The 72,089-nt window shown below is 39.9% G+C and overlaps 1 long non-coding RNA gene across 1 annotated transcript; it reads left to right on the plus strand.

Moving 5' to 3' along the window:
- The first annotated feature begins 27,791 nt into the window (after positions 1–27,791).
- LOC133218819 (uncharacterized) lies at positions 27,792–30,527 on the plus strand. The gene is made up of 3 exons (XR_009727268.1): positions 27,792–27,867; positions 29,110–29,252; positions 29,936–30,527. It is a non-coding gene; the product is annotated as an uncharacterized LOC133218819 (long non-coding RNA).
- The last annotated feature ends 41,562 nt before the right edge of the window (positions 30,528–72,089 follow it).

Raw genomic sequence — 72,089 nt, forward strand, 5'->3', positions numbered from 1 at the left:
CTTCCAATTCAAATCCATGGAATACCTTTCAGTAGTGTAACATGATGAAAAACCACGGAAGATTTAACTGTTCTTCAGTAGAGTTCAGGAAATTCAAGAGTCCAGGTAGTCACTGTTTGTAGAGGTACATTAGCAACACCTAACATTTTTTGGCAACATCATTTTCAAAATACCAGAAAAATACCACCCCTCCAACCACCTCTCCAGATTGAAGTTTGCAATATCTGACTGAAATTTCTACGGATAGAGGTGCATTATTTGGAATTGGCAACACTTCCAGCAAAAAGAGCCACAGTATTCTCAGTCCCACCAAATCTCAGCCATACCAAAATCCCAGAAGCGTATTTCCACTCTAACTCCAGATGATTTCAGTAACAGAATTGTTTGTCCACAACTTAATCTAATAAATTTGATGGCTCTAAAGGCACCAGTTTAAAACAGTAATTTTCTCTACACAAGAAACTCCTTCCACATGATAAACTGACTGTGTAAATGATAAAAGCTTTTATCATTTTGTAATGATAAAAGGAAACATGTTTTCACTCAACATGTAGCTTGAACTCCCTGATACAGAAACAAGAACTTAGCATTATTTAAAAGAGAATGACACACACAGAAGTAACTATCCAGAGTTATAACTGATACTAAACACATTTTGTGGATCTATCACTAAACACCTCCCACACATCACATGACAAATCCATGCCTGCTTATTACAGATCCACTTGAGACATAACCAGAGGTAGCTTTATCTTACATCTTTGAGGGGTTTTTTATTCTTGCTTCATGAAGGTAGTATTACCCACTACCAAAGCCAAAGCACTAAACTAAACTGACTTTGACTGCTGCCCTGTATACAAATCATCATGATCTGAAGTTCAGAGGGATATCCTCAAGGTATCTCCAGTATGCAAATCAGACCTTAAGTAGCTCACGTAAGAAGTGAAAAAGCTGTTCAGGAAGAGGCTGGCAGCTCTGTCAGTAGCACTGACCATCTTTGCACAGTCACATACTTTACCTTTCATTTAAAGTCCCAAATGCTAGAGTACCTTCACAGGAGAAACATGGCACTAGGGTGAACTCCAACAGAAGGAATCTGCAGTGAAGTGAGAAGTTTCACTGCTCAGATTAAGTTCTATGAAGAGCTACTATAAACATACTTTATAATAGAGTAAATATGGCAGTATTTTATGACCAAGGTAGTTTGTACCATCGAAGCTGTAACAGTGATTACAGTACATACTTGTCAATGGTAAGCACAGCCATTATCTGCAGCTGAATAAACAAGCCACTATCCAGGCCTCTCACTCCTGTGGAGACAGAGGATTCTATCCAAGGAAACTGTTCTCATCCTTGAGGAGGTTAACACCCAGCTTTGGCAGCAGCAAGGAGGAAGAGACAGAGGGGGCTGACAATGTCCACTGGCCATCAGGGAAATGGAAATAGCTACAGCCAGTGTATAAAGCGTAGCAGACAGGAAACAAAAGCTCATGCAAGAGCTGCAAAAATGTACAACCACTGCTCAAGATATGCAAAAAAAGCAGGGGGATAATGACCACTGCTCCACATACCCAGTCCCCCAGCAACAGCTGAGATCCTGCAAGCATGAGCCTGGCATCCTGGGCTGTGAAACTGGCAAAGGTAACACTACTAGAGGAAGCTGGCTACAAGGTTTACATGCAACTCTGACCCTGCTCTTACTCTCCCCCTTTTTAACCAGGAATGTTGTAGCCATTCCCCTCCCCTCTTTCCTCAAATGGGGATTATACTCAGGTGCATTTAAGATCTGAATTTTACACAGCTCTTCAATATTACTGAAAATAAATAAATAAAGCTAAAAATCTTAACCTTGAAAAGCACATTAAGGGCTTGTAATTGTCCAAGCAATCGCTTCTGTTTCTGTCCTAGCACAAGCAGCACTGAACCACAGAGCCTGAAAGGTACAACCCTAAAGAAGGTTTTGGGCTTTTGACCCAATTCTTCCTTACGTAATCATCATATTTGAGTCTGGCTCTTACTCCAACTTCAAGATTCAAGCAGTCTCACTGCTCATTCAAAAAGACTTCTCTGGCTTGACACAAGCTACTGTCCAAAAATACCAAAAAAAAAACCCACTGGAAAGTGCTATCTGGAATATTGTTATAAATACAGCCACAAGTATTTCCACCAACACAAAAGGCTGAAAATATCCTTGAGGTTACAGTTTCCGTAACTAACTGAATCACATCAGCAGTATTATTTATAAGCTGGGAAAGGATTTAGAAATGCTTGACCTTCAGGAGTCAAAGAAAGATACAGCTGTCCTCGTTACTATTTGAAACTTCACTGCCACTTGCTGAGACAGATTTAATGCATCCTCCTAGCTTATCAGCAGAAATGGTAAACAGTCCACATTAATCAGAACATACCCATCTCATCTCAGCCTTTTGGGGATGAAGGTCCATTAAGGAATCAAAAACAGATAAAGCAGAACTTCAATTACTTGATGCATCTACTCCGATTCTGCCTGAATTATCCTTGTGTTCCTCACAGTAAAAGGGTGCAGGAAGTGATTTATTTTCTAAGATATTCCCATTAAAAAGCAAGAGCAGCACGGTCCATTCCCATTTCCTTATCCAATTTTTAAGGGCAGGCAGGTGTCAACAGGAGTCACTGTTTCCTGGATTTTCAGCAAGCAAACACCGCTCTTTGCACTTCAAGATCAGAATAGGTGAAGTAGCGTTTAGGTAAGTTAAGGAAGAAGAAAAAAGTATGATGGTTTCTAGCTTTTACTCCATGGCTTTTTCAATTAATCTGACAAGCAGTTTAATCCTCAAGTCTCAGAATCAGCTGAAGTTTGTAACATCAGCTGCCTAAACCTGATAGTTACACAAGCCCTTATCAAAGTTTTTAATGTAACAACTGGTTTGAATCAAAGTGACCTTGCAGTAATCAGGCAAACACTTCTAATGCAAACACATCATGGTGGGGTTTTCCCCCAATTATAAGACTGAAGGAATAAATCAAAGTTCATTACTGCACATTTCCCAAGAAACTGTAATTACAATCTTTCAGAAAATTCAGTGCAGGCATACACCACTGCTTCAGACAGCTAGGAAATGGCTGGAAAAACACAGACTTCAGTTCCTTGCATCTTGTATGGTTTTAGCTTGAAACAGTTCAACTATAGAACACTCCTTTTCACATTTTAAATACCTTTAATAAAAACATAGAGTTTGGCTTCTATCCCCATACCTGGTAACATTCTGCAGTTCTCACTCATCCTTGCTACCCCACTCAAGCAACTCTAGATAAACGCAGCTGAAACCCTCCAGGCCAAGATACTTTAATGGCCCATACTAAAGCAGCCAAACATGGCAGAAAGAGCACTGAAACAAAAAGACTAATCACATGTGATATTGTGTCTGGAGTTGTACTCTTCCTTCAATCATCACTGCTTCCTAGGTACTAAGCAAACAGCAAGGAGCCAAATTCTAAAGAAAGCTGTAATTTAAGTGACTCCATGCAGCCACCAGCCTTCAGAGTAGAAACATGTTCATTTACTATACATCATGAGATGCAACGAATGACTGCAGCAAGTATCAGGATTTGTTTTTATTAAATCCAAAATAAAGTTAATTTCCCCAGAAACTTGTTACAACACGAGAACCATTGCAACATTTCCAGATAGGACCAAAATGAATTTTTTGTTGCCTCCCAGAGAGGAGGAACAATTCCTGAAAGAGGTCACAAGGCAAGAAATACCCCTAAAAGCCCAACAGCCTGCCACGTTGCTTACCCAGCAGTTCACATGCTTCCTCAAAAGTGTAACTTCTTCAAAAAGATACAATGTGCAACTTACAAAATGCCATTTTTGACTCCTATTTCTGAATAGGAACAGAGGCCTACCTCTAAAAAAAATCACCAGTTTTCTCACTGAATCTAGTTTGAAGAGGCCAGCATCATTTAAATCCATCTACAAGGCCACATAGTAAATCCACATCAAGTAACATTGTTACCTTCTGATAAAACAGTGTCCATCACTACATACACTAAACATTTAGAAAAGTTATTTCCTTATAGTGGGAAACAATTATGCTCACATCTCACAGTGTTCTGCTTCACACAGAAAGCATTTATGGGAAAAAAAAAAAAACAAATGCATGTATTGGCCTACGAGTTCTGTCATTCAAAAAACAGCTTTTTTCCTTAGGAATGACTATCTGAATCTGCAGCTTCCAATTTAAAATTTCCATAGCCAGACTGACTGTGAAGTGATAAACCTCAAGACCTGATGATCACACATGTGGAAGAATATATCCAACAGAGTTTCCCTCAAGCCCTCTATGGATCCAGGCACTAAGAGGACAATCTCAAGAACGCAAGCCTGGGGCAAGTTGCATTTATGACGCTGCATGCAATAGCAGACTGCACACTGGAAGGCTGCACTTGGGACTGTGACAAATTTAGCCATTTACATCCAGAAAATAAATCTGTCATTCTTAGAAAAAAGCTAAGTTGTTTTCAGATCTTTGTGTATTTGCAGGCCTATTCCTCAGGTTTTGAATGCTTATAGTTCAGTATTCTTTTTAGGCTGTAGCAAATTCACTTGCAAAGGGTTAATGATGTGTAGGTGAAATGGTACACAGAGTATGAAATTGTTTTGGTTTAACTCTCTATTTAACACAAATAAAGCCTCAACACCCAAAAGAGTGTAGAGAGTCAAATGGACTGGGATGGAAGCAACTACAGTTTCCTTCCTTTCTTAGAGCAGAGCTGTACAGCAGAATGTACAAGTCAGGGCAGAAGCTGCACTCTGCCTTGTGAGGAATTCTGCCCCTCTACAGGGACTGCCTCTGGAAGCACCCCTACACATAATGGTTCTCCCCTCCTTATGAAGGTCTTTGCTTTACAGCTGTCATCACCAAGTCTGCAGACAGATGACTAGAGTCTGGGAAAATTATTTATTGAAAGCAATTTATCTGACAAATATTGACATTTGCTTCAAATGCCTTTCAGCACTTCATTATTCAACCAGTTCCACAGACTGCCCAAATTCAGCAAATAATTCTTTCAACAAGTTCTTTTCACAACACCTGTTTAGGAATATTTTTTATCATTTGAAAAGCACACCTGTCAAGCAAGCGTTTTACACCACCTTTGGCACAGTAGTACTACAAAAGAGGAGGGAAAGGATCTGACTGCAGTTTTACAGGACATCTGCCTTCATTTCCTAACCGGGAAGGGCTATAAACCTTGCAAGGCTGTAAGCAAACATCAGAAATACTGATGCAGAATTGCTCTGGTAAAATGAAGACTATGGGGAAAATCTGATGTAGGATCCGCTAGCTAAAACCAACCTCTGCCATCACACAGACCAAATGAACAGTCACTATTCTCCCCTTGCAGATCAAGTGCTTGTGTTGCAAACTTACAGCCCGCTTTCAACCGCAAAGTGGCTTCCATAAGACACATCAACCAATGTGACTATTCAGGTTGCACAGACCTAGGGCAGAAAACAATGAAGTCAATCCTTACCTGTACTGAGAGATACATAATGAATCCAGTTCTGCAGTCTTACCCCTTGTGTCATCATTTATCATGGTACCAAGTACAAGCAATATGCAAGCAACATGCAAACAACAAAATAGGACAGCTTTTTAAAAGAGCCATGTAAGATCAAGCAACTGCAAAAGCAGCAGGTGATTACAGCACTTGCACCACTATTTTTAACAGGGAATATTTCCTGGTGTCACAAGGAGATACTGTTAGGGGAGAAAAAAAAAAAGGTATGCTTTTCACTACAGATATCCAAGATCAACTCTTGTATACTGTAGAGGAAAAGAAAAAAAGACGTGAAATATGAAAACTGAAAGCAAACTTACTGTTCTGTATTGCTCTGCTCTTTCGCCACTCCATTACTACAACTGTGTGGTAAAAAATTACTGGAAAGGCAGAGACCCTCATTTTTCTGGGTTATTCCCTCCACCCATCCTTTTAACAAGTCAGCAAAACCAAACTGGTATACCAGCATACAAACTAAAGCACTCTTCCCTTGTACTTCAAGTTCAATCCTTTTTGCCTGAGGAATTCTCTTGGCTCACGGGTTTGATGTCAGCCCTTGATTGTGTTTTGATGTTTCTGCAGATCTACGATTGAGTTCAATTCTCAGCAGCCAAAACAGACATTTGTCATCCTGTATGCATCAAATTTCCTGTGGCACACTGCCCACTTAATCATGCAGGCAAGGGGAGCTTTAACAAAGCAAGGGGCTGTCTGCAAGCCACCGTGACCTAGCATGTGTGGAGTCACATGTAATTACCATTACTTATAAGGATCACTCAAGGCTTCCTGGTGTTGCTGCACACCAGTTCAACTACGCCAGAGTGTTTGAGTAAATATTTGCACGCAACAAGGAGCTGTTGAGAGGGTTTTGTCTACAGCTGCAGCCCCCAGTACATGAAATATTCAGCACATTAAATGTCTCCACTGATGCAGAGTGGTAGGTTTTCACTCTGATTTGATTAGCAGTGATGATTCTTTCATGAGGTGTAACTGTCCTTCCAGATTAGCATCAGGCCAGATTCCATGCAGCAGTCACGGAAAAAAGAAGATGGAAAAAAAAGAACAGTCTGACATGTTACAAGGGTTACTTTAGAGAGTCTCTAGCAATGCTGAGATTTCTTGTTCAAAATAAAATCCTGAAGCCTAAATCTTACTTAAAAAAAAAACAAACCAAACAACACATGACTGTGTAGGACTAAATTTAAACACACATGTAAAACTCCATACTAGTGAGAGTTAACTAGGAAAAAAACAAACACATGTGTAACTCAGGGAATGTGTTAACATTCCACCAAAAAAGACATCAATTCTTTACCCATAAAAAGCTACAAATGTTACACAGGAAGACGGGTTTCTATATTGAGTGTAATGATCATCCCCTAATGAACACCACAGAATTTGTTATTTATACTGGATCAACATTTAGTCGCATCACTTCTAAAACTTTTTCACCTAAGTACATCTCATCACCATGCAAGCAACAGGCAACTTTCAATGATAGTAACATTGATTTTGGTGGCATATTTTAATACTTTTTAATAATTTTTAATAAAAAATTCTTTCGACACTGTAGTGTGTTGAACCTGAATCTAACAGAAGCAATCAGATTCTGCAGGAAAAGGCAAGTCATTGGACTGAATGATGTAGCTGGAACAGACAAAAAAGGGCTGCTATTCCTGAAAGTTATTTTTGTTGGCCAATACGTTGCCTTTCAACAGATCAGTTGCCTTTGGTTTAGTCCCCTCCTTGACTTAAATAAATCAGCTTTTGGAAAGATTTCAAACACTGTAGCAAGCATTCTGACTTAGTATGAAGAGCTGATTATGCACCCACTTAAAAAAAAAAACAACAAAACCCACTAACCTCCCAAGTGGAATCTTGGCCCATATGCCATTAGAGCCAAATGTGAAGTCTCTGCATGATTTCACAGGCACAATAAGAGAAACTGAGGGCTATCAGATACTGAATTTTCACAGCACGTCAACTGCTGTTATTTAGCAGGTGACGTTTCTGTAATTGTCACTGAGCAGGAAACTCCAGAGTATTCAACAAGCTTCTGTTCTCTGTGGCAAGTTACACCCATAAGGCATACTGCACCTGCCTGGTACTGCAACAAGCGATCTTATTTTCTCAATTAGGCTTGCAATGGCAATATAGAAAACTGAATAACACAGGGCTAAACGTAAGAGTTTGATGATGCAGACATCAGGTGCTATGCTTAAAAGCATTTTAAAACATTATTATCATCACTGGCACAGACTGTTGTGTAGTAAACTCCAAGACAAACCACAGTATTTCTTGTACGTTTCTGACTTCCAGTGTTACAGCTTATACTTACTGCTATGCATACAGCAAGGTTACTCACATACAGACAATTGATAAAATTCCTATTATGCCCTGTGGCCAAAGACCACAGGAAGAAGGAAAGCATTGGCTCTCACCCTCACATAGATTTTACTACACTACATATATGAAGTGTCATTTTCTCCTCCCTGTATTTCCGGCATCTTTTTTTAGGAGAGTTAAAGTATCAGAAGCCATTGTTCACCCCTTCCTCAATTTCCAAAACAATGGAAAGTGGGATAAAAGTATGCTCTTTTGATTAGACTGAGTGAAATTTGCTGGTCCCGATGGCAGAGTTGACAGGAACATCCATTAAACCTTCTAAGCCATAAGCAGAATCTTGACCCTCTAATTACCCAAAAATGATCTGAAGGACTACTATAGGAAAAGGTGGCTTATTCATCTAGACAATGAGTGTTAAAACCAACATCCTAACTCAAATGTTTCTATCAAAATGAAACCTTTATGTTTAAAACTGACTTTTCTCCAAACTAGCACCTGAAATCTGTGGCAGTTTTCAAAGCACTTGGTCCAGCCATTCTCGGTGCGCTCCTCTCTTGGTACCACTGGTGCAGGGATGGCATTGTATTTGTGAACAGACAGCTATCCCATACAAACTAACACAAGAGCGAACACTTAAATGTATCACCAAGCACTCAAAACACTTCTCAAACCACAAAAGAGCATACAGTTTGCTCTGCAGAAATGGCTACAGGAATACCATGAGCAACACCAGAAACCACTAACGATGACAAATGCCAGGCATGGATATTCAAGACGCCAGTTATTCACAAACTTCTGGATGTCCACCCTCTGATAAGGATGGCCTCTTGAGCTGTCTCCAAAAAGCAACATGCAGAGATGATGATATTTAAAATTGCTGAAGTAGTGAACAGAGTAAACAGGAGAAGCTTGGGTCACTGGAGGGGAAACAGACAAACACCGTCCGGCAGAATGAATCAGGAAATGAGCGAGTCACCCAGCACACACTAACCAAAGATTTCAGGCTCTGAAACATGCCCATCTGTCAAAAACATTGTGTGAACGTTACTGATGGTTTGATAAAATTTGTACCAATATTTCATAAGGTTTTAACAACAGTTTCTACCAAACATGCAGTTTTGTAGCTTGGTTAGGAAGGGTAGAGTACCTGCAGAACTCCTCATATCCTTTCTCGTATCTGTACATGGATATATCTTATGCTGCTCTGAAAATTAATTTCTAACTAATAAGCTGAATTCTCAACTTCTACTGGGGCAGGTAGCTCACCCTGAACAGTTGTTCAATAAAAATGCAATGTTCCAATGATAAAATACTACAAAATCATCTGTGTTCCAGCATTACCTAAACTTCAGCACAGGTTTACATTTTAGACAATCTGAATAGGTTGAGCATGTGGATTACAGAAAGGTAAGGCTCAATAAACCATCAAGTTAATTCTACCTTTTTCCTGTACCTTTCTCATAAGCAGTGGTACACATGAACTCCAACAGCATTAGAAGCCACAACAGATAAAAGAGCCTTTCCAGGAAAGCAATTACCCAGATTACGAAGTATTTAAACTAACACACACACAGAACAAACCAAACTACAGCTGGAAAAGATGAATGCTGTCCTGATTTTGACCAAGTTGATTATTTTGTTACTGTTTTGTTTACACTGAGTCAAAAACCCAAACCAAATCAAGCAAACAGGTTTATAATCAAATTAAAAGGCCCACTGAATACATAACTTGCTCCTGAAGAGACAAACATTATATAAACCTCCCCTGCCATAAAATGCTCTTGAATTAAAAAAAAAAAAAAAAAAGCCACAACCAAGCACAGACACAAGAAATAACCTAAATGTAGACAGTCTTAATGCTCCAATACATTTTGAGCTTAAGTTTGAATCCTGGTCTTTTACAAATAGGAGTCACTCACAAAATTTGAATTGGAGGATTTGTTTCAAAGGACAAAGACAAGTTCATCTCTACTCTCAGCCTCCATGCCAAGTTTAAAATCTTTGATTTCTGAAACTTCTAATATATATATATAATTTATTATGTTGGTTTCAGAAAAATAGGCTTGTGTCATTAATAAATAATCTTATAACCATTAAAAACCATTTTTAAACCCTTTAAAATATTTTAAACTAAAGTCTCTTAAAACAGTATTACTAGCTCTGTAATATATTAACACATGTTGCCACTTCAGTATAAGCCCAAGCTCAAACATCCAACATAGAAAAGGTCATTTGGCCTATACTCTATCAAAGCAACGGGTTTTTTCCATACTGTGTGTACAAATACTCTGTGTAGTTCCTCACTAACGTCTAGTGCCATTCAACCCCTACCAGGAAAGTTATCCTGCAGATTATGTGCACATTAAAATAACCTCTAGAAAAAGCTGCACATAACCTTCAGCAAATGAGTGTTTCGAAAGAGAACAAGAAATCAATGATGGAAAGTAAGAAGGGAAAATACACATCCACTGTGATCTATCAGTGTCTGGGAGCTACTCTAAGATTCCAGCTGTGTATTCTTCAACTAGGATCTTTTCTATTGAGTCAGAAAAAGTTCACGGGGACTGCTGAAAACAGGAAGAGTGTGTACTGAGCAACTACAGGCAACAGCACACAAACTGCTTCAGTCACTTAATCTGCCCTGTCAGGCTTTAAGATTTAGCTTGATCTCTTGAAATAATTTCTTAACATGTGAGTTTTTGACAGCAGAGGTGAACCCCAATTTTCCTTTCTAAAGTTGAAATACCTTGATCATTGTGAACTCAGAAGTTCATCTTCCAACTTAACTCTATTTCTATTAAAAATACTAAAACTGACAAAAAAGTAAAAGCTAATATAATTTTACTTTCTTTTGCATTCAGTCTTCACTGGGAAACTTTGCATATGGAGAAATATGAAAGCGGTTAAAAAAAGGACATCTGCATTTAAATCTCGTGAAAAATAAAGGTTGAAAATTGAGATAATTCTTGGAATCCTCTGAACATGAAAGGCTTGATGTTTGCAGACACCAGGCACCACAGGGCCAGCCCATTTCTCCAAGAATTAACAGCAAATTTAACCTTATCAGTATTCAGAGCCAACTCTAGTATGGAGAAGAAAAATGTTACAGAAACATAAGAAGGGGAGATAAAAGGAAAGCAGTGAGGAGGAAAAGCATAGCATGTCTTAATTGAACTGAGGATAAGATAAGGAAGGATGATACGGCCTGCAGCTATGGGAAAACACTTCTGATGATCTAGCATGCCAAGCAAGGATGGAGACTCCCCAGTACCTGTCACTGAAGAGGAAGTCACTGAAGAACAGGTTTAGCAGCATGCAAAGTACAGCAGCTGCCATATGCTTGTTAAAGCTGAATGAATAATTTGCTACAAATAATATGTTTGACAAACTTAGTCTCTCTCTTTTCATCATGTTCCTAGAGTACTGTGAATGGAATTGCATTATTCAAATGTACCTCAGTCTCTTTCCAGCATCTCCCTATGAAGGGCTCAGCCGCCAATATTCAGAGGGTTGCTGAGCTGTGTTCAAAAGATCATCTGGTATTTTTCCATTTCCTGACTGGATGAACAAACATAACCTACTTCTGAGAACAGACATGCACAAGTATTTAAAAATTGATTTCCACAAGTAACTGGCTATGTGACACATTCAGTAAGGATATGATAAACATGAGTAGGACTGCCTTGCACACCGATAGTTTACTGACAAGTTTACTACACAAACTTAACTACACAAAACCAACACACATTACCATATACTGAAGGGAGACCTTCTCAGTAAAATTCCCATTTCCTGGCTGCTCATAAAATCAAAAAATGAATGAAAGTTCATTTACATTCAATTACATTCAATATTTGATTCATCAGTTAAGGCTGTTTACATTCATTTCTTTGTATAATTCTAATCCAGATCCCACTAGCATTCCTGGGATTAAGTATTCCATTGTGTTCTTTCCTGGTACAAGACTTAGTCAGCCATTTATGCCTACCAAAAAAAAGGAAGAAAGGAAAACTGCATCCCTCTCCATACCTAAGATCTGTTTCTTGTACAGTACAGCAATCACCAAGAGCGTAATTACTGAAATGAAGATGTTGGCAGCCACCCAGATGTCAGTAAGCATACAACAGGTATTACTCACAAGTTTCTCATGTGCTGTTCTGGGCTGTAATCTGTGAGCTCTAAAAACAGCAAGCTCCCAGCAGTGCTCACTCACTCCCTCCTTTTGATACCAGATTCTTTTGTAAAACACTGTCATCTTGGATTAGGAGCAACATTATTTATTTTTTTATTTTGCTGCTGGTACTTATTCTTCCTATTCTCTAACACGTACTTTAGAGATGGCTGCACAACCACATGAGCCTAGAGTGCAGCATTTGCATGAAATCAAATAACTAGAATAGCTGCCACCTTGAATTTAACTGAAAGAAAACAGGGCTTAAAAGCAAATCTTCGACATTTCTTGACCTACCGGTAATGTGGCAGTCTTACAACCAAGTCTAAGCAATCAGAATATCAGAAAAACATTCTAGGCAGTAGCAAGAACACTATCATTCTGGATAATTTGATCACAGGTACCAGTTTTGCACTCCCCAAGCCAAGAACAGTGACGTAAAATGGAAAGGTTCTTTTGAGAAGCTGCCAGAAGCAGCAAAAGGTAAGTCAATCAGAGAAAGCAAAATGGAGTAAGCATTCTGATTTTACGTGCCTGTTTGCACAAAGGAAGCTCAGTGCAATTCATGAACATAAGGCCAACCTTGGCAAAAGCACCTGTGTTTCTTTATACCCTCTCTTACAACTGGCTGAGGTCATTGCTAGACCGCTCTCCATCATCTTTACCAAGTCTTGGGAAACGGGAGAGGTGCCTGAGGACTGGAGGAAAGCAAATGTCACTCCTGTCTTCAAAAAGGGCAAGAAGGAGGACCCGGGTAACTATAGACCGGTTAGCCTCACCTCCGTTCCTGGGAAAGTGATGGAACACCTTATCCTTGGTGCCATCTTAAGGCATATCAAGGATAAGAGGGTTATGAGGGGCAGTCAACATGGCTTCACCAAGGGGAAGTCATGCTTGACCAATCTCGTAGCCTTTTATGAGGAAATAACACGGTGGATGGATGATGGTAGAGCGGTGGATGTGGTCTACCTCGACTTCAGCAAAGCGTTTGACACGGTCTCCCACAGCATCCTTGCGGCTAAATTGAGGAAGTGTGGTCTGGATGATCGGGTAGTGAGGTGGACTGTGAACTGGCTGAAGGAGAGAAGCCAGAGAGTTGTAGTCTATGGGGCGGAGTCTAGTTGGAGGCCTGTATCTAGTGGAGTGCCTCAAGGGTCGGTACTGGGACCACTATTATTTAATATATTCATCAACGATTTAGATGAGGGAATTGAGTGTACTATCAGCAAGTTTGCTGATGACACTAAGCTGGGAGGGGTGGCCGACACGCCAGAAGGCTGTGCTGCCATCCAGAGGGACCTGGACAGGCTGGAGAGCTGGGCGGGGAATAACTTGATGAAATATAACAAGGGAAAGTGTAGAGTCCTGCATCTGGGCAGGAACAACCCCAGGTTCCAGTATAGGCTGGGGAACGACCTGTTAGAGAGCAGTGTAGGGGAGAGGGACCTGGGGGTCCTGGTGGACGACAGGGTGACCATGAGCCCACACTGTGCCCTTGTGGCCAAGAAGGCCAATGGCATCCTGGGTTGTATTAGAAGGGGGGTGGTTAGTAGGTCGAGAGAGGTCCTCCTTCCCCTCTACTCTGCCCTGGTGAGACCTCATCTGGAATATTGTGTCCAGTTCTGGGCCCCTCAGTTTAAGAAGGACAGGGACCTGCTGGAGAGAGTCCAGCGCAGGGCAACTAAGATGATTAAGGGAGTGGAGCATCTCCCTTATGAGGAAAGACTGAGGGAGCTGGGTCTCTATAGTTTGGAGAAGAGGAGATTGAGGGGTGACCTTATTAGTGTATATAAATATATAAAGGGGGAGTGTCACGAGGATGGAGCCATGCTCTTCTCAGTGGCAAACAATGAAAGGACAAGGGGTAATGGGTACAAATTGGAGCACAAGAGGTTCCATTTAAACCTGAGAAGAAACTTCTTCTCAGTGAAGGTGACAGAACACTGGAACAGGCTGCCCAGGGAGGTTGTGGAATCTCCTTCTTTGGAGACATTCAAAACCCGCCTGGACACGTTCCTGTGTAACCTTATCTAGGTGTTCCTGCTCCGGCAGGGGGACTGGACTAGATGATCTTTTGAGGTCCCTTCCAATCTCTAACCTACTGTGATACTGTGATATGGACATGCTTGGTCACCTACCTTCACCATTCTGAACTCCAAAGGCAATTTTTAACTTCAAGATTTCAATACAGGAACAACAATACCTGGTCCACACTGAGCAAAATCCTCCTTTGACAAATGCTAAGTGTACCGTGCATCAATATAATGTCTACATGTATATGGACCTTATCACTACTAGTAGTTATTAGTCACCTCTATTTCTTTCTACTACCCTCTGACTGGTGAGGATATCATCAAGCCATACAACCAAACACAGATTTAGTCACTTTTTTTGTGATCTCTGGCAAAGCTATGCTGGCAAAACCAGCCCATTTTTAAAGTGTTTAATATTCTCCTTCCTAGAATACTGAGATCATCTATTACTTAAAATGTTAAATCTAGAAAAGAAAGGGGTAATACAAGGAACAGGATTATCTGCATGCATGGTTTCATCTGCTAAGGCTGATAGATTACTCTGGTTTATTACATTGAGTCCATAAGACTTGCAATACAGCAACTTTGGGGCCTCCAGTAACACCTCTTTACTTTCAGTAACTAGTTTTCCATTTATCTGTACACAGGTATACATTCGGAAACTGACTCTTTAAAAATCTGTTACTTCACAATAATGTAATAAGCATTTTAAATATTATTTGCACCTTTTCCCTTGCCTAAGCATGGAATATAATGAGAAACTGACTGTACTGCTTGTGTTTGGCCTGTTCAGTAGGAACAACTGCTTTCTGAAAGAGAGAAATGTGCCACTGAAATGGGTCACTGTGCTTCAGACACAGGAGTTGTGGCTGGAAACCTGCCTTCACCCCCTATGTCCTTCAACAGGCTCTGGTTAAGAGACTTCAGCTGTGAACAGCATGTTACATGACAACGGTCAGTTCCTTTTGACACCCATGGCTGTTTCCAACACTTCTTTCCACTTAAGCTTTACACACAATCAAGTTAAGAGGCACCAGATCCTCCTCCTCCTCCCATACACACACCCCCATGCATGTCACTCAATAACCATACAAACTGTAACACGATGAACTAAAATTCAGTTCCAAGTTCTGCAGCAGAAACACAGCCAATTTCTTAACTTTGCTATTATATATTGACTTCCAAAACATCACAAACATTAAGGAAAATAGTTTTCAATAATACAGTGTCTATAAAACCCCTGGCACTAGATACTAAAAGGCTTACAATGAAGTGTCTTGTGGCAACTTGTCTTCCTCCGGAATACTTATATTTAGTGCTTTGTATGTTTTCACTACACATGTCAGAAACAAAATATAAACTAAGCTCTGCCATAGCCATAAAAACAGCTCGGAACAAACTCCCAGAGTCCTGGCACGCTCCAGAAGCGGCATCACCTCTTCTCAGAACTGAACGTCTATTTCCTCCCCTTCTTCAGTTTTGTCAATTACACTTGTCAATAGCATTCAAGTGTTGATTGGGAAATTAGAAAAAAACCAGACCAAGCACTCTACCGATAAAAGTCTCACAGAGCACTGGCGAGCTTCACTTCAGAGCCCAAATCCACCCCAGAGCCCAGCATGGCTCCCCCACAAACCCCACCTCTTCCCTGTACTCACTCAATGCACAATCAGATCACTGAAAATCACCCTCAATACATTACCAGATAAACTATGGGCAGCACAAAAGTGACCACAACACATCCCAAAGCATTATGGAGTGCTCGAAAGCTGCACCCACCCTGAAGCAAACACCAACACCACAGGACGGGACACCCCCAACACCCCCCCCCCAACACAACCTCCCTCAAGCCCTTTATTTACCGGCTTCGCAGCTTGCCGAACGCCACAGCACCGCACCTACGGCCCGACGATGGACAGAAAGCTCAAGAGTAGGAATCCAGCCGCACGAAGCTTAAGAAGCAGGGATCCAGCCGTACGAAGCTTAAGAAACAGGGATCCAGCCGCACGAAGCTTGAGGGGCGAGAAGTGTGGAGCCGCCGCACGCGCAGAAGTGCCTTCTAGCACTTTCTACCCGCCTTCAGGAAGCCCCCCCCCGCCCCGCCCCGCCCCGCCCCGCCCCGCCCCGCCCCCCCGCCCCGCCCCGCCCCGCCCCGCCCCGCCCCGCCTCAGTCCATCCCCACAAGAGGGGGCTCTGTGCGAGCAGTCCCTGCCTGCGAAGACGGTGCCGTGCTCGGGAGCGTCCTCCAGTCCCTGGGACAGGCAGCCCAGGCGCTGTGCTGGCAGAGGGGGCTGTGTGCCTCAGGGAGCTTGCGTGAGGCCTGGTGTGCAGCGCCTGCGGTGGTGCCGCGTGGTGAATGCGAAAGAGACGGAGGTGGGTGCTCTTCGGCATTTTCTTCCCTGCATTTTCTGACGCTTGTGTTGTCTTTTAAATACTGACTAAACTGGGATGGATGCCTCAAATAGATAATGGTACCCAGCTTTACAATGTGTTTTGAGATATGGCAAGGAGAAAAACATAAGGGGGCAGCTATATCACTTGAGAGACTTGCAACCTAAAATAGCAAGTTCAAACCCTGTGGAAAGCACAACCAAGCTTGTTCTTTTCTACCTTTGTGTTTCCAAAAACAAAGTAGAAGCAATCCATGAGCTCAGAACTGCTTGGTTTTCACCTGGAAAAAAAAATCAGAGGACAATGTGGTTCTGTCTCTTCCACAGAAGAAACAGTAAACCCATAAGCTCCCTCTATTGCACAATTCAGTGAGGAATGCTTCTGTGGCATTAAATGTAAGCAGGGCTCCAGGTGACACTAACCCAGATACAGAGGAAAAAGGGAATAATGCATCAGACTTCTCCCCAGAGATAGGAGGTAGCAGAGCACAGCACCAAGTGGCTTCTGTCTGGAGAGCCTAGACTGAAACAGCTGAAGCGCCCATATTGTAGCTCCGGAGCCATTTGAAGTTTAGGCTTTGTGTTAACATTTCTGCAGTTTCATTGGTTTTGGAACAGAACAAGGGACTAAAAGTACTTTTTGAGAGAAAATTGTTTGTCTGTAAGATTGAGAAGTTTTCAATCAAAGCAGTTTTGAGTGAAGTAAGTTGAGCAGCTCTGCTTCAGCATCCTGTTAGCCACACGTGCCTCAAGTTCGTATTTTCTTTTAGAGTGAAAGACCAGAGAAAGATTTGTTATCCTCTTAAACATCAAGTGGAAAGATTGGCTAAAGCTTCTCATTATCAAAGCTACAAAAGCAGAAACTTTGGCTTCTGAGATCCAAACAAGAAATGAGTAGTAACAGTTCAGCATTCATTTCAGCTGTGTCATGCTTTACCATCATCCAGTCAAGATCCAGCTCCATCATCACAGTGAACTTTGTGCAGCTGCAAACTAGTGATTGATCTTTTCTCCCAAGTATTCTTTGCTACATTAGAATCATTAACAAAAGTAAAGTAACTGATATTTCTAGCTAAAGATCAAGACATTGTAACTGTATAACTCTGTTGGATTGGGCAGGGATAATTTTCTTCCTAGTAGCTGCTGCAATGCTGTGTTTTGGCTTTAGTCTGAGAATAATGTTAATAACACATCCATGTTCTGGTTGTTCCTCAGGAGCACTTATCATGATCAAGGACTTTCCGTCTCTCATGCTCTGGCTCTGACAGTGACAAGGGACACAACACTTGAAGCTGCACGAGGCTGCAGGAGGTTCGGTGCTGCTGTTCCAGCTCCTGGAGGTACCATGCTCAAAATTCATCGGAAGGAAGGGAAGGGAAGGGAAGGAAATCCTGCTTCAGTCATTGGGGAGCTCACCATCCTCATGTCCTCAGCACCAGGGAATTAGGTGAGGAGGGTACTGAGGGAGGGAACATGAAGCTGCAGGAGGTTCTCTGCTGCAGCTGCAGCTCTTGGAGGGGCCATGCTCAAAGCTCATCTGATGGATGGATGGATGGAAGGATGGATGGATGGATGGATAGATGGAAATCCTGCTTCAGTAGTCACAGAGCTCGCCATCCTCATCTCCTGGGGAGAGAGTGGCAGCAGCCACAAGGCGAAGGATGCACAGATGGCTCAGTGCCCTGCCCCAGTGCTCTGGAGCTCCACTGCCAAGCACAGGAAGATTCTTGCTCTGAGGAGTCATCAGACCAATGTCATTTTGCTGTTGTTGGAAGCCCCTGATGTGGCTCCATGTGGAGGCAGAAAAGGCAGTGCCAGTGTCCCCTTGTCCTCTCAGAGGCATAACCAGTGTGTGGACCAGGAGCAGGTCTTGCTCACATGCTCAGGGAGCAGCCAATCGCCAGCACTGGGGTCAGGAAGGAATTTTCCCCCGGGGCAGATTGGCACGGGTCCCCGGGGGTTTTTTGCCTTCCTCTGAGCACTGAGCATCACCACTTGTCAGGGCTCCTGGGGCCGTTCTGGCTGCGTTATCGCCTGCTGCTCGTGCACCACGAAGGTGGCCCCTCGTGTCCTGCAGCTGGGGGGGGAAGGCTTTTTTCTCCCCAGGCTGGACTAGCAAGCGTCCCTGGGGTTTTTTGCCTTCCTCCGCAGCCGAGCACAGCCCCTTCATGGGGCTCCTTTGGCTCCCTGTGTCCCAAAGGCAGCTGCTCGTGCTCCACGCAGGTGGCCCTCATGCCCCGCATCCGGGGGGAGGCAGCCTTCTGGACTCCCACGGTGGCCCCAGCGTGGCCCCGGGACTTGATGCTGTCCTCTGAAGCATTGAGCACCACCCCTTGTCAGGTCTTCCCTGGCCCTTTCTGGCTGGGTTTTTCTTGCACTGCTCTCGCACCACCACGGCACCGCTCCTGCCCTGCCTTTCCTTTGTCAGGATGCAAGGGAGGGTTTTCCCAGCTCAACTGAAGGGTCTAAACTAAACCAGACTGAAATTAACTAAAATAAGCTAAACTAAACCAGACAAATAACTTTATTTCTGAATAAAACACTCTTTGCACCTGTAACCCTTCCTGATTTGTGTCTTTGAAAGTGATTTTGGTGTTGAAATTCCCTTGGCATTTTGAGTAAATAATATTCTCCTCATTGTACAACTCATTGTGAGGGCAGGAAATAGAATGGAATGAAATAGAACAGAAGAGAATGAAACAGAACAGAACAGCTATGCTATATTATGCAGCACTCATCACTGGACTCCACATGGACATTGAGCTGTTAACTGCAACTCTCAGTTTGCAGCCAGTCCTTTATCCAGCAGGTGCTCCATCCATCAAATCCATGTCTTTCCAGTTTAGAGACGAGAATGTCGTGCAGAACAGTATGAAATGCTTTGCACAAGTTCAGGTACGCATCAGTTGCTCTGCCCCTATCCATCAGTTCTGTAGCCCTATTATAGAAGGCCACCAAATTTGTCAGGCATGATTTGCCCTTAGTGGAGCAAACATACTTTAATCGTTAGAGTGTTTGGTACAAACTACCAGCTCAGCATGAAGAGCAGACCATTCTGTCAGGCTTGGCCAGGTAGGAATGTATTTAGGGTGTCTGACTGATGGCTAGGAATAGCCCAAGGCAACTTTTACCATTGGAGTTTTGAATTTTTAAAGAATGGTCGTTGCTCTAAGTTAGAGGGAGAGAAACATTCTAGGCATTGATTCATATATTTCATACAGCCACATAATTATACCTATACGTGCTTTAAGCTTTACAGTATGTTATTTTGCAGCTGTCACATCATTATCTAAGTTTAAGGATAAGTACAGTTTCTGGGTTTCAGCACAAACATTTACAAAGAAAAGAGTGAGACAGTGTCTGCAATTACCTTCCCAAAACCTTTTCCTTTGAATTCTGTGGTTTGTTCTGGGGTTGGCGTTTTGGAGTTTGTTTTTTTGTTTGGTTGATTGTTTTTCTTTCTTCCTTTCTGTCTTATCTAAGCAAATAGTGTGGGAATATTCAAACAGATTACAAAACAGGCTTCACATCACATTCGGTCTCACTGCAGAAGAAATCTAACTGTATCTGTGAACATCATTAAGTCAAGCCCCATTCAGACTTCCAGAAGAGCTCACTCCAGCTCTTCCAGAGTTAGTGGCCAACATGAGTCCTCAGACTGTGTCACTGAAAGGGACAGGTATGAACGAAAACCGGATTTCTCCCTCAAGTAATGTGTTCCTTTCTAATACTGAAACCTCAGCCACCCAAATGTGTAAGATGACATATTTACACATGCAGTAATAAGTTTTCTTTCTCAAAGGCCCTATAATTGAAATGGGCAAAATAGATTGTTATCTCTAGTTTACACCTGAATACCAATGCAGAGAGAAGGTAATGGATTTGACCAAGAAGCCTGTAGTAGAACCAAGATTTGTATGTGCAGCAGAGTACAGTCTCCTCTGGTACAATACCCTCTGCTTCAGTAAGACCATCAGCATGACAGCATCGCTACTTTTAAACCTCTCTACTTCCTAAACTACTACTGATTCTGCTTACTCAAGCATATCCTAGAAACCTGCTCTTACCCCTTAGCTAACACTCCCACCCATGAAGGGACCCATACACTTAGCATATGAAGGCTATAAAGCTGAACTTAGGCAATTGCATCCAAAAAGCAATATTAGGGAGGACTTTCAATGTAATCTCTTCTAAATGGAGAGAAAGATACCCAGACCTGTCAAATTAAAGTGTCTTAGTGTGAACTCTAGCACAAGGCAGGCAGCTGAGAGACACACATCTTCCTCAACAGCAGTCAGAACTTGAAGCATTTAACAGTGTGTTAGAAAGCTAAGCTAGTACCTTTGACTTTCTAATTGGCACTACCTGTCTGTTGATTTCTAGGTGGAGTGCAGCTACACTATTCCTCATGAAATCAATACCACTTATATATCACCCACTGTGTTTTGAGCAAACCACAGCTTGCACATTCCTTAACCTGTAGCCCTATTCAGCAATTCATCTTCTGGATAACAAATGTATGGGTAACTTTGACATGTTTCTTCTATTTTGACAGTTTTTGCTGGTGTTCTAGTGGTGCTTGCAAATACAAGTACAGGGAATCTCTCCAAAATCAATAGATCACAACAAAATAGGGGTAAAACCCCCTTTAATTAATCCATCACCCTGGATATATAGAGAGCTAATGAGATCATCAGATCAGGAGCCTTAAACTGAGAAGGCAATAAAAATGTCCGTCAACCTGGAGCAAAGATATAATACATTCCTTTTTTCCTAACCATTAACTTAAACTATTCTTAGTTGCACCCAGGTTGACTCTCAGTCTGTGAGCTCTCATCTGCTGCAGTGTCTCTTCATGAGCAAATTCACTACAATTTAACTAAACATAGAGAATTATACTCCATAGAGAGGCTAGAGTATCTTGTGGTATATATGTGGTTATAATTATACACATAGGGTTTTCTCATGGTTAGTGAAAATGAACAGTAAAGGTGAATGTTGGCACCCCAAAGACATTTAGTTTCATACATATGTGAGTTCCTATAAAGTTTCATTATGTCTTTATCTAGACAGAAATGCAATGAATTATTCTTTCATGCTGCTGGGCTTTGACTTTTAAGTCACCTTCTTCCTGCCCCCAGCTTCCTCTCTCTGTGCACGATACAGTCACAGACAAGTCTGCAAGGTCAGATACTATAAAAACGTGGCAAATATTAAATATATAACAAGTATTAAATATTTACTCAACATCTGTTCTCAATGCCAGAAGCAGGTTGCCTGTCTGTGCACTCTGTAGGTAATCTGCAGTCAAACTGATCTGAATGACTGAATCTTTTTGAAACTTTTCTAAATCTTGCTCACCAGTTCTCCAGCTTTGTCAGCACCTTCTCTGAGGACAAAGAGCAACACTCTCCTGTAATATCCTGCAGCTGTATGTTCAAGTTAACCTGCATGGCTTTGTCCTGGGAGTTCTACCAGTCTATTAGTAAGTCTTGGCTGAGAACCATGAGTGTGAGATGCCACCTTGTGAGCTGTACCTGGCTATTTGCATGTTTATAGCATGTCTCAACAAAGATTTGGAGAGAGCTTGAGTATACCCAGTAGTTGAGCACATGTTGAATCATCCAGGGATGCCCAAACCTTACATTAGCAGGTGGCCTGCAAGAGGACTGGATGAACCAGTCACTGACATGAAGACGTAACCTTCTTTCCCCCTTTACAGGTTATATGTTGGTATGATCACAAGGACTTCATTGCTCAAAACTGCTGCAGAATGAATAGGGGGTGACAGCTGATTATTTTTTTCTTCCAAACGGGTTTTTTTCTCCAAGGAAGGAAGCTCTCTGGTTGCAAACTAGAGGAGCCAGCAGCCAGCCTGCTCCCATGGACACAGCCATGACAAATTCCCAAAGCCTCTTCTGCCTGCTTGCAGCAGCCTGGATTTATTTGGATTTTCACCAGTGAGGAATGAAATAACACCACTTAAGAACAAACCTACCCATTCTTACGAGTAACTACAGCTGTCCTGACAAAACTACAGGGTTATTCTATGAAATCAACATTTATTTCGTTCTTATTTATAGCCACATCAGTTAGCAATCTCCTCCTAACGCGGTTCCCATTCAAAAGCAATGGACTTCCTGTGATTGAGATCCAGAAAACCTGGGGTTTTCAGAAACCACAACAGTTGTTCTGCTAGTCTTTCTCAAATTGCATGCTATCTATAAACTGCAGTTGCAGTGGTAATTCATGGGATCTGTCTGTATAGAAATTGAATGACTGTAGCTGGCTCTTAATGTTTTTTTTAGACACACATTTCCTGCCTGGTTTTCTTTAGGGCACCCTAGTTTTCAGCTCTGTGACATTAGAGAAGGATTTACAGAGAGACTGTCACTTTGGAGACTGTGAAATATGATGGACAACACAAAGGTGGAAATTACGAATGCCTTGGGAACAGAAGTAACATAAGATCTTCTCTTTAATAAAACATATCTTTGCAAAATAACAACGTAGTTTGAAAGGATTCTTGAACTGGAAATGTCAGGCTTGAAGTTTCATAAAAACTCAAGAGGATTAAGTTCAGTGCTTTTAGACATTAATGGAAATGGTGCTATTCCTTAAGTCTAATTGCCCACTTTTAGTAAAGAAGTATTTCAGTTGTTGGCTAATCCATCTCTCAAATATCCAAGGGACTTTCAATTTCATATTGATCTTGTTCCTGGACTATCCTTAACAGCTGTTAGCATTATGGTGTTTCATTTGTGTTTCATTTTTCTCATGTTTATAACACTGCATCTACAAAGGAAGTTGCATCTTATTGAGATTTCCTGGCAGAGGCAAGGATTCAGGGATGGTGACTAGCATCTCCATGCTGTTATCAGCATCCACTTGCTTAGGAAAAGCTGGGGTAGAGAAACAGAGCCACAGCCTGAGGGCATATGTAAAGCTTCTGTGCCCAAATAAGCAAAAAGGTGGGAGTGCATGCCTGCCATAGGGAATTATTTTCAGCTCAGCTCTCCTGGTAGTCTTGCAAAGTTTGAATGCTACTCACCTCTTAAATTTGTCTTTGAAAGTCTGCTAATACTGGTCTGCAGATCCCAGCAGGATACACTCCTAAAATTAAATGTGTGCCCATCAGGGCATCAGTGATGACTTCGTGATTTATTCAGAGGCCACTAAAATAGTTGGGCTAAAGGAAACCTAAGAGGTTATGCATTCAAGAAGCCAGTATGCAAGCTTAATACCTTGTTGCATAACCAGGCAAACAGGCTTCATGAACCTCATGGAAGGCAGTGGCAATGAAAGCACCAGTGAACTGAGTGACAAGTGGGTAAGTTAGTTTGTAACAGTTGGAGAGAATCAGACATCAATATATCTTAGTTGCAAATTACTGACTTGTCACCTATTTGTTTTATGATTGTGATGTTTCAGTTGCTGTTGACAACTGCTTGTCGCTCAAAACTATAGAAGCCTTTACATAAAATATGATATAGCAATCTTTTCAAATAGTTCCTTCTTTCTCTGGTGATACATGTATTCAAAGTTACACAGAAATTGCTGTGATCTTGTTGACAATATATGAAGCCCATTTTAGCATTGACCTGTTTGCCCCTTTTAGCGAGGTTATGCTTTTTTACAAGGAATTCAAGATTGGCAGAGTAATCCTAACAGATAATACTCAACTATAAAACATTTCTCCTTTTGCTTTCCCTGTCATGTATTTCCTGTGGAAGCAATATCTTCTGAACAAACAGGTTGAATAATTAGGTGGCAGCGTAATGCAACAAGGCAACACAATACCTGATCAGCAGGGTCTATTTTTATATCTCCTTTGGTCTTTACTCATTTGTCCCATTAGCTGAACAGCATGGAAGCTGGGGAACGCCTCCTCCTCTTCCCTTTAACCAGGAGGCAGCAGGTGCAGAGCTCCCATGCCCTGACAGACAAGAGAATTTGGCAGCGGGTATAACAGGCAGTGCCTCAAAATCAAACAGAGCTTATCAAGAAAAACAGGTGCTTTTTTTTCTTAGCAACCCCTCCATCACCACTGCTCCTCCCTCTGGCCTGCTTCGGAGCTCTGCCTTCCCTGTGGTCACTGTAGGGGGGTTAAGCTGCAGACTACCAAACAGCAGAGCTGCTTTTATCGCGTCTCAACATCTATGTGAGATATCTACTACCATCAGTAAGTTCAATAGCACAGAAATAAAGTGAGAATTGAAAGGGTTAGCCTGCTTACTACATAGTGCAGCAACTGGGGTAAATCTGATGTAACGTGTTCATGCCTGTCTCACTCCTAGGTAATTTATAATAGCCTCAAGTTCCAATATAAAAAGCACAGAGCTGCAGGGAGACATGTCAGCTTCCCTTACACGGGCTGTCACTCCCTTCGAAACACAATAATTAAGATGTCTGGTGTAACCGCTTCTGCCAGAAGTATTTTTAGATTTCAGCCCATTTCAAGAAACTCAGAATTTAAGGGGAAAATTATTAAATGCCAAAGGAAAAACTAAGGGATGTATTCCTACTGTCAGGAGAAGAAGATGAACAGATATTCAGCCAGAATCCCTTGCCCCTGATGTGAAATCTTGTCCAGAAAATACATGAATGATAACAAAATGAAACTAAATTAACAGCGATAGTCAAGATGAGTATTGCTTGACAAGGAGCAATAGCAGCTGAAGTGGAATTGAAAAGGTTCTTACTGCTAGGAGAGATCATGGTCTGCTTAGGTATTTTCACAGGTCTGGAGGTGCTGGTGTAGCCCACCAGGTACCTCTCCTATGACCTGTGTATCTGCCAGAGCATGCTGATTGCTGGAGCTGATGAGTAGCTCAAGAGCATGTGCTCTTACAGCTGGGGTGTCAGAGGCTCTTACCTGTCTTAGGAGGGGCCACAAGAGATGAAACAAATGCAGTGAGCCAGTTACACGGTATTTAGTGCACTGCTAAGCTGTCAGAAATAGTTAATTCCCATTTAGCATTAATCAGTGAAGTAAGACTCAATTAAACAAGTTGTAACCAGGATTAACAAGTGACATTAATTTGCCAGCTAGGAAAGGAATATTCATTGTACAGGTTTCCATCTGTGAAGCTATTTAAAGAGAGATGTCTGCTTGTGTTGTGTTCCTAGGCTTTCCTCTGTAGTATCACCAGTGAAGGCTCCTACATTATAAAGGTCTGTATTCTAATATGCATCAAAAGCCAGAGAAGAAATCTGACCACTCACTATGGAGGAGCAAGCCCTTAGCTACAAGTGCATAAGCATCACCTGCTTGTGAAGGTGATCAGACAAAGCACTAAGCAAGTAAGGATCTTGCAGGAATCACAAAATGTTTAAATCACTGTGATTGCATTATACAAGTTGCTATGGGCTGTTATGAGGTTTGGTAGGCAGATAGGCCTGGAACGTGGACTAGCCAAAGAAACAAGTGTGTCTGTTACTACATTGCAGACCAGGGGAAAAAAAAAGTAATAACAGAGAACAAAAGGTTCATAAATAGCTTGTCAAAACCAGAATGTTTTGTATCTCAAATGTCTATGCCACATGACGTATCTAGAGAATGCTGAAAAGGAATTTTCTGTATGAAGGATCCAAATATTTTATCCCATCATCAGAAAGAAACCTTGCAGAATAAGGTAGTTCATATGCTCAGGCTAGTGGAACATGTCTTACTTTTTAAACTGTTGACCAGGTCAGTGCCTGCAGGGTTGTGGAACCCTATGGTGCACCTGGACACAAAGATCCACCCAGACAAATTCTTATTATAAGTAACCTGAAATGCTTTTGAGATTTGCAGACCTTCGGGTGAGATGACACTACAAACCTTCTAGTACAATCTGGGATTCAGATGGTTCTTCATCTTGCAAAACAGAAGAAGAAAGAATTTCATTAAGTAGACACCAAATTTTATTAGATTAATCTAATGTTATGTACCTTCTCCAATCACGGATCTCTATAATTAAAACATCCCTTTCAAAGTGACTAATACAGTCAGTTTATTTTTGTCCTGGATCTCTTCATCCGCAGAATGTTTTCTGAGTTAACCTTCTGCACTCCCATCTGCCTTTCTGTGATTATTCTAACTGGGAAATTCAATTCTCTGAGCCATCCATAAATAAATATTTTGTTGGCTGTGTTTTGCAGCTGCCACAAGCGACTGAGCCACAGACTGATCTTGTAGCTGTAATAATGCAATTTTCCACTGCCTTGCAATTAATTTGTTTGGTTTCAACTACTGCAAGGAATTCCCTAAACTTGGCCATTTAAAACTAAATTGTATTGCTACGTTATATATATGCACTAAATTCTGTTTATCTAAAGTATTATTTCAACCACACATTCTGCCACACTGTTTTCTTACAGTTCTTGGGCTTAGTTTGTTGGTGGTCTGACCTTGCCACTTCAATATCATGTCCAAAAATACAGTAATTCCCACAGCATCCTGTCTTTTTTCCCCTATGAATCCTCCCAGCTACAGAGATTCCCAGTCCTGTGAATAATGAATGAATAATTTAAGACTCAATTTCTTAATCTGTTGCATTCATTCATTTTACAATGACTTTGATGAGAAATGAAGGCACTAACCAGCTTGCAGGAATGAACACATCAGCTGTGATTTTGTTAGACTGATTCACAGCAAAAAACCCTAGATAGAATCCAAAGTAATAACTGAAAGCAAAACCCCAGCAGATTAAGTCTGTAGTTACAGTTTAACACAAACCCAGTGAGTTCCGCACAGTGATAAATCTCATTTTCACCACCTCAACTGTAAAACACTAAGGTATGCAATGACAGCATCTGCCATGTCAACAGTTTTCCACTCATTTCCAATCCTTGAGGAAATGAATATATTACAAAATATATTGTAAAAATCTCCTCCAGATACCGTAGATTTCTTTACCTTTGTTCAAAACAATCGCCTGCATAATGTCTTCCAATACAGAGGCACTTCTTGGTTCTGCGGTCTTGATGATTAAAGTAATTTTTAATAAATAGGATTTTTAATAAGTCATTAACAATATTTCAAGGATAAAATCTCTTAGAAGTTCTTGCTTTAATTCTGTTCTTTGGAGTTTCATGGGAAATCTAAAAGAGGCCAATTTAGAGCACGTAATATGCACAAATTCTGGAGGTGAGACTCATTGGAATCCAACAGTTTTGAGCTCTTTAATTAAAACAGTATCTGTATATTAACAACAGATTGTTTTTCTTTCCTACCTTTGTCTATACAGGCCTGAATTCAGCTGAAGAATGTTGCAGGGGACAAAAAAATCATGATGGAAGAAAGTAGATAAAGAACGTAAGTCTGAAACATAAAGGAGGGGGACAATTTTTTCCTGTCTGACACAGACATAGCAAGTCCAGTGTCCTCTAGCTTACAAAGGTAAACTTACTTCTAAAAAAGTAATATGTGGGTGGTGTGTATAAAGTCCCTTCATATACATACAAATAACTGGTATCTAATACTCAATGTATATTATACAACCTCTGCATGTATTTGAAAGCTGAAAAAGAATGAGGATCAGCAGTTACTTATTTAAAAGCCTTGCCAACAGCAAATATCTGAAGCAGCTATCCATAACAGAAAAATAAGCAGCCATGGTTCCATGAAGGCAATCTGTTGCTTTCCCAAGAAACTGCATTTAATCACATTAGCTCTAAGTAGGAGAGCCAAAAAGTAACTGGAACTGCATGAAGTGCTGAGTGTACTTGCACAATAGAACTTGTGTGGTTGAATTGTATTACTTACAGGAGGCTTTCTTGCCTGGAGTACTAGATTTTAGAAAGACAGCAAGCACAGAGTCAACATGGACAAGGGGCACGGCTTTAAACTGGAAGAGGGGAGATTTAGATTAGATATTAGGAAGAAGTTCCTCACTGTGAGGGTACTGAGACGCTGGCACAGGTTGCCTAAAGAAGTTGCAGCTGCCCCATCCCTGGAAGTGTTCAAGGCCAGGCTGGATGGGGCTTAGAGCAATGAGGCGTAGTGGAAGGTGTCCCTGCCCATGGCAGGGGGATTGGAAGTGGATGAGCTTTATGGTCCCTTCCAACCCAAACTGGTCTATGATTCTATGACAGATATTGACAAAAGCTGCACTCTGGCACAGAAAATTGGAGAGAGCACTGAGGCCCCCCTCACACAGGGCAATGAGGACAACAACCTGGTATTAATCAATACTCTTGGTGTGATTTCACTAATGGATAATTGGCTAAATGTCTTTAGCTTTCCTGAACCTGACTTGCATTTAGAAAACGTGCAGTATATTAATCTGCTTAACGACACTGTGATACCTGTCTCCAGTCATGTTCTGGGTATACTGTGCTTCCAGCTATCCAAAAATCTTGATCACATTTATGTATCTTTTATCTTCCTCAAAACATCCCTTTTGCTACAGGTAAACATTTTCGAAAGGCAGTATGTCATTGGTTGTATTAAACAGGAAACCTTTCTGTTGAAAGGTTTCAACAGAATAAGAGAGCTTTTAACAACTGATACTAGAATTAAGTAGAATCACTTAAGCAAGAAAAATACAGTGACTATGATCTCCCTGTCCACAAGAGTAATGAATTGTCCATACATAGCTGAAAAGGCTCAGGGAATTTTCCAGTATCTGCTTCCCTCTAGATCTCTTCTATGATCAACAGTTAAACAAGCAACATGAACTTTATCCAACTCGTATGTGAAGCAGATTTTTATCTGCTAGAGCAGTCATTTGCAGTCTCTTAGGGACTTTTGGATAGACATGAAGAACTATGTGATCTGGGAAGGTAACTAGGAAGACAAGGCCTGCTACGTGACCTGTTCACTCAACCCCTGCTTAGATTTTGGCAAACCTAGATCATGCCAAGGCCTGATGTGTGCTGGGAGTCAAAGCCAGAGCATCAGGTAGGCAGGGGAGGTGGAGAGAAACAGCTGAAGGGCCATTGTGCAGCCATAATCGCCTGAAAATTGCTGGGTTTTGTTGGGCATTTTCCTCAGAAACCACTAACTCACAGAAACAATATAGCCTATTTGGTGGGTATATATAGTTCCAAGCTGGTGGGTATAAAAACATCAGCTACCCCAAAAGCTTTATAACATGATCTAACAGCAACTGGACTGCTGAGTCTTTTGTTCTTCCCAGTGTAGCAGAGGAGACACCAGCATAGTGATGGAGGAGCAAAGACAGGCACTCTCCCTGTTGGCTAGTTAGCCCATTCTTTTCTTTTGCTCATAGGTGTACTGTAAGAGTCACAGGTTGTAAGTTATGAAATTTTATTATTTGAATAGTGAATAAGTGAATTAACATAATAATTAGTCTGGGCAAAAGGGGATTGAGCCCTATTTGTCATGTTTTTTTGTTACAGTTCTTAATGAACTCATTAAATGAAGTTTAAATCGCAGAATATGTTGTCCTGTAAATTTTAGAGGTACCAACAGACCTTGACAAACTGTCTGATTCCTTGTATAGGGTTCCTCAAAGGCACTGCAAAAATCTTTGAACCTCTAAACTGAAAACAATATTGAATGCTGATGCTCTAAGTTGTCCTCTTCCTCCAAGCAGCAGATCTTGAGCCCACGTGGCAAAGGAAAAGATCAGCAACACACACAAAGAACATAAACAACAAAGGTTTTGCAAAACTGAAACTAACACAACCACTTCTGCTGGGATGTTAAACATCAAAACCAGATTCAAATCCACAAAGATTTCTCTCCTGTTCATCATCATCATTTCCTCAAAAATTCCCAGATCTGCCCTTCCCATTACAACCAAAACCCTCAGGGTGATTCTTGATATTTAGACAAAGATAATATTTTCCTTCCTAGCACTGATGCAAACCTGCAGTCAAAACACCCATTGCATGAAATGATTTTACTTTTAACACTTCTCATGGCCTACTCAAACCTGTCACCTCTCACAAACCATCAACCCACCATCTCCCTCCCACTCTCTCTGTTGCTCTTTTGCAGTTCTTCACCAAGCCTTTCACTAACTTGGAATATGACATGCTGAGAGAATGCCTGTCTCACTCTTTTTCAGCAAAGGTTGTTTATTACCATCATCTGCTTTTTCCATGTTCTTCTCAGTATTAACTAGTTCGACAGTGAAATAAATGAGGTACTGCCAATACTGGACATGCTGTTATACCCAACAGAAAGAATGCAAAATCTGTACTTGCAGCTAATCCTAACACATGCGCTCAAAGCAGAAAAGACACTAAATTTTGCAGTGATAGAATGGCACCACTGTACCTTCTTTAGTGTTCCTATCTCTTCACCAGTGGATAATACAGATTTCAGAGCAAAGAATAGTCTCATTAATTACTTTCCAGAAAATAGGGAAAAAAAATGAACTCGCCTTAATTCTTGCCTTAAATATTTCCTCATATATGTATTTAGAAGCAAGAAAGGAAGGAATTTCTATAATAAAGATAACAATATACCCTCATATTTTTAATGACTTAGCTTCATGTTTTTCAACTGCTGGAATGAAAAATAACAGCACTTTGAAGGGTTTAGCCAAAATGATACTTTCAATTCTACATAAAATATGTATTACATTCATTCCTGCCAAGATTTGCAGGGATGCATTGTTAAAAAAGGCCTACCAGTATCTTGCGTAAGGTGATTCATCTCTCTTTGAGCATAAAGCACGGTAATGTTAATGCTTTTTCTAGTTCAATTTAAGATGTCCCAAGTGATAAGTCTTTCCTTGTTTCTCCTTGAAAGTTTATTCTAACAAGTCTTGCTGCTACAACATCATGCTTTGCAATCAACCTACACTCTAACTTTCCACATTATGCAAATTCGTATTTGCTCAGCTAATGTGTGGTTACAGAAAGTACAGACACTTATTTGCATTTCAGAGCTAATAAAAAATCATGAAGTTGCAATTTTAATTAATTTAACTTGGTCCCTGTGGTAATTCCGAAGGAAATAAGAGGGCAAACAGAGTGTTTTGTCCCTATTAAAAATAGATAATGATTGATAGATAGACAGATAAATGGATGGATGATGTGCCACTCACAAGAGCAAATCAGAAGCACCTACTACAGTGGCTGTACCATTAAAGGCAATAGTTTTAAATGTGAGATAAAATGTTGTGAGAAAAGGAGATGTTTTGTCAATATATATTCAAAAGCCACCTTATCAGTTTTTCCATCAGTGTTTCACACTGTCCTAGTTGGATCGATTTCCTCCACCTGCAGAACTCTCTTGCTGATAGATTTCATTACTTAAATTCAACAAAGGGGTATCAATTTGTCCATTTGAGAAGATGGATTTACAAGCATGTAGATTTTCATCATGACAGTAAATAAAAACACCTAAAAGGCAGATGCTAGGCACATATTTGGTTTGTGTAATGATTTTCTTTTCTTTATTTTTCTGTATACTTGAGGAAATGAACAGAAGTATTCTCAAGTCCAACAAAAGATCTGGAATAAACCTATGTACCCAGAACTCATTGGTATTCAGTTTATAATTATTGACTGTGTCAAATAGATCTATTCTGATTATTTTGCTTTATTAGTACTGTCGCTCCTCTTAAATTTTAACACCGTGTTTAAATCACCCTGTCTTTAGTAATTTACATGAGTTACACAGGTAGCAATTAGAGTAGCTTGGGCATCAAATGCTACTCTTGATAAAACTGGGGGTTTGTACATTCACTTCATTAAGGTGATTATCATAGGGTAGCATAATGACAAATAGAGATATTATTTAAAGGATTTCTTTTCTATATAGTGATGTCTAAAAAGTGTATTTTAAGTAAGAGCTATATCCATTTATGTCTTAATAATAATAAAAAGACCTGTATGGGAAAAATAGCTCAGTTAAGTCACTTATAAGCCTATCAGATTTTGTGATCCTCATATGAATTATTTAGACAATATAGTCAGTTGTGTACACAGCACATATGTTTTCCTCCACTACATCATTATGTGGGATTGTATGTTTTTAATGTGAAATCTAGCTGGCCGCCTAAAGGTCATGTAAGGAGGGACTTTCAAGTTCTTGTCTTCCATAAATACTTCTGGGAACTCTGGTGCAGCATACATTAGCATACAACAGATGTGTAATCAAGAAAACAAACATAGTCCTCTCACTTCAAGAAAGCAAAAGCCAAGAGCTCTTGGCTCTGCCCTCTGACTGCCTCAGCTTCCCCCTCAGGGCTGCCAAAGGAAACATCCCTTGCTTATGACAATGCACACAATGCACACAGGTTACTCCTGTAGTTAAAGCACCATTAATGCAATCTGCCTTGCTTTTATACCTGCACATGTAAGAAAGGTGATTGCACATAACTTTCCAGGCTCTCTAGAGAATTTTTCTGAGGAAATAAGCAAGTCCTGAACACTAATTGCCTCTTAGGTTATAGGCCTTAGAGGAGAGCTCATAGTCTTGAACACACAGCATGCAATTAAACTTACCTGATTTTACATGTTGGTAGTTCAATATAATCACATGAGTTGATTACCATTAATTCCTTTTATAATTGATACACAGTTTCTTCTAGAGTGACATGCACATTACTTATTTCCATTATTTTAAATTTCAAAGGTGTTTGCTGTGTGTTTCAATGACTCCCACAACAGGTACCTGTGGTGGAAGAGCAGGCCCAATATGCAGGAGTCCCATGGCCAACACCTCTCTTACTTGGTATTCACCAAGGATGAATATTAAAGTGGAAGTGCTGTAAAAGAAAGAGGCAGGCATCATCACATTTTATGCCCTTAAAGGAGATCAAGGACAAGAAATGTCTCCCTGATATAGTAAGTAGGGTTCAGATGTGAACTAGATGCCAAACTGCTCAGCCCTATGAATATTAAAGTGCTTTCATGTAGGCCCACAAGATGATCTTTACAGTACTAGACTGGTGGTTTTCTGTATCTAGTTTTAGCTAGAACAGAGCCACTTTTCATTTAGTAAGTGAAATAAGCACTGGCAGAAATGCTGCAGCAGCAAAGATCACACTAGCAGTTGACGAATTGAGGTATTTATTAGCAGCCCTCAGTGAACTGTAGCTGGCTCCACAAACGCTTTCGTTTGTATTAAGGTTGAGCCATACCCCAGTTACAAAGTGAGCCTATGTAGGCTAATTCTGACTAGCTGCCCCTTGTGGGTATGGCCTTCATTCCCTCACAAAAGTATATAATCTGGTTCCACAGTTTAACATCAGATTTTAAAGTCATCTACTTTGCAAAGAATAGGATGAAGGTAAGTTAATGTGTTACTGAGACTAGCTTATGTTGTTTCCTGAACCAAAGATAAGTAGCTACATTCAGGCATTCTAATTTAAGAGACAGGAATATAAATGAATGCCCCAAATATATAAATACCTGCTTATTCAAGTCTTATGTACCTGTGAGGTTCCGCACTTGTTTAGTTAATTCACTGTATCCAGCAGCTGCTCCAAGCACGTGAAAGAGCAGAGCTTGTCTCAGCTGGAATGAGGTTGCAGTCTGCACTCAGCATGGGCCCAGCAGAGCAGTGAAACTGCACATTTGGAACAGTTTTCCTTGTAACTCAAACAGATCGTAGTTGAACAAAACGTTTTCTTTCCCCCTGAAACTGGTAATCTCTGTGTAGTTACCTGTCTGAGCCTGAAAACCCAAAGTTAAAGTAACACTGAATTGTGCAATTCCAATAAAACCACACATTATATACAACCCCCACCTCCACCTGTAAAAAGGCACGTAACCGTGTGTTTATCAAGCCCATAGGCAAGTGAAATCTATCCACATTTTCACGTTTTGGTTGTATTTTATAGAGTGTTTAACAACACTAGCTTGATTTAAAATAACCAGCTACTCCTATGTTAGAAAATGGCAGGTATTATACGGAAAAATCCATAGGCTTCTCATGTTGATAGATCAATACAAGACAAAATGATACGACAGATTCATTTGTAGACAAAGCATACTGGTTTGTATTAATAATAAACATTTTCACACTGAGGGTAGTATTAATGAGAATCTCATTGATTTATTCAAACCTCCTTAGCTTTTCTATAATCCATATTGAACTGGATTTAAAACTCACTGTCTTGTCTATAAATATTTTGCATAGGAATAATGATACATTGATGTGTAAAATATGTGGGCTTCTCTGCATAAAACGTTGATTTTCAGTTTGCTGGAGTGTAGGATGTACGGGTGTACACAGTTTTTAAATTCCTATGTTTGTATTAATGTCCCAGCTTCTAATTGCTTAGCGTTTTAGGTGTTGGCCATTTCAGGGAGGTTGTAATTCTTCAAGCTGCCATCATGAACAATTGAACATCAACAACAAAAAATCCATCACAGATAAAGGTTTTGATGTATTAAACACCATGGAACAGAGAAGCATCTCTTCAGCCCACTAATAATGAATGTGTCAGGCTCACCACTGGCAACACGGCAGTGGAGACAGAAAATGCCTGTGTAAGCTATGAGAATTAAAAATCAGACAGTTTGTATCAGGATAAGTTGGAAAAGGACGTATCCAGAACATGTCACAAGAAGCTTTTTTGTCACAAGAAGCTTTTTTTTTGTAATTAAAAACATAGATCCAGAAAAGCAGCCAGAGTCCTGTGGATTCAGTTCATAGGAGGTCACAAAAAAATCAACAACAGGATTTATATTATCCAAATGCACCATTTCAATTTACAAACATAAGGGAAAATGTTCTCCTAAAAATTAAACCACTCAGTTCACACTAAATCTGATGCCAGCATACAGCCCACAGGTTCCACAGTACCAAACGAACCTGGTTTTCCAGCAGTGTGCAAGAACAGGGAATCAACATGCCTTGCATGTGGATCAGTGTGTTCCATAAATAGGCTAGTGGCTTCAGTTTATGGTTTTCCTCTCCACACACCACCGCCCCAATCATCAAGAGAAATTGGAATACTTTGGGCACAGGGCCACAAAAGCATTTCATTCCAGGAATTTATTTCTGCAAACAAAGAGCACAAGTTGTGCTATTTCCCTTCAATCTGTGCGATGTAATCGGCACCAAACCAGTCTTTGGTTACATCCTTGAGCACTGAAGTCTACATATTTGCCCAGAAATAAAACTGAGTAGTAGCTATGATTTGCTCATTCTGGGATATATATACAGTTAAACTTGTTGTTTACCTGTAAACACTCGTTCTTAAGCTTTGCTTAGTCTCCCAGCTACACTTCTTTTCTTGTAGACCATTTCAAACACAATATACTGTAAAATAAACTACCAGTGCTTATGAATACACAAATAAAAGCACTGAAATCCATTTGGGGGACAGATTTTCATTGCCCTTATCCATAATCACTACCATATGGTATAAAAACACATGCTCACAAAAGCCTCAGAGATTTTCAGATTATTCCAGCACTGGTACCAATAGCTACATCATCTTGGCATTCAGAATAAAGAAAGAAAAGAATTCATACTTCTCTCATTTTCAGAAACTGAGGAGATATATATATATATATATATATATATATGTATGCATGCAACAGGCAGTACTGCAGCACAACAGCGAGTGACCTGTTGAGCTAGGCAAAGTGCCCTACAGTTGTGCTGAGGAAGTGATGTCCACAAGATGAGCATTTTGAGATGGGGTGATTACTTTGGATGGAACCTAACTGTATCTTGCGGACTGAATGCCTACCAGTCCATTAGCACCTGATCACCAATAGAGGTAAGCCCAGTATGCCCAGTATGATAAAGTACATTAGTCATGCCTCAGTTTGTTACTGTCCAAATCCAGTTTGTGCACTCGACGGTGCAAAATGTTGTGAGCAGAAAAAACTGGAAGACTTCCTTCAGAAGGCCACTTACGATCTGAACTAAACTGCTGATGTATGTTTGCAAATACATACCCACGTACCATGTAACTTTACACCAACTAAATCTCAACTTGTTTAACACCTGAAACCACAGTACCCTTAGGACATGAAATTTGGGAATTTGTGGAACTCCATGTGGGGATGATGTCAGTAGAACACCAGAATCCTCTAGGACCTCTTTGGAGAGGAAAGACAGATGTGTCTGTGAGCTGTAGGGCCAATTTTTCCTGTTTTGAAGCTCATCAAACAAATCTTACAGTGGCAGCAGCAAGAGTCAGCAGCAAGAGTCAGCACGAATGCTTTCTACAGTCACATTGGCAGCTGCTTGGCTTGAGTCAATAGGCAGCACATGAAATCTATATCTTTACAGATTAGGAAGATAATACAGAAGTACCTGTATATGAATGTAAATTAGTTACTATCAAACCCTCTCTTCACATAATAAGCACCTGATCAAAATTTCTAGTCAAAAAGAGACAGGAGAGTAAAGTAGCAAATTTCCTTAGCATCTGTTCTGATGGAGATGAGGTGATGGTTCATGGGCAGGAATCAGTGTTTTCAATCAGCTTGGTGCCGTTATGGGAATAATCACTATGGACAGAAATGTTTCAGGGAAAATAGAGTTCCAGATTAACAAATTGTGTGTGAATCATTAAGGGATAGGGCATGAAATGATATTAAGCCATGGTAACAAAGGGCTTCCAATTATTTATGAAAAAAGTCAACCGAGACAAACTGCCGCAGCATTCATTAAACTAATGAGGGGAAGCACCTTGAATTGCAGTTTGAGGATAAAACCTTGAGGTCAGAATGCAATTTGATGCAGCTCTGGTTTGATCTCTCTGCTGAGAACTATGACACTGTTGAAAAATTAAGTTTTATAAAAACCTGAAGTAGGAGATGTGACTGCCCTTCCCTTACAGAACAACTGGAGAAAAGTGCCTCTAAGTGGCAAGATCATTGTAGTCTGCAGCACTACATTTCTTTAAAGTATCAGTATCGAGTGAAATAAATTTGGTTTGATATTAATGTACTTAGGGAAGAGAAAATGGAAAAAAGAAGAAAAAGCAAAAAAAAATTAAATATATATATATATTCTGAATGCCCACAACCTCCTAAACAGCACAAATAGATAACTGCAAATGGCCTATTTCTGGACACTATAGTAACAGTCACTCTCAGCCAGAAGCTAAAGCAATCTGGCCACATTTGTATGGCACTGCAGCAAATAAGGTATCCGTGGCAGAACTGACCTGGCTTTGCACCTGTCCCATAGCACAAGCACAGTGATACTCCCAGCCTCTTCAACCTGACAACAGCCTAGTACTCTCAAGGGCTAACCTGAATTTTCTTGAAGGCCTGATGTTCCCAGCTTTGAAGAATTTAGGATGTTCCTGTATCATTTTAGGTTGCTAGAAAAATACCTCCAGGAACTACCCAGAACACAGGCTGTGTCCTTTTCAATATGCAGCTATTGCTGTATGTTCGGCATGCTGCAAGACTGGGGGTCTTTCAGATTCCTGTTCCTATACCTTCTCCCTGCAGCCATTCTTCACAATCACCCCACTAAAGAGTGGGGATCTGTCAGATCCACCAGCTGACCTTCTCCATGATACTCTCTCCATCCTGCTGCTGGGATTCAAATATAAGGATTTTGGTATTAAGGTCTTTACTAGCCTGACTAATTAAGAGGTGACTGATGGTGGTAGCATACCCTAAGAGGCAATAACTTCTAGAATGAAGACAGAGATGAGCTGTGAGCCGAGCTGAAGGGAAGTGTCCCTCCCACTCTTCTACAGCTGATGGGAAGAGTTCATCTGCTCAACAGCCTCATAAAATATCCCAGATAAAAGCCAGATATTGGCAAAAAGATTTCCAAAGCTAAAATAATGGTCACATTCTTCACCATTTGTCTTGTTGCCAAGGTTAAAGAGGAAATTATCAAATCAGAACCATAAAATTCATGTAGGGGTTGTGTAAATTCTGTCATTGAGTAGTCAAAAGCTGGAGAGTAGGGTCTTAATACCACATGCCCTGTATGAGCCATTATACGCCTAGAAGTCTTGCTTCACACATTGTGTTTTATCCAGAAGATTGAATACAAGAAATACATGGGAAACTTCCTCACAGCCTGCAACTGTTTATTCAGAAAGAGGTTTTCTAATGCCAGGAACTAGTCATGAGTGACACAAGATTCAGTAACATGGTCAGATTTTGGTCTAGGCAAAATTAGACAATGAATTAGGGACAATTTTCCCAATGGTAAGCATTGGAATGAAAGTGGCATGAGAGAAAGAGGCTTAGAAAAGAAGAGGTGAATTTTCCATGAACTATTACTTTCTGAAAAAGAAAACATGCTCAAGTTCCAACCAAAATGATGCTCTTGTTATTGAAATCAGCAGCTTCTATTTTACAGCTTGTGCCATCCAGGAGATCCAACCAAGCAGTTTTAGGAACCCACAGGACAAGAAAATGATCGTAACACCTGGGCAACCCTAGAACAAGAGTTTGCTGACACATTATGCATGTCAGCTCTGAAATCAACAAGCCTGCTAACTAACAATCAACTGTAGCACTGGGATCCCAGAAACCAGGGTTTTTCAGTCAGCCCCGTGTCGCAATCACTTCTGATTGTCTAGAAGTAACCAAGCTGTTATTATTTCAGACAAGAGAGAAGGAGACAAGATAATTAAGTTTTACAACTCCTGCAGAAGCAAAGCCCTGGATTCAGCTGAGTGTCTAAAACAACTCTTATTCTAGCACCAAGACATTGCATCTCTCAAACTTCTGCTGAGCCCCCTAAAGTTGAACCACTTTAACAGAAGTTTAAAAGAGATAGACATGCTTTATCTGTTATGTATAACGTATAACATATGTATAACATACATATGTATATAACATACATATAACATGTAACATACATAATAACATATAACATGCATATAACATATATATAACATACATAACTACTTGAAATTTTAACACTAAACCAGCACACCCATCGTAAATAATATTTATTACACCTCCAAGCACTGCACAAGGAATATTTCTGCAAAGAAAATGCCATCACAAACGATTAAAGGCTTCTGAGGTTGGGAGCAACTATGGATTGATGGAAGTATTGAATAAAGCAAGAAGAGGGGGTTCCGTGATGGGTCATACCATTCAACAGTCAAGTTTAGTGTTGTGCCTGTCCTGCGTAGTGTACCTCACAGGGTGAAAGTCCTTCAACACACCTGCTTTGTGGTAGATTTTTCCCTTTGTAACGTTGGAAAGAAACAATCCCCTCAGATGGTTATAATAAGAAACCAGCCTTGACAAATGACATTTGATTACTTTTGCTTCAGCCTGAATAACAATAAAGTGTTATCGTTATGATTATCCACGCACACTGTCAATTCAGGGATGATATTTGGGCCAATTTCACTACTGATGTATGTTTATTATCTCCACATGTTATGGTAGTTTTTGATCAGAATTGAGTTTGTTCCTTAAACCTTTAATTTTCTCCTTCATGAGCTCACAATAATAATCTGGCCATGCTTTAAATTATTCGGTTATAATTTGCAAGTAAGTGGCATTTTCTGTGCATCCGCTGGTATCAGCAAAAGATTAAAATAAGGTATGTTGTGCTGCAGCTGAAATATGCTTCAGAGTTGCTTGAAAGAGCACAAAATAGTATTAAACATGACTATAACTGCTAGCTATTGATTGACAGGATCAGTATTGCAGAAAAAAACATACTCAATTGGATTGTGCTCCAAAAAGAAATGAAGGAAAGAAATCAACAGTTTCCAAACGAGGACAAACTGAGAACAAAAGAAAATATGCTCACATTTTCCAGAAAACACGATTTCTTACAAACACTGAAAAGTAAAATGAAACAAAACACACAGCAGAATTATTTGACCATAATCCCTTTAAGTGCCCGAGGTACTGCTACAGCATGGATTATGATCTCAACTATTCCTGCCAGAGCGGCTGTCCTTCACATTCTGCATTCTCAGTCCTCAATCAAGTGCTGGAGGGGAGAGCTGTTACAAATGCAGGGAGATGATTGGAAGTCTGGGGCTTGGATACATTTTTTATTTCTTTGCATTTTCAGTAGTCAAAAAGAAAACCCCTCATCCATCACTTTGATAGAAGTCCACAGGGCACCCATTTATCCTATTCAGAACAGGATCTGATGAGTTCAGACCCTTATTTATGTTCTTCCAACGCTCAGACGTTACATTTTCTTGGCGGTTATCTGAGCATTACTATTTATTATTAGTCTGCAATGGAGATCCTATTGTAATGAACTGTGATACACTGACATATTTCATGTTTGCTGGTTATATTAGATTTATTGCAATTACTCTTGAAAGGGATAGTGTAATTTACTGAAATCTCATTGTGGGAAAGGGAACTCCTGCAGTAGGCTCTCACTGAATTTTCTATGAGGCTGTGCTAAGGTCTTCTATTCCAATGATTGAATGATTGCCAATCAGCCCTGCTTATGCTTTACATAATAGAAAACTTTAATTAAAAAATGATCAATAAGTGCATGATAGATCTGTTTCATATCAATAGCGTGCACGGTTCTAGAGCTTTTTTAAGATAAGCCATATGTTAAAATGAAATTCCAAGAAAGAAAATGAGGAAAAGGCATTAAAATAAAACTTATGAAATAAGGCAGTCTACTGGGATGCTTTCCAAAGATGCTCTTTGCTTTAAGAGGTTTGGCTGGTTATTGGATATCTCAGTGGGAACTTCCAAGGTGAGCTCCTATCCCAGGTCTGTATGAGGTCTGCATGAGTCCATCCTAAATCAGTGTATTAGGTCCGCTGAGGACAGTAGGGAACCTCAGCCTAAGATCTAGTCTGAAAGCTCAAACAAAGGAAATGGCAGGAGCAATGCCAGGAGGCAGAAGGGTTCAAGTATTGCAGTTGGTTTGAGAACTGTGGGTTCATGTCTCCCGAAAGGCCTGGTGCAGGCTTGAGCACTGTCCTATGATCATGTACCATGATAACTGCCAGCGGATGAAATATGTGGCAGAGGTTCTTCCTAAAAGGCAGTATGGACGAGGCCAACCTGCTTTGGTGGCCAGAGTTTAGTCCTTTGAACACAAGCCATGGATGCTACTTGCCCTGACTGGAGGGGGCCCTCTCCCTTTCAGTTCACTAGTGGAAGCTGTAGTTTGGAAGAGCTGCTACAGCTCCTTTCCCAGCAAAACCGTGTTTCCCAGTTACTCCAGGCTCTACCACTGAATACCAGCAATGTGATACTCTCTCACTGGAGAAGCTTGCCTGTGGGACCTGCCAGGACATGCAGAGTGCAGCCATGGTTTGTTCTTCAGTCCTTAACGATATCCATATCCCTGATCTGGGACACTGAGACTGCCAAGGCAGCACCTTACCGATATCAGCAGGGTTGTACATTGTATGAATATGCTGATATGTACTCTCCATGGACTGGTCCTTTTCCAAGGCTAAGCTTTTGGATAAATATTGCAAGATTTAATGTCATTAAAAAAGGTGTTTGGTACATTCAAAAATGCTTTAAATCAAAATGATCATACAGATACATTGCGGTGATCTAGGCAGTTTTCTTCAGCAATATTCATTACTTTTATGTTATTGATTTTGTTGATGTTACACCTGGGATGAATTTGGCTGCTTCTTCCTAAAAATACCATTTGTGGGCTTATTGATAGTAATCAAATGAGCATCTCATTATATTATCCCCTAGTTTTTTAACAATAGGAGGGAATAACCACCAGGGAAGGAGGAAAACGCTAATCCATAAATTTCTCATTAGCCGAAGGAGAGAGAAACATTTGCTTGAATAATTGAATATGTTTAGCATCACAGCCTGCAGTTAATCATGTTTACTTACCTTACTTTTCCAATATTCACAGAATGATACTGCATGAGGTTTAACACAACATTAACAGCTATCAATATGCAAACTGACTGTTCACAAGTACAACTAAAGGTGCACATTTTTAAAGCAATGAGTGAATACCTGCATTCAGGATGATAATAAAACCAATTAACTTTGCATATAGCACCATTATTCTAATTAAGGATTGATAATAGGCAAAACTTAGAAATTAAGGTAAAGTGAATGATTCACAGCAAAGAGTTTACCCAATTTGCTCTAATTTTCTGCTTGGGAGTTTCTTTTTTTAATTCACACACTTATTTGAATGGTTTTTGTTTTACATAGATTATTACATTTACCAAACCGCAAAATCTGCCCTTCATTTCAACTGGTTTATAGCCTATTCAGAATACAAAAGAAAGCCTTTGATAAGACAGATCCCAACACACCATTGCAAATCATTTGTGGCATGAGAACAGCTTGGAAACAGAAGAGTTTTGGCTGATTGCAGTATCACAGAACTTTAGCAAACTTTTCTTATTATCTCACCTTAATCTTCCTTGTAGCAAGTTATGACCATCTGCTCTTGTCCGTTCCACCATGTGCAGGGAGAACAGGTTGTTCTCTTGCTTTTCAGTGAAGAAGTTATTTCAAGACTGAATTTCTCTTTTCAGTCCTGAAGCTGACTCAAGCTTTCCTTGAAGCCACTGTTTTCTAGGTTTTCTGCGTTTGTGAACTTTGTCACTGCTTTTCTGTGGACTAACCTACATCTGTTTGGAAATGTGTTTCCCACCTTAGCTTCCCTTTTATGTTCTATGCTGGGAGGAGTACATTCCTGCTTTCTGTATCCCACTCTGGCATTTGTTTTTTTTCCTTGCCACTTTAGAACAGTGCTGATTTGCATTCATTTCATGGTATAGCACAGAGAATCGTTAGAGTTTGTTTCTCAACCTCTATTTTTACATTAGTGCTTGTCAGTACCCAAAATCTGATTTTTAAAGTCCATATCTCTATTTGGCAAGGTCACCTGAAACTCTAAACCAATCTGGCAACTTTCTTACTCTCTCATTCACCTGATGCCGCCCCCACCCCCAATCTCATTCTGGACTGATGTCCTGTCATAAGGTATCTTTTGCAACAGCTGGAGCCATAATAACACAATGGAAAGCTTCATGTAAATCCTGTGATTAAATTTGTTTTTCTTGTACTCTTTTGGGCATTTTCCAGGCAGAAAACCAAAAGTGAAACTTCAGTTGTGAACACACAGGAAATGTAACTGTTGAAACACCAGCTGCAAACTTAGAATTTCTTAGGCATTTTCATTTGGCAAGCAGCCTCATATTTCTTTCTAAATACTCTGATTTCTATTAGACAAGAGAACCAGTTTTCTAGGGCACAACTCGTATTGCAAGAGAGAGAGCTTGGCAAAAACGTTATCACAGTTCAAAGTGAACGAAGTATGCAGAAGTCAATGTCTTTTAACCCCTTCACCAAACAGTGCCTCAGATACCAGAGTAATTCAAATTGTTTATCTCTTCCCTGTAAGAGATGTATATGACTACCCTAAAGCTCTAGGTTTTATTGCCTTAAAATTCCAACTGTGTGCCCAGCAGCAGGAGGGTCTTAAGAAGCAGGTACTACAGGTGTACTGATAATGAGTATACTTATAATACTCTATATCACAGACAGATGCGAGTATGCTTTGCACAATCTTTGCACCAAAACACAAAGTGCATGCTTACAACAGCACAGGGTTAAAACCAAGCTATTCAGAATAGTGCTGGTGAAATGATCCATTTTCCCAGAAACGAACCAAGCTAGCTGCTGGCCAAGACCAACACAGAGGATGAAAATACACCAAACAATGCATAGTCCTCTGGATCTTTGAAATCAGGTTTCACACTCCATCACCTTCATGTACTAAAAACGTTGTAGTTTAATTTAAATGTAATAACCTGGCAATGTATTCACAACTGTTGGCCCTTACAATACATCAGGCTGCATTCATTTTTTTAAGGTTAACACTAAAATGGTGTCATTGGCATCATCTAAGCAGCTGCTGTTCTTCCATGAAACCTGTTGTATCAGCCTTTCACAGAAACGTGCCTATACAGCATCACAGCTGGTGGCAAGCTGCTTTGCAGAAAACACCCAGGACATTCAGGTCCTTTGAACAGTGTGTGATACACAGAGAGTACCTCTGATCTAGAGCACAGATGTTTTCAGTTAATTTAGTGAGTATCACACATTATTGAGATTAGTGGGTACACTAAAAGCAGTATGTTTAGTTTTACCTATATTTCATAAATTGGTGGAAACAACATTCATTTTCATCACCATGCAGACCACAATTAGCTCTACCTCTGTTTTGAATTCTAACCACAAATCCTCATCACTCATTCTATGCCTTCAGAGCTGCGTTTGAAAACAGGAAAGACTTTTGATAGTGTAAATGAAAACTAAGCAAAGCCAAGATTCTGGTACTGGCAACTAATTGCTGCATGGGCAGAGCTGCATGGAACCGTGCTTGATTTGTTTATTTATTTAAACTTTAGCCTTTGCTCTGGAACCAACAGGTGTATGCCCAATTTCCATTGTTTTTGATATGTGTAATTGAAACAGGTTTTTTGCAAGGCAAGGAAAAGGAAAAACCTAGCCAAAATCCAACTAGAAATGTATTACCTTAAATAGTTTTTGAAGGAGCCCTTCCGTTTTCTTCCAGAAGAGTTATTTGCTGAAGACAGTCTGTTTACGGTAACAGAGACCTGGAATGTGCCTCCTGCATCAGCAGACTCCCTGCTCTTTTCATATAGTCCCACTTATCAAGCTATTAGACACTATCTTAAGAAGTGCCAGCTTTCTTACCTCCTCCAACATCTCCACGTCCACCCAGTTCTACTGGAAAGAAGTTGCAAGGATTATCCCTTCGCTCTTGTCAGGGGTGAACAGATCAGGCTCTTTACATCCCTTTTGGTAGGAAAAGCTCACTGCTTCACTGGGCAGCCCACTGTCTCTTCCCTGAATGCAGGTGTCAGTCTTCAGATCCAATGTTTTTCAAAGCTGGACTGGCAGTGGTGGAAATGAGGTAGCAGGCACAAATAGAACAGCATCTATCTAGTCTTACAGGATAACTGCTTGTGTGTCCATCAGTGGTGGTTCGTTTACATTTCAGTAAAAAGTTTAGTCCTTTGAATCCCAAAGTTGGTAAAACTCCATATTTATTTTCCATAAGTACAGAATCAGGTTGTCCTAGAGTCTGTAATTTTCTTAGGGTCTGGCTTTCCACTGTAGCCTGAGCTACGGTATAATATCCCTGAAAAGAAAGCACATCTTTGGAGATCACAAACAACCAATTTCACAGTACAAGCAGTCATAAATAGAGCTAAATTCCCTTTAGTAATAAACTATTCATCTTTGTGGTTCATTGAGTTCAAAGAAAAGCATTTTTCAGAGTTTAAGCAATTAAGTTTACGTTTTATTTTCTCCTCTGGAAATGAAGTTATCACAAAAGCACAGGATTTAGAAGCCACTGTGGTACTGGAGGTATTCTCCGCGTATGAAATTTCAATTTAGCAAAGCATGTAAAACCCTAAAGGCAGTTAAGGCCCAATATGCTAAAACAATTTTGTTTTCATAGTGTATTTATTTTGTACCATCACTGACCCAGCTGATTAGTTGCTGAATTAGGATGGCTGAGCACTAGAATCATAGAACTGTATAGGTTGGAAAAGACCTTTAAGAGCACTGAGTCCTACCATTAACCTAGCACTGCCAAGTCTACCACTAAACCATTGCCCGTAAGCACCACATCTACATACATGTCTTTTAAATACCTCTGAGGATGGTGTCGTGTTTTAAGCCCAGCCTGTCACTCAGAAACCACATAGCCGTGTGCTCACCCCACACACCCCACACACCCCTTCCTCCCTCTGGTCCCAGAGGGATCTGGGGGAGAATGGAAAGAATCTAACTCCCATGGGTTGAGATAGGAACAGTCCAATAACTAAGGTATAACACAAATCACTGCTGTTACTACCAGTAATAGTAATGATAAGAGAGATAGAAAGGGGAGTGAATACAGCTGCTCACCACCCGCAGACCGATACCCAGGATGACTCCAGCAGTGATCTAACCCTTCCAGGTAACTGCCTCAGTTTATATAGTGGGCATGACATGCTGTGGTATGGAATACCTCTTTGGCTAGTTTGGGTCAGGTGTCCTGTCTCTGCTTCCTCCCAGCTTCCCTTCCTCCCTGGCAGAGCATGAGGCTTACAAAGTCTTTGGTCAGAGTAATCATTACTTAGCAACAACTAAAACCATTGGTGTTATCAGTGCTGTTCCCAGGCTGAAAGTCAAAACCACAGCACTGCACCAGCTACTAAGAAGGACAAAAATGGCTGCTACTGCTGAACCCAGGACAGATGGTGACTCAACCACTTCCCTGGGCAATTCAAAGTCTACCCAGTGCCTCCTACCAAACCAAACTGAAATTAACTAGCAAACTAGTTAAAGAACAGTTTGAAACAATATGTAAGTAGATCCTGAAAGGTGGAGAGGATGTTTTCACACCAGGAATACACCTACCCATCTGACCTGCAGACCAAGCTGCCTGCGAGATCACTGTGATGTTGTTCCAAAGTACTTAAACAGCTCAGAGTCTGTTTTTGCTAAATAAGGCTCATGTTGATGAAAACCAATTAAATATCATTCGCACCAGCAGGTCTGAGAGAATGACAATGTCCTGCAGAGAAAGCAGTAGGCAACCTCTGTACTGGTACACCTCCTTGTGTGCTCAGTGCAAACACAGACCTGCAAGCAAGGCTGAATTCTGCATCACTGTATGAGCCTCAAGTTTACCTCCTTCTTTCAGATGAAAACAAGCTACAGGGATAAGAGTCCAGTTTCACTGGTGAAATTGCCCCTTTGCTTTTTTCAGCACAGCTATGTAAGTTGAGATGTAGGCTCTGCCTGCACTGTCTAATTCCCAGGGAGCAGAAATACCACTCCTTTTGTGGCCTATGATCAGGAGCTAAACACAGGAGACAGATGGGACTGTAGGTTGTGCATGTTCAATCGCTGTTTTGTCAGTGGGGATATAACAATGCCTCCCTCTGAAAGAAACCTGAGATGTAAAACCAAGATCCCAGCTACTCACAGGCACTGTTAAAGATCCCATGGCTCTCTTTGTAAGTGCATGATTACTAATCTCAGTGACTTGGCCAGGTTCAGCCTCAGGTAATTATAGTTTGTCAACCTAAACTTCCCATGCAGATCAGACTGGGTTGCTGTGCAGCTAAGCAGTCCCTTTGTTTCACGGCTTTTCAGTAGTGCATGAAATGATCCCTGCACGTGATCTGAATACCCTTAAAGTTTGTCTTCAATAGAAAAGGAACTGCACAGAGGCAAAACCATCATTACTATCATCATAGAATTTCACGCTAGATTTAGCAACTTTTCTTTTTTTTACCGATTCCATAGTGTTTGAACTGTAGACAGTCTATCTCATAGGAGCTATCTTTGCTTGTGGTGAAAAAGAAGTTTTAAATCACATCTTGCAGAGGCCAGTTAAAACCCCTTCAGAGATCTTTAGTCATTTAATGGTATTTGGTTTCTTTTACACTGTAATAGATGAAATGCATCTGAACTAGTTTCTTGTCTAATTCATTCGACTAATTTGTCTAATTTTGCCTTCTTTTGAGGTATGTAAAACAGCTGTGACACTACCACAGCTGTTTATTTGCACATTGTCCTGGCACTAAATTGAACTAGTAGGTTTGGGCAGATTTCCCCACTGCAGTTGGATTTCACCCCTCAAGCTGTATGGGGGGTCATCACCTACCCGAATTGATGACTGCCCAAACTGGATGAAACATCCCTTTATAAACAGGAGCAATGACCAAAGAAATTACTCTGGTGACCTCCCAGGGAGAAGGTGAAAGAAGATAAAGTACTGGCACTGTGATACAGATGTAGCCCATTGGAAAACAAACACCACAAACCCACAAACAAAACCAAACCAAAATACTTTGTCTCTGAACATAGAGTACATCTGCTTAGCCATGCATCCTTCCTGGTGCCTAATGATACCTCCTAACCGGTGCTGGCAGTAAGCACTCACTCATTTGTATATTGTCAGCTTGTTTAGGAATTACCAGATGTTAAACTTCATGTGGCAAATGATCACAAAAAACCTCTGCTTCTTCCAAATATGCTATTTTGGGACTACCAACACAACTTCAGCTTAAATGACTAACTTGAGGCTATTTTCTAAGTGACTTTAATCACACCAGAGTGAAGTCCCATGGGGATATACCTATATTAGTTTAATATTAGCCTTGATCCAAGGCTAATAAGGCAAATAATAATAATAAATAATAACAATAAATAAGGCAAATAAGAAAGATGTACTAGGAATCAGCTACACAAAGAACAGAGAGCAAGCTGTGGTAGTTCATGGAGTTGTATGGGTCCCCGTACATGGATCTTCACAAATCACTGCTGACGCAACCACTGCAGTTCAAAGGACTGCCAAAAGATCCTCAACAACTGCTTGAAAAGAAGAAGAAATCAGACAACTTTTGCTTAAAAAGTGTCTTCATTCTAGAGGGTGATAAGTATTTTTCCAAATATTTGATCATGTTTTAGGAGCAAGTAGGGTGCATGCGCTAACAGGTCTTTGGTGGGTGCTAACTTAGGAAATTACCACAGCCTTTATTCTCCCTCTGAAACAAAATAAATGCATTAGAAGCCTGCATGTCTTTAAATTTCATATATTTAAGTACAGAACAGTATGATGACTATTATTTTCTTTTAAAAAACCCAAACTACTTTAGTCTGGTAAAGAAAGTCTACATGGATGCACAACCAGCAATGGCTACATACATATCCTCACGTCTTCCAAGTAATTTGATCCCTATTTTAACAACAACAACAAAATAACCTGAAGTACATTAATAAGATACTAAGGATCAAGTTGAATCACAGGTTTGTTTTGCTGTACATTCCTTCAATGGAAGTATGTGCAGATATATTTACAAACACATACAATGAAGGCTCATTTCCTGTTGCTCTGATTTTATGTGCTATTTCATTAAATTTAACACAATCTAGATAAGGGACTTGTCCAATGCTTCTTTAAATGGCACTGGAGTACTCTGACTTACTACCTTGGCTTGTCTACTAAAGTACTTTTCCTAAATCAAAGCAACCTCTCTGCCTCCAAATCAATGTTAAATTTAGTACTATAGTTCTGCAGCTCTTGAAAACTGAAGAACAAGTTAGCTCAGGAGTATTACCTGAACAAATATCATTCCATCTTCCACCCCATCTTCTTTCTACATACGATGACAGATGAGATGTGATGCAGAAGGGAGATGAAAAACAAAACACAAGAAAACGAAAAAAAGAAAAAAAAAACCACCAAAACAAAAACCCAACCAAAACCAAAATGACAAAACCAACACAAAACCTTTTTGCTGGATTTCAGTAAATATACTCTTTACTTGAGCCAAACCGGTTACTTGAGCCTATGCAGCACTGAGGAAAATGTACGTTGATTACATGGGCTATTTGGATTCAAAACATTATGAAGTTTAACAAGGTGAAGATTTTATGCAAGTGTGCAAGTACAGTATGTATCCTAAGGGATGAAAATACTGATATCACACTTATGATTTACTATAGTTAAAGAAATAGCGCATGAGCTGTGAATGCCATTCACGGCATTTTTTTAAGTTGTCAGTAATACACAGCCCATCTTTTCATCACTAAGCAAATTTAATACTGGTATAAATTCCTTATTAAAGAAACTAGGAATAGTCATTGTCCATTTAATCTGAAGCAAAACAGAAAGGGGAGGGGATGGGACAGAGGGGGGAATACAACACTATTCCCTTCTCCTTTTCAATCCCTCCCCTCTTCAGTACCGCCTGTCTCCTCCAAAGGCTAGAGGTGAGATTCTGATGCAGCAATAGCACTGAAACTCTGCTGCCATCATAGCGACAGTGAAATTCCCTACTACAGTAATTCCCAAAAGCTCATATAAACCAACATCACCTATTCTCCTTTCTGTCCTAGGTGCCCCTAGAAGGATTCCCCCCCCCCCCCCCGATTGTAACAGTCTCTTAGCACTGCACTAACACCATTGCCTTCAAGAAAGGACCAGCTTATTCCACTAAAGAGAGGTCAGTTTGTGGAAGGGTTTTGACAGGGTTAACATAAACCCCATAAATAATATTAAGAATTCTGAAGTCTAAGCAGCTCGATTTTTTAAGCCAGCTCCTTGTCAGAGCCTGTAGTGACTACTAGAAATTCATGCAAGTTTGAAGGGCTAACAGACAAGCTCATAGGATACGAATCCACTGTAAAGGCTTACACTCCTCCTGGCCTGGTGTGTCTTTGATCCACAAAGCACAGGAGTCCACCCTGGGAAACAGCACCCTGGTTTACTGTGAAACATCTGAAGCGAAAGCCTTTTTAAAACAGAGCATGTATCAGATGCTAAACAAGTAGTTTTGTGTTGTTGATCTATCCAACTAGATCAGGTTGGATAGCTGGAACAAGATGTCGTTAGAGAAGTTTAGCTTGTATTTGAGTATAGGCTGTCAGGTGTTCTTACAGACTGATTCAGCTTAACATCTTTTATCCACCTTAGTCTTCTGCCTGCTGTCACACTTTGAGCAGGATTTCTAGCATTCTAAGCAACTTAGAGATTTTCATCTTTGCCATTTTACCTAGGTTTGTTTTGTTTTTAAAGTAATCAGCCTTCAATAACATCATCTTCTCCTTCAACCACTTTGGGCAGAAATCATTCTCAAAGTCAGACATACTTTAAGCCCAGAAGAGATATAATTCAGTCTTGAGTCTTGTAACAGTTTTCCTTCTCCATAAATGTGTCACAATTAGAAGTATTTTATCTCCTAGCCCAGCAAAGCCAGAAACAGAATCCATAGATGACTAGAAAAGAGAGACACCCAACCTTCCATAATGCATGGTTCTCCTCCTAGAAGATGCTTAGACACTGGGCTTAAAATCAGACAGTGCTCTAGGTTTCATATTTAAACTATTTGCAGTCATCCATGCCAGTCTGAGAGCTCAGAAATAATAGGTATATTTTGCTCACTATGGCTCTTCCCTTCTAAAGAATTCAAAGAACTTTAGGCAATAAGTTAAATATCATAATTTCCATTTTTACAGAGGAAAGACACAATTCAGCTTGTCCAGAGCAAGAGAATAGGTCATTGCTGTGACCCAAACTGCTGAATTCATAGGAAAACACAATTTAAAGGCAAAATGACACAAACCTCATTCTGGGGTAGGCTCTAAAATAGAGTTCCTCTAATATTTGCCTTTCTTTCTCTCCACATACACTATGGTATGGCAAAGCAGAGACTGTTGGCAGTATTTTGGTTGTACTGAATTTTGTAAGTGTTAAGTAGTACAATCATATCAAACATGCCAGTAAAAGCTTTATACTACAATTCCCACATAATTCTAATGTTACATTAAGGGTCTTAAGGGACTTGACTTAAAGCTGTACCTAAACATGTTACAATCTGAATGCTGCATCCACAAGCATTAAAATCCATCCACATCTCTACTGGGGTAAACACTATCTGTACCTAAACATACCCACCATATTGACACAGCCTCTTGCTATACATCTATGCCACTGTCAAAGTGTTCATACTGAGACAAGATGTTTCTAGCGTAGATATAGTTTCCCCCTACCTCAGGTCAATATGCATCTAAAGTAGTTATAGAGCAAACATTACTATGTTTTTTACTAAAATGAGCCTGAACAACCTCTGACATTACCTTTGTGGGTTTTTTTGGTGCTCCCAGATAGCTGGCAAGGGGTAATCTTAGGGATTCTGTCATCCTTAATACACTTTCAATTTCACTTTTTACCCTTTCCATCTGCTAGGGAGGAAGGGGTAAGGTGACAACACAAATTTGTCTTTATTGTGGAAAGCCATTACCAGGGGAAAAAAAAAGTGTTATTTTATGCTATATAGCACAGTACATAGGCCTTAGGGCTTTTTTGTAGGCTAGAAACACTAAAAATATGACTACCTTCTAAGACAAAATAAAATTCACCCCCTTTACCCCACAGACTAGCTTGTGCCTTTGGATACATTACTTCAAATCCTATGGGACTTGGACATGCATATCTGAGTGTAGCCTTTGTGACAAATGCTTTCCCATTCCAACGCATTGTGTTATCTGTTATCTATATCTTCCTGTTTCTGTTTCCATCACACCTGAATCATGGGGGACACTATAAAAAGAAGTGTAGTATGTTCTATTTGTTGACAGTTTCATTTGTAAAAGAAGATTCAATATTGTTGTATCTGTGCTGGTCATCAGTAAGTGTAAATGGGGTCTTGCTGTCAGTAGTATACCTCAGCTGCATTTTTCTCCTCTCACTGTGCCTGAAGATAAAGATTGAAAATGCAGAAAGATAAAAATAAGAGCAGGGGAATACGAGCCACCCCTACCAAGTTCATGAAAATACTGACAGAACGCCAAATAAAGCAGGAAAATGCCCAAACTCAAGATATTACACAAAGAGACTATTTCCTTTTACACACACACACAGCTACAATAAACCCCAGGATGCAGCTCTCCTCTTCCCATGCCATCTTTGACTTCATATATCTCCTGAAGAACTATTAAAAAAGAAAAGAGTAAATAAACCCCCTAACATCAAATCAACCAGGAGATTACTTTGTTTTCCCCCACCTAGCCACTGTCTAAAAGCTGTCTCTATGTCTTTGAGACTTTCAAAGAAAGGGAATAATTATTCAGGCAGAGACTATGTGCTACAACACCAGTGCCCTTTATTGTTTTCTCCCTCATCCATCCTATGACCAGCTACATACTGACAGATTCCACTGGCCACAGACATAGACATACTTTTAAGTTACTGAGATCAAGAAAGGCAAATCCACATCCAAACCTTACATTTTGTTGCAACTTAAGCCCATTCGGATAGCAGGTGATAGCATAATCTTTCCCTTCACAACACTCAGATTCAACCTTGCTTTTATGTGTTGTAAAAAAAAAAAAAAAAAAAACCACTTTAAAAACAGACATTAGAAAAAAAAAAGAGAAAAAAAAGAAGGTTGAAGATTTCATAGCTTAAATCATTTGAATTTTAGAAGTCCTGGAAAACGCAGTAATAAAACTGTCATTCTTTGCAGCCAAAACTATACTTTACAATTGAGAGCTCAGTATCTGGGGAATTAACAATCATTTTGTTATTTGCTTTCCATAAGAAGAGAACAGTATTCAGTAAGTGAGTTGCTCTGCAGTAACCTGATTTGGGAGTTTATTAGGCAATGGCTCCCAAGTGCTCTGCAAAATTCTTTGTTCATTTATTTATATTATCATTAATCCTAACTGGCTTCCCACAGTAGGTTCAGGCTAGCTATATATAGGAATCAAGACTCTTCCTATTTTATGGAGTCTGTCCCTGGATATTTAACAGTGATGTAACAAACACCTGCTAGAGACAACCATCTTTTAGAACCCAACAGTGTCCTCCAAAGCTGGCTTGCCCTGAAAAGAGAAAGTTCTTCCTTTAATACCTTGAACAGAGGACTTCTAAAAGCCTGACAGCATTGCCAAGAACTTTTAAGAAGCTCAAACCATCTGACTAAACACTCCTGTAGGAAAGAAAATCCCTGTGTAAAGTCAGTAGGAAGAACAGCAAATACAAGAGAAGAACAAAAAAAAAAACCCTATCGCCACACAAAGGCTTTTTGCCTGTACCATTTGCCTCAGATCGATAGAATACAGCTAAATATTTATCTCCTAGTGACAATCCAATGTCAGAGAGACTGGACATACCTACAAAGGAAGCTGTTTCTGAGGATGAATTTACCAGGCTCCTTATCTGAATGCGTAATATACTTGTTTTGGGTTGTCTCCTTCCCCTACCCCCTTGCTGTCTTATTTTAACAGGAAGATACAATCCTGTTAGAAAGTTAATTAGCTGCATTAAAGCCTCCATGACCTGATCACAACCACCACCACAGTCTAAGCTTTTACTCAAAATAGATTACCATAGGATTCTTGCAATATTCTTTCTTCAATCACATATTAAATCCTTTAAATCCAAGCTTTCTATTTTCAGGCCATTTAAAACCATTACAGCTTTAAATCACCATACTGTCATTAGTGGTCCAGCTGCCACTCACGTATTGTTGTACCATCCTGTTTGAATGGCATAAGATTTCTAGTTAGCTTTCTGAAAGCACCGCTTGTTGTTTGAAGTAAGAAAATTGTGGGTAGTTGCAATGTAAAAATAAATGCAAAAACATGCTGGGAATAAATCGCTGTAGAAATACTGCCAGTGAACATGGGCTTTTGAAAAGAATTAAAGAAGTCTGGATATGGTACTTACTGTCAGCATTATCCTTCCTATAGGAGGGGAGTTGAAAAGCAGACACTTACACAGTTCCACCATTTAGCAGGAGAACCTACTAGCCCATGAAATCAGAAGCTGTAAGAAAGGAACGGGTTTCATTGTATCAAATAGCAGAGAATAGGAACTTGGCTCTTGTAGCTCCCAGAGGGCCTCAAAGCCTTGAAGCATTAAATCATAAATCTGTTAAATAAGCAGGTCTAATTTCACAGTAAGTATGAACAAGGACACAAAACTTCTCTCAATTGGTTTGAAACAGCTTGATGTTGCAAGATACTAAGAAACCTACACCTGCGGTAGCTGCAAACACCTTGCTTGAACGAGACCTATGCCTGCCTCTGTTTTCTATGTTCTGCCTAGCAGGAAAACAAGCCTTAGCTAAGGAGTAAATAAGAGTGTCTCTGACATGCAGGAAAGTCCAAACTACTGTTTAATGTTACCTATTTTTTTTATGCTACATTTACTCCTGCAGTATGAGAACATGGAAATGATAGAACCAAGCCATAGGAAATTTAAACCTCTCCTCACACCCTGTCCAAACAAAACCCCACTGCACTTAAAAACCCCTAACTAATCATAAGCAAAACTTGTAGTCAGATCCAGTCTTTACACACTATAATTGCATGCAGAAATCCATAGATACTTGAGTACTTGCCAAAATAATGAGAATCTTCAGAATTACATTGCAGTAAGGGCTAAAAACATCAGGGTCGGCTCCTAGGGATTAGATGAACTTTCTCCTTGAACAGATTGTTCATTACTGCCCACAGCAAGGTTTTTACCTTCTTTTCTGAAGTGTTTGGTGCTGCTCACAAAGGAAACAGTAGATAACTGAAACAGCACATAAGTATTTTTATATGGATGCAATTGTTAGTAAATCAAAATTCAAAAGAAGAAAATGCTATTTTAACTGTACAGTGTAATATGTGAAGCACATCAGAGAGTCAACCACAGAACTGGATATTTATTCTGAATTAACAGAAAAGGAAGTTACTATCTACAAGTAGCAGGAAGAATGAAGATGGAAGGAAAAATTGCAATATTCAGAAATTACTACAACAACAACAACAAAAGGCTTTATTTATTCCTAATCATTAAAAAAAAAGATGAATTCAGAGTCTTTACAATCTCTAACAGAGAGAGTCTCCACAACTAGACAGGGAGAGCCACAGCCACATGCTCTTCAGGATACCATTGAAAGAAAAAGCCCAAACATGTCAGAAGTTTAGTACAGGATTAGCCTTGAGAAAGCAGGGAACAGTGTCTGAGTAGATCCTCTGGACTAAAAAGGAAATAACCCAATAGACAGAGAGAAGTCCTTGCCTTGAAAGAGCTAGAATAAGGAAGAAAAAACCCAAAAACAAAACTAAAACCAACCCACGCGCAAAACAAACCACCAAGAAACCTAAACTCATGACCAAGGAAAGAGGTGAGGAAAAAACTCAGTGCCCTCCTCAGTTGCCCCTGAAGAGCTCAGATGTTTCTAAAGATGGGCTCAAGGTGAGTCAGGGTAGAGATTTCTTCTACTTACATATTCTGCCTCAGGCAGCCCCATTAATGGTGTGTGGACAGCAGCTGGAACACCCCCTCTGCCTGCGGCCTGATGTTTTCCCTGCAGCACTACTAACTTGTGATGTAGTAGCCTTTCTTGCAACTATAGGACCCTCAGCAGCTGTACCGGCAGCTGCCCCATCACCCTGTCCAGCACTCCTGTATGGCACCACCACAGCTCTCGTACAACCCTCCCCACTGGAACAGCGGCTGCATGAAATAGGTTATAGGAGCTGACTGAGAACATATCACTACAGTACTAAATAGACCATAGAAGAAACCACTGGAATAAGTAACTACTGAGAAGCTCTGGGAATAGGAAGGACAGCAGGTGAGCTGCCAAGTGTGACCAGTAGCTGCACAGCATACAAATACATGGTAGGTCATGATGTCTGGTTAAAATGGAGACAGCTGATGGAATCAGCATTTTCTGGTTGCAGAAAGGCTTCATAGGCAAATGTTTCCTAAATCACATCCTAAAGGAAGCAGTGCTTTAAGAGGGCTGCGGGGTTTTGAGAGAACCAAGCATAACTGAAAAACAGCAAGAGCCCAAGAGCAGCAACACTAAAGTTAGCTGCAAAAAGACATCGTGACAACTACTTTTTAATTAGTTGAGAATAAACTGGTGTCTTGAGATACTTCACTGGTACATATACTGAGGGTTTGTCCACTATGCAAGCCAGGATTAGAGCTGCCAGAATGCTGCATGGCTAAATAGAGGCCTTGTGCCTTTGAGAGATTTGTTCAGTATGTAGTTCCATGTGTTTCAGTTTCTGAAGTGGGAAGAAACAAGTTATTCTGAAGTAAAAAGTATTACTGGTATTTTCATAGGCAATGAATCTGCTTATATTCAGATATGGTACAATACTGCATCTAAGGAGTATTGGTCCAGTTACTGGGAAGGACTACAGTAAGTCTAGACAACCTGGTAATAGCTGATTACAGTCCCACACTCAATTCATTAAAAGCTTAGTTAAAGGAGACAGTAAGTAGGCTCACTGTCTTCAACAGCTCATTCCCTGGGCAGAGCCTGAACAAAGCTCAACATTAAACACCAGATTTTGCTTCAGCTCGCCATCATATCCCAAGGCACAGTCCCCCTGGAGCAACAGGTGTCTTTCAGGGTTGAAGATGCTGACTTCCATGCAAAAACGAATTAAAATCTGACATTTGCAGCAGTTACTGAACACACATCTCTGTGCGTTCAGCCTCCTCCCCACAGACACTGCCTCCACCACAGCAGCTGCTGCTACTGTAAGGTGATGCCTGGCACTTTTGGAAGAAGGGATAGGAATCTCAGGACCAAAAGAGAAGGAAAAACAAGCAGGGGAATCACTTTTAGTGTGCTAACATTTGTAAACCAGAATTCCACTTTGTCGGAAGGCAAAATACAAACAAGACCTTTAATACAAACTTTGTATTTTACAGCATATGGCATTTTGTGTGCAGAAAACTGTAAGCCTATTATGCTGACACAATGTAATTTAATGAGAATTTAGATGAGTTTGCTATTAGGCTGAATATTAAGTTCTGCACAAACCAATGATGCTGAGGAATCAAGGCACTTTATTCCTTCTCAATTTAATGGGATATTTAACATTTGGGTCCCTTAGGCATTAAGGCAGAAGTCTCTGTCTTAATGTCCATATCCAACATTTCAACCTCTGAACTTGCTCTGGAATACAGGTATAATACTAAGTAAGCACAAGAATAAAAATCTATTAATATATTTTTCCTATCCTTTATAGAATTTACTGAGTCACAGGGCAGAAAAAAAGTAAAATCCGAGGAAGAGATATTGGCACAATCCAACCTGAAAGGTTTTTACAGCACAGTGGTAGATTGGGCAGATAAAGCAAGATAGTGTGAATAAAATTCATCTGGATTTTAATAGGATCTTTATCACAATACCACACAGAAATCTCTGAGAACCGGCAAATCACGCAGAACAGGCAAAGAAACAGCATACTAGAATAAGGGGTAAATGGTGATGGAAAACAGCACATTACTACCAATGATATCAATAGGAAGATGGAAAGGTATCATAAAGAGCTACGTTCTCCTTGCTACCAATGCCAGTATTATTCAATATGTCAACACAGGACCTGGGAGAAAACTTCATCTCAGTAGCATTTTCAGAGCAGCAGCAGAAAGGACTATAAATTGAGCACTGATTTAGTTCAAAATCTCATGGTTTTACTCAGTGTTTTGTGGAATTTTGTCTATTCAAGGTGGAGAAAAAAGAAAGGAAGGTATAGATTCGGGGCAGTGAGAAGCATTGAAGTTTACATTACCACCACATGTCACTTTTTTTAAACCATATGACTACTAACATACTTTTAAATAAAGGAAATACCATTTTAATGGACAGGACACCTTGCAATATTGGAGACCAGTCTCCTGATTGTTCATGATAAGCAGATACAAGGTAGAAATACTAACCCGACAAGTAGCTTATTAGACTATGGTAGTTAAGTTCAAGAAGTTAATAACTTTTTGCTGATATACATGGACCAGTTTGCAGTCATGTTGGTTTTGTATCTAACAATCTTAACACTGAGCTTCAGGAGAATGATGCAGTACATGCATACACAGCTAAATTAACTTCTTAGTTAACAACCTCACTCCCTGAATTGAAATTAGAAAACAAATAAACAAACTAACAAACACCACAAGCCCCAGAGGAACTATATTGCTAGTAAGAAAAAAAATAAAGCCATCTTTAATTTGTAGCAGAAAATAAACCTGTCAGGATACATAGCATAGCAAAATACGTTATAGCAAGGGAGTTCTGAATATACATACAGATTCACCTTAATAATAAAAGAAATGTATATTGAATGTGGAAGAAGAGGCAAAAAGTATCCAGGTACTACATGCTGCCCTCAAAACAGTAATGAAATTATACCTTTGCTCCCACCATGTACTGTGATCTTCAATACTGCAGAGGCAGAGGTCAGCTTGTAAATACAGTGGCCAGTAACTGCCCAGCCACTACTTTAAAAGTACTTCATTTTAAAAACATTTTTCACTTGAGGAAATAGCTTTGCAATCATGTGTCATCTAGTGCTTGCTGGGGAAACAAAGTTAACGGAGATTAAGGTAGAGAGTGAGTTTAAATCTGAGGCAGCCACTCTTCATTAGTTTCCTCTATAGTTGCCCATTCTCTCTGCAGCATTGCTCATTGCAAATTAAGTTAATCCATTTTTATGAAACGTCTTGAATAAGTCAACAGCAAACAAAAACCAGACACTCCTCCCCCTGATCTTTTTTCCATTTCATATCGCTGCCTCATATTATATGATGCACATATTATATAAGGGAACTTTTTGTTTGGTCACTGTGTAATACTGTCTGAGAAGCACATACACATTCTTTCCTGGCATGTGGTGCAACAGTGCCTCAATAAACATCAAGAGAACAGCGTTCCCTTATGCTCTGGAAGGACTTGATTATACGTGCTTGAAAGAAGGTTCGTTATAAGGCCTTACTGTTTTAACCTGTTCAAAGGCAATAAAAACACAAGAATAAAAGCTAATTACACACAGCAGCAGCTTTTACTACCACTGCTTTTCACTTTGAAAACTGGAAAAACATCTTAACTATTAGGAATACTATTTTGCCAATAAGGTTTATTAATTCATAACTCCTGCAGAATTACAGTCAAGACTTCACCTAAAGGTGAACACAAAAAGATAATAGTGGATAATGAGAAGCATATGCATTCCATAATGCATACAATCATGCGAATTTACATATTTCCAGCAGAGCTTTATGTTTCTGAGGTTTTCCTAAGCCTTATGGACAGGCTAAAAAAAGAATCTGCAAAGATATTTATCTTCAGAAAGATATTTAAGGTGACATCCTTTTCCCCTCAATCCTCTTTTTAAATATTACAGTGCCTATAACAAATTTACAATACATGATTGAGTTCAGTTACTTCACTTTTAGGGGAAAGTAGAGTCTGAACTATGAGCTTACTTAGGCTTACAACAGATCTATTGCACTACAATGAAGAGCTATAGGATCTGGAACCTTCAGACTGATGTCTGCAAGCTGCCTGATACGGCATCAACCACAAAGAATTACTTATTTTTGTTACCATACAAAAAAATCTGAAGAAATTATCAAAAAATGATGACTCAAAATGGGTACAAAGGAACACATCAAAAGCGCTTCAGAAAGTCTGAAATTTCAAAGATATACGGAAGCTTTGATTTAAGGATGCTATTTAAACACAAAAAAGAAATTAATCAGTATCTGTTTACCCTGAAGAGTTCTGAAAGGCTTCCTGGCCACTGAAATCCACCTCACATTATTTGAGTGTCCTAAAGAAACTCCGCAATCACCTGATCTGATGATTTGGCCAACTTAAAATACAAGGAAAAATGTTATGCTTATGGATGATTTTTGCTGTTGTTGTTGATGCTTTAAACATTCCAGTGGAGATCTTATAACCTATGCACACAATAAGTGCTTTTGAGCTTAATTAACCTCAGATGTAGGTTACTCTATTTTCATTTCAAGGTTTAATAATGTAAATTCTACCATTAACCACTGAGCTTTTTCTGTAAAATCCAACAACATACTTGCATTGCTTTTCAATATGGGATGTTCCACAATACATTGGATAGAACAAATTTCTCAAGATTCATAATGGTAAGTTCATACCCTAGCTTCTTAAAGATAACATTAGATCATTTTGGCGCCTTGCCTTTTTATACTGCTCAGTGTTTTCACCCTGCCCATTATTTTTTCCCTTCAAGAACTAGATAGAATAGTCTGAACTTAGATTTTGTCTATAGTGCTCATGTTTCTTTCTCACTTCTTTTTTGGAAGTTCATCAATGATGACAGTTAAATCTTCCCAGTTCAACCACCCTACATGTATAGCCCACATTCTATGCTCTGAAATGTATACGCTTACACAGGGCAATATTAAAACATGTGCTGAGTTATGGCAAATAAACCCAAGAATGAGCTCATGTTGTAACAGTAATCACACCTGCAAATTTTCACTGATAACAGTGCCATTGGCTCACAGATTTTTCTGGAGGGGCCTCAAACCTCTAACTATTGACACCATGTAATTCACAACTGGATTTGACAGTTGTCAGTGATGCAGCTTTCGCACCAAGTATTATGTATTTTGATTACATAGCAAAACATCATTTTTGTAAACATACTGCATTTAAAAACATTTGGCTTTATTGTACCAGCTCTACCATATCAATAGTTACACCTTTATCAACCGCATCTCTGGTTTATGACCAAAACAAGATGTGTGATGGGTGTACAATTCCCGATACCAAACCAAGCGTAGCAATGTTATCACATCCTTCAGAGTAAGAGTTTTCTTTTTTTCACAGGTTATTATTGCTTTTAACCACAAATAGAGAACCTCTTTCAGTCTTCACATCACAGGAAGGAAGGTAGAACACTAGTATGTCAAAGACAAAGCACAACAGCTTGCTGCTGTTTTGACAGCCCAACGGTTATTTGCAAACTCTAGAAATCAGTGATTTTCATTTTCTTTAACCCTTATTTTAGTGGGAGCTCAGAGAAAACATTACTTACAAGGAAATCTTTTTAGCAATGGCCTGGCCACACTATGATAGGGAAAAACATCGGCAGCACAAAAAAAAACATTTAAGGACAGGTTGGGGTGTTTTTTCCCTCTTTGCCATTGACTCCATGTGGAAAATACCCAATTATTTCAGAGAAATTGTAAAAGAAATTAATTTGACATTTATTTTCATTCTCCTCAAGGCTAACTGTGTCAAAATTGCAATTGATTATACAATATGCTCTGAACTAAAGGAGTTCTGCTTTCAGTCCTCAAGTTAGGCCTCTTTTCAGCATAGACAGCAGCCTTTTAAGAACCAGGATCAGTCTTATAACTGCTTTTATGCTCTCCAGTATATAATTACTGAAATGATGAAATAGGGACTTTCAATGAGTATTGGTTTATTTATATGAATGTTTCTTGTTGATTTCCCCCCAAACATCTCTCAGGACATTGCATAAAAAGACAGAATGAGAAACAGCCTTATTTTTTATTGTACCTTCAAAAGTTCTTTACCTGCAGCATTATGGTTTTAAAGGTTCAGAAGTAAGTATGCACACAGCTTGCTTGCTTGCTCTTTTTACTTTTAAAAGTAAATGTGCATGTGATTCCATGCAGTTCTGAAACTCACCCCCTAGTACTGAGATAATTTACTTCATGGTAATAGTAATATAGAAAAAGCAGTTCATAATACATTAGAAGTATTTAGGAGAAACATTCAGTTATGTTGTATGCAACTCCTTTAACAAAAGCCTTACAGAAACCCAAAGACATAAATATTTAACAAAACTCATTTTCTATTCTGAATTTTTCTTTCCAGCCTATTGACTGACTTAAATTGAATAAGATCCAATTTTAAACCTAATTTTAAAACCTTTTTTTCTGATTTTGTGTTTGTTTTTAAAAGCATTTTCCTTAAGTCTGAGGTAGTATGGACAGAACAAGACTCCGATTCTCCATTATCATTCAGGAAGGCAGACTGCAATCTGACCTAAAGTTAATGGAATTCTGCAAAGGCAAAGAAATATGTACCTATGTAGGTTTGGGGTGCAGGAGTAAAACTAATTAGGAGAAGGTCTGAAAACTCCTATACATCATCTGTAAGAAGTAGAGAGGTATCTCAGTAAAGACTTGTATTTCACTTGTGGTGATCAGATCTTGCCACAAAGAAAGCACGTAGTATCTTCATTCTACAGACAGGAAGATGGAGATAACAAGAGACAAAATAATATAACCCAAACTACCAAACAGATAAGTGGCAAATACCCAGTCCATTAAAAAATCCATCCTTCATAGAGAAGGGCATGAGTTCAATAAGGGTTAACTCCCCTTGCGCTCCACAGCCCTTCATTTTCTCCCCACTTAAAATCCCAGCTAATTAGGGAGTTTGCAATATCCCTTACTGTTAAAAGTGAGCTCAACAGGTGGAGAATATTACAGGAAGAATTCTAGGGGCATCTTCTGTTTTTATACTTCTAGAACTTTGCCTTGAGCATCTGCAGTGACCTCAGTTCAGGCAGTACAGCGTGTCCCTTATGGTCATGGAGAGAGGGTTGGAACCAGTTTTTCCTTTAGGAAAATGAATATTTTGTGAGAAGAATTTATATTATATGTAACACAAACCAAACAGTTGTTAGGTCTCAGACTCCAAAGACATGATGTAACACTTCTTCCCTATCAAGAGTGCCATATCTTGCAACTTCACTAAGCATTGTATGTTAGTGTTCACTGTTAGGGCTTTACCACTCTTGGACAAGTAATTTAAAAATCAAATAAAAATCAGAATAGTCTTTTCCTTTATATTCTCCTTCAAACTATTAATGGGCTGAAATAATAGAAAACACTTATGTATATAAAAAAGTAATCCATGCACACACTCATAGGTACAGATACCAGTTTTGCAATCTCAGAACATCTGAGAGGAACATTTAGGACAAGCTGGAACAGATACAAAATAAATTTGAAACGGACTTATGTGCAAAATGAATCATATTTGACTTTGATTGAGAAGGCAGGGGGTTGTATTCAAGCTGAACTGGTAGAAAAAGTGTTAAAGCTATCCTCCAAATAGCCAGATGTTCCTGCAATTGCCTAACAAGGATGGGTGGATTACTGGGTGATCCATGTAGCAATGTTAATGGGACTCACTGCCAGCAGGTACATGAGTCAAGGGAGGTGTCAGGGGCATAAACTGCATAAAAGGGAGTGCAGAGTGGACAGCCTCTCTGCACAAGTGAACTTATTTGCATTTTAGAAGTCAGCAATATCTTGCCTAGCATTCAAACTGGCTGAAACAAGTAATATTTTAACCTGTATTGATGTGCCTAGAGCAAGTCTTGCTTTATCCTGAATCAATCCCAGCTCAGAGCAACATTATTATGTATGTTAAGCTATAGACAGACGAAACCTCTTTATAGACCCAATCCTGCTCATGGGCACAAAAGGGTTTTTCCCCCACTGTTTCAGTAGTTAATAAAATTCTTATGATCCAAGATTTGTCTTATAAATCAAATGTGTAATCAGTGTGTATAAGTTTTGATTTACAAATAGGTCACAGTAAAAGAAGTCTGAAATAATAGCTTCAGAAAGTTATGTATGCAAAACTTCACCAGCTATTTTCTGTTCTTTATCCTTCACGAACACATATCAATGCAAAAACACATTTTCAGAAGAAACCTAATGTCTTCATTTTTTGGAGAGCAGGAAAAAAAGTGTCTTACTACCACTTTCATAACATTTTTCATCCAAGCTTCTCAGAATGTTCTCTAGAATGGCAGACTGTTAATGCCTCCTCACCAATGGAGAAACTGAGCTTGCAAGTATCAGAGATCTGAGGACTCCAAGTGCATAATAATGCAAGTACAATATGGGAGGTCAGACTTTATAAGCTGTGATCATAGTGAGAGAACATTTGGAAAGCATTTTCCCCCCTGTTGCACTATTCTCTGCCAAGTGATTGCAGAAGAAACCTCAACTACAGGCAGGCATGCAGGCAGGATCCTTCTTCCTTTCTATCCGGCCTGTCTTTCCTGCTTGCTTTTGTGCTTTCTGGCTTTTTTTTTCCCTTTCTTTCTTAAGAATGGGTGTCCCAGATGTGAAAGGCATTCCAGGAGCAATGCTGGTGCAGTGCCATGCTCCCCTTGACATGCCTTTGGCAGCTTCAGTATCTCTTGAGCTGTAGGCTTTGCAGTTCTCTGAATCCTAACAAGATGGAAAGATGGAAGGAAGGAAAGAGGTAAGACGGGCTGAAGGAAGGAAAGAGGAAGGACGGACTGAAGGAAGGAAAGAAGGACAGACAGAAGGACGGACAGAAGAAAGGAAAAAAAACAGGAAAGAAAGCCGGCAAAGCCGGCAAAGAGATTCTGTCGAAAGAAAAAGCAGGACGGCTAAGCAGGAAAGAAAGAAAAAAGGCGAGAAAACCAATCATTTCAGTGTTACCAAAACCAGGTATCCATGAAGGATGAGTCATAAGCTGCATTATCTTAGTGCAGAAGTGGGCAGTTAGAAACAATCACTGACTGTTAGCTTTTAGTCAAAAGGATTGTTCTTTTAGTTAGAATAAACATTCTTTATCAGACCTCTCAGATCTTCAATATGGATAAGTTTTACACAAGGCAATTAGAATAAACCAATGAGAGTTTGGAACGAAGAATGCTCACCCAAGACTCCTAAGCACCCTCTTATTTGCCATAATAGGTCTTCCACAAAGCTAACTGCGGGGAATGGGAGACAGAGACAGCAATTCCTGAACAAACAGGAATGGTATAACTTGAAGCAAGAACATGAAGGGGGGGGGGGGGGGGGGGGGGGGGGAAATGCTGTTCGCTTGTTTGAAGTACTAAAACCTGGTAAAGATTATTTAGAAAGCCTCAGAAACCAGAGAAGCTTAACATAAGGTTTTGTCATCTTGTGATTTCTGTCAAAAAGCTTGCTAAACTGCGTGGGAGCATTTGGTTTATTCACATTGTGATTTCAGAAGGTCTAGAGAAAAACATAGGTACTTGAGTGGTACCAGTGTTTGGTACTGGTTGTTACCTGCCTCCTCTCATTTTTAGTGGAAATTTGGCCCTTAACCGAGGGCATATATGGCATTTGGGACAGACAGATGGGGAGAAAATCAGAATATTACAGCATTGAGAATCCATATTCTGCAAACATATAGCACACAGACAACACTGCTAAGGATTCCCCTCCACTCAGGGCTTCACTGAAGTATTCTGAAAGAAAATCCAAGTGATAACAAAAACCAGAAAGCGGTCATGTTAAACTTCTCTTACCTGGCATTCGTCCCTAGATGTAGCCAGAATGCTTAGAAAATCTAAACCAATGCCACATCACTACAGTTTTGTGTTCCAGTTTCACTGCTAAGTCGCAGGTGGGCAGCTTGTTCAGACTTACATGAAGTGTTTGTGGAAAGCTGCCTACAGCAGGGGCAGCCAAGGGGAAGGTAGTGTGCCTGTGATGAGTGTCGCTGCTGCAGAAATGTAGCTGCACAGATCTCTCATGCCTGCTTGTCATAGGGTTTAAGAGAGGCCAATGCAAACACCAGCTGATCAAAGCCTCCACAGAGCAAGGATCTGTTAGTACATCAATAGCCAAACAGCTCTCCCTTATAAGTGAGGGAGAATTTTCCCTCCTACTTGTCAGCTTTGAGTGTGCCTTCCCACTCCAAGCGGTTACTTGGAACAGCACACCATACAGCTCGTACAGGAAGCTCATGTTTCAAAATTCTCAGAAAGAGCTAATGGAAATAAACGCATCTTCAGCGTATCTCTTTGAGTTTCAGCTTAGCTTTGTCACCTACATGACACTTCCAGTAATTAAATAATTTCCAATGGGAAATCTCAGATGGATTAGTGTAAGCTTATTGATTGTCAAGGTAATAATTCTGAGACACAGAAATCTGAGACCTCTTGACCAGAAAGGGAACAGAAAATACCTCTTACAGAAGCAGGCTTTTATGAAGAGATAATTTAGAAGCTTCAGGGCAATAAAGACAAGTTTGAGAGCAGTTACAATTCATTTTATATTATATTACCTCTCAGTCCTTTTTCCTAAAATAACCTGCTTCTCCACCTCCCTCTACTGCAGTCTTCCTTCTTTCCTTGCCTTTCTTCAGAGAAGCAAGAGAATGAACATGATGAATTATTGATGTGAGCAGTACAGCAATCTCATCAGGAGAATATTTTCTTTTCCCCAGCAAAAGCTCAGGAGAAAGGTTGGACAGGAACAGAAAGCCTACTCAGCACAGGCAAGCATGTGCATAAACATCCATAGCAGCTCTGTACTTCCCACTGCCTTTCAGAAGTCACCAACATGAGCGGGCATGAGCAGTAATCTGGACTAGACAAATTAAACCAGGAAAAAAACCTCAAAACAAACAAAACCCCCAAACCAAAAAAAAAAAAAAAAAAAAAAAAATCCAAAACACACCACAAAAACCCAACACACGAAACAAACCACCCCAGTAAAAACAGAACATCCCCTTCCCAGTCCCTCCCCCCAAACAACCCAAGCCATATCTAGAATATTCCTTATAGGCATTTGAGTGATTGTTACACTGACCTAGACTCTCTGAGTCCCAGAGAGACCCAGAGCGCCAGTGAAATCACATACATTCTTTCAAGTCACATATCAATACCAGAGATATTCTTACTAGTCTTTCTTTGGAGCTTTACATCAGGAGAGGAATCTGCTCCTAGTACTCTTACAAAGGGAAAGAGTTTTTGTTCACCTTCAGTGACTGAGCCTGCATCAAACATCCAAGGCTTAATGCCTCAAGGCTTTAGCATTTCATTTCTGTCTTACAAAGTGACAGTTAAAGATGGCCATGTATATGAATAGAGGCCCTGTCTGTATCCAAGAGGACCTTTAAAAGGCCAGGATACTCAAGGGCTTAGGAGTGTCTGACATAAAGGAGCTAGTAACACCCATATATGTGCCTGCCAAATACCTAGCTACTTTCACACACATTCTGGTTAGCAGCTGGTTACTGGTCTGCACTGGAAGATGCTAGGTTCATATTTTTCCTCTGATATCACAGGGCAAGATCTCATAGATTAGAGAATATAGAGACATGCCTGCCATTATCTCTAGCCCACAACGCTCATGCAGAGAAGAACACAGAAGATACACTCAGTATTTGACAACATATACATGTCTTCATATGTATGTCATCATTTGATATAGGATCAAATGCATTTTCAGGTCCCTAAGGACTGTAGTCACTGTTTTGGGTATTCATTAGTGGGATCACAGTTTAGGGGTTCTTCAGAAGTTCTTTGAATGTAAATCCATCCCTTCAGTCTCTGTCAACCTTCCCCTTGCTCCACTAAAGGACATCTTGCTCTAGGGCAACAGTGCCAGCTATTAAGTGTCAAAGAAAGCACCAAGAATCTGAATCTAATCTCACATCTACCTGTAACAGGGAAGGGGGAAGATAGCACTGATATAAAAAAAAAAAAAAAGGCAAAAAGGTATCAAGAAGCTTCTTTTCCCTAAGGCTGGTAACAATGCACCCTCGTTTCTTACCCTTCTCTACTTTTCTCCCACATCTTCCACTGATGCTTTTATGTCAGATTTAGTCTCCTTATCTTCAAGTAGAATAGTTGTTTCATCTTCAGTTCTACTTTCATAAACTATGGGTAAATAGTTTAATTATTCCCCTTTCAATTATTTCATCTTTATTTTACATATTCTGCTCTTGACGATTACTCCTGTTCCTGTTCTCTCAAGAGAAAAAAAACAAAACAGCAAAACAAAACAACTTGGTTTTCACCCCCCTCACCATCTCCTGTTCCATTTTACTATATTGTTTTCTATTCCAAGACTATGCCTGTGTTTTGTACTTAAGCTTTAGAGCTGTTCCAGGATAAATCCTACTTTCTATTTGTGAAGTGCTATGTAACTATACAACCATATCTGTTATTTTTAGTGCTAAAAACAATGATTAGGATGCTTCATTTTATAAGGCTATAAACTGGTTTCCACTTAAAATGGAAATGAGTAAAATCTTCCAACATATATCAGTAGAACGTGTTTGTAAAGTTTCATGCTCTAGTAACTTTCATCTTTATTAAGGCTGAAGAAGTCAGTCCCATGTGTCACATTTAGAGAAACAGTGGCAGAAATGGCCCTGAAGACATAATAAGTCACTAGCCCAAATAATTTGCACTTTAAATGTAAATGCCTCTCTCTCAAACCCCTGAAGGTTCATCTCCCATAAGCACCTCTAGAGGTTTATCATCTGTATTCAAACATAAATACTTCCATAACTTGAAAGAAAGAGAAGAGAAAACCAGAAAGGTAAAGGAGAGGCAGGACAGCAAGCCTGACACACTGAAGAATCTCTTATGGCTAATCTGCTTGTGGACTAACTGAACAACTAGAAAAGCTGAAACAACTGTTGGTAAGCTCTAGAAAAGAGCATATAAAGAGTCCAAAGAAGACTGCACATCTTACACAGATTCTGCTTGGGTTCTTCTTACGTATTTTCATTGCTTTAATGAAGAAGCAGTTTAAACTAACCAATCACTTCAGACTTTTCAGCCATAGCGAGTTCCAGTAGGAGCTCAAGTGGAGTTATTTGTTTATAAATCCCAAATATTCTCTGTTTAAAAGAGTATTCTATGTAGTCTGTAAAAATCTGCATATTAGATATGCAAAACAGAGCATGGCACATGCAGCACAGTGTCAGTAAGAGGAGTAGAAAGATCACTGGGAGAGGCATATTTAAGCTAATTCCTGAAAATTACTATGGTTTGACAGTCAAGTATGTCTGCTTAAAACAAAGCTTACAAAGCTTTCATCATTTGGGAGCTATGAAAGAAAAGTTTGTTTAAAAAAAACCCCAAACATATCAAAAAACAAAACCAGGAGGAGATGGAACTTCCAATATATTTTGTCTAACAGTAGAATGCACAGAATGGACTGTGCATAGTTTACAAATGTAGTCTCAACTGAAAGTTAATCCTTCCTTCAAATTCAGACTAGATTTGCAGTGACACAACAAGAGAATCGGATCAAGGCATCTCAGAAGAAGTGTTGGTCTACCACATTTCCACTTTGCATTCAGTCAGAATTAAAATTCATCACAGAATGGCTAGGGTTAGAAGGGACTTTAAAGCTCATCCAGTTCCAACCCCCTCACCATGGCCTGGGACACCTTCCACTACACCTCATTGTTCTAAGCCCCATCCAACCTGACCTTGAACACTTCCAGGAATGGAGCAGCGACAGTTTCTCTGAGCACCCTATGCCAGTGCCTCAGCACCCTCACAGTGGAGTTTCTTCCAAATTCTCTCTTCCAAGTATCTCATCTTCCAAATATCTTATCTGAATCTCCCCTCCTTCAGCTAAAGCCATTTCCCCCTTGTCTTGTCACTACACGCCCTTGTAAAAGTCCTTCTCCAGATTTTTCTTAGGTGCTTTTGAATGTTCAAAATTTAGACTATGGCTTTTTCAGTCTTGAACCATGCGAGTTATTTTCCGCAAGACTACCTGAATTCACAATCTCCTCCAGGCTTCAAAGCAGTACAAGGCAAAGTGAAGGGTGATGTCCGCTATATCACATACTCATTAAGACCAGCATGCAGGGAAAAGCAGATATTAATCATCTAGCTATTCTTACCTAGTGCATCTGCCTTCCTAGCTATGGCATCTAACCACATTATTCTGCTATCTCCTTCTTTCAGGGAAGTGCATAAGGCATTTTGAAAAACAAGTGCATGAGGAGAGTCTGAAAATATGAGTGTGTTGAAAAGACACAGTCTGGCACAGCTTTGAATACATAAAATAATTCAAAGGAACAAGAAATAATGTATGATGACCTATATATATATGTATATTTGAATACATAAAATAATTCAAAATTCAAAGGAACAAGAAATAGTGTATGATTATCTATATATATGTATATACACATATATATATGAAATCATATATGTAATGTTTAAGGGGGAAAAAAACCCAAAACTTTGATCAATTGCATTATGAGCTTCTGCTACATACCTGCTTTTAACCTTAACAGAAAATAGATAGAATTATCAATAAAAGATGAACCAGTGCAAAGACACGAGGAGTTTGATTTACAACGTGGAACTTCCCATTCTCATGCACAATTTTCCCACTTAATTTACATAACAAATGAATTCTACTCACAGATTGAAAGATTTCAGGCTCCCTATTCTAACTTTATTTGATCAGAAAGAATTACGTGGCACACTGATATTTGGGAGAAAAATGAGATTTTGTGCTTTTCATTTTTTTCAAATCAGGTTTTTCCTTTCCATTATGTTTTAAAACAAGAGATATTTGCAAACTAACTGTGCTCACAATGAGCCATGGTATGCAATTCAGGGTCCAGGACACAACATTTTTTAAATAGAGAAAGCAGCTATACACTTCTGTTAGCATGACGTCTACAGTTTTATCTAACTTAATATCTTCAGGCAGGTGCTGCTCCTACAGAGCTGAGGTGTCAAGATGCAAAATGGACAAAGGTACCATAACTAAGTATGCAAGTAGCTCCACTGACACCTAGAGTAGCATCTGTCTGTTTCAGATTATGCCAGGTATGCAAATTCAAAGCACAGTCTAAACACAGATTTAAGCCACACACAGGCTGCCTAAAGAGACATTAATTCAGTGCGGCTATCCTTTCAGGCAAAGCATCACACAGTTGAAAGAAACTGCCTGGAAGATACCTATGGGTAAATAACAGTAAACAAGGCAGGCAAAACACTTGCCTTGCCTTGATACTTATTGTTTGGAATATAAAGGAAAAGTGCCATCATATCTAGTCATTTCATATTCATAACAAAGTTGCATTGTGAGGAAAGCATGGTAAAATAGTGCTCAAGCTGTCATGCATCTGTAGAAAAATGAATCATGAGACTTTCTGTCATGTTTCTATGTCCTTCTGTCATATTTCTGTGTCTTATTCCTTTAATACAGTATTTAGGTTACGGCATCTAAAAAGGAAGGGGACAGGAAGCTGAAACTCACACACACAAAATGAAAAAGTACTTTCAGATGCTGAGTTCTGGCACAATCCTGTTTATATTATGCAGCAAGACTGTAATAGTAGCAAGACAGGGAAGGCAGCCAATAAAGAAAAAACCCACCTATTATCACCAGGATTTGGGGAAAAATGTAAAGGTTTGGTCAGGTAGAATGATACCTGACTAACGATACTGGGTATTCAGTCAAGCCACTTCCTCGAAGCAAAAAAGTAGTTTGAACAAAGTGCTATGTAAGGCCAACTCTTGGCATTATGCAGCAAGGCTAGCATTCCAGCTTTGGGGATTTACTTTTATCCTTGTAGAGAGTATGGGGTTTTTTGTTTTGGTGTTAGAGTTCCAGAAAGAGCTTTTTCTACCAGACAACAGATATGTAGAAGA

This window comes from Neopsephotus bourkii, unplaced genomic scaffold, assembly GCF_033783945.1.
Source record: "Neopsephotus bourkii isolate Nb327-2 ecotype Australia unplaced genomic scaffold, CSIRO-AGI_Nbou_v1 NB_1287, whole genome shotgun sequence".
NCBI lineage: Eukaryota > Metazoa > Chordata > Aves > Psittaciformes > Psittacidae > Neopsephotus > Neopsephotus bourkii.